Genomic DNA, 54,877 nt, shown 5'->3' on the forward strand with positions numbered 1-54,877 from the left:
AACGTGAACTTTCAGCTTAGGGTGCTGCACGGAATTCTATCTGACTCGTGGGTTGAGAGTCTTTTGTGAGCAAAAAGCAAAACGCCCTTCAGCAGTTCCAGAAGGACTGTAGGAAGCAGCAGAGCTGAGTGAGCACAGCAGCACTGTGAGCATGCACTGCTCTGCTGAGAGGCACAGCTGCCCTGGCTCACTTCTGATACTAAAGTCCATGGGTTCTGACATCCTTTCCCAACCTTCCATCGTGTGTGTGCTGCCTTCATGATTTTTCTACATTTGCATGTCATCCATACAGATTCTGCCATGTTTTTCTTTAAATATTCTCGGTGGACTTTACAATCTTTTGCTCATGATAATGTGTTAAAAAGTGTTCTCTAGGGGTGCCTGGGTGGCTTAGTAGGTTAAGCATCCGACTTTCGCTCAGGTCATGATCTCGCGGTTCGTGGGTTCGAGCCCCGCGTTGGGCTCTGTGCTGACTGCCAGCTCGGAGCCTGGAGCCTGTTTCAGAGTCTGTGTTTCCCTCTCTCTCTGACCGTCCCCTGCTCACGCTGTCTCTCTCTCTCTCCTAGAAATAAATAAAATTTAAAAAAATATATTTAAAAAAGTGTTCTCTATTTTTCTGAATTCAGATTAAAATACATACATACTTACTCAAATTAAAAAAAAATGCCTGTGAGCATGCTACCTAAAGAGGTTCACATGATGCCGGTGGAGCACAAGTTTAAGAAGCTGGTAAACATTGGAAAGGATGCACGTTACTCCACTCTTCAGGTTTCTATTCCAATCTCGATGACAAAGGTGGTATTGGAGGAATATTTTGGGCCCCTTTCTCTACTTTCTCTCTCACACCATCCTAAGCAACATAGAAAAGATCTAAGACTTATAGAAGCATAAGTAAAGTGTTTTCTCATTCTGTCCTTGGCATTCAGCACATGGGGCTTCTTACTACCATGTTGGAGTCGGCTGGAGTGAGGAAGACTGCAGCTGTCTGGCCATTCCAAGGCTCATTTATGGAGGTGTAGTAGCAAACCCTATTTCTACTCTCAGTCAGCCTCATTCTACTCACCTTTACTAGGGAGCCCCATAAATTGGATGACAACATACATCTCAACTGCATTTCCTCTTTCTATTTCTCAAATTGGCTATAACCCATAAAGTAGAAGCCCACATTCCAAAACAGCATTTAAAATTCCAAAGCAGCATTTAGTTACAAACACAAGTTGAAAGAGAGAAGAAAATGTTGATGGAAGAAAATGAATGCTGCTATCATACAGCAAACTTTGTGTTTATAAACAGAATGAGCTCTTATTATGAAAAAAGTGTTTTTTAAAAAGTTAATGCAACTTGATACTCAAATACCGTGACTGGAAGTTCCCCAATGTGGGAGTAGTGTCAGGTAGTATTCTAGTCTTTTCAGCTGAGTCTGTGCACACTGGAGCAGGGGCACTTCCCTTGTTCCCTAGTTTCTGAGAACCAATGAGATACAAGAAAGAATATTGGCTTTGGAGTTGGACCTGGGGATAGATTCTGGATATTTGTAGTTGGGCCAAGTTACCTAGCCTTCCTCAATCTCAGTTTTTACATGTGTAAAATGGGAACAATAACCCTCCTAGCGTTGTTGTGGGATTAAGATAATGCATGTAATGTACTAATTTGATGCTTTGCCCACATATTGAGCTAAAGAAACTCTATGAAGGATTCTTTCTCCCTGGGCAGTGTTTCCTCAGTGATTATCCTCTGAGACTCAGTGGGCATCAGCAGAGTTGTAAAACTTGCATTTTGAATCCAGTGCTTCTTCTCTCTCCACCCTGTCCCTTCATGGCCCTGAACTAAGGTATCGAGGACTGATCCTTATTCCCAGAGGTCTCCTCATTTGTGGACTCAGCCTTCATCATTTTCCTTGCCTTCTCACTCTCCCCATGCCCCATCACTAGTTTCTAAGATCATAGGCTGTGGCCTAAGTATCCCACATCTCCACCAACCCCCAACCTCCATTCACTTAGAAGGAACCAGGTTGAACAGGTAGAACTCACCTAATCGGTGCTTGGCACTCGGTAGATGATCGTTACCCACAAATTTCCTTTCCCAGGCCTGGAAGCTATGACCCCGTTTTTGCAGTTGTATTACTCATTACGATTAACTACACATGGGGCACCTGGGGGCTCAGTTGGTTAAGCATCTGACTCTTGATTTTGGCTTAGGTCATGATCTCATGGCTTCGTGGATTTGACCCCTACGTTGGGCTCTGTGCTGGCAGCATGGAGCCTGCTTGGGATTCTCTCTTTCTCCCTTTCTCTCTGTGCCTCCCTGACTCATGCTGTCTCTGTCTCTCTCAAAATAAATAAATAAGCTTAAAAATAAGAATTTATGATTAAGTACAGAGTGATCTAAGAACTGTATTTTTGACATTAAATATTTTGGACATCACAGACTCGATCTTTAAAACCACTAACTCCTAGACTTGGTCAGTGAGACAGCCATCCATAAAGAAATTCCTATCCATACCTAGGTATCCACTGGGTATGTCCATATCTAGATAGTTTTTAAAGGGTTTGAGATCTTTCCCTTGCATGGAAGTAGAGCACGAGTGGTCGTGCTTATATTCCGAGGCCTTTTTTACCACAGATAAAATGCCAAAACAATAAAGATTTTGATCTGATATAAGTTCCTTTGCGCAAACAAGCTTGCATAGCAAAGTGGTGTAGATAAACGCAGATGAAAATGGACTTTATACAAACAAATGAAATTATATTATGTTTCTCTAGTATAAAAATAGATCAAATGGTAAGAGCAAAAATAGGTGAAATGGTAACATAAACTGAGTTGTGTAATCAGAGGGTCAACTCCTGACATTTTCCTCTCTAGGCCTTTTCTAATAGTTTTGTTGCTAAGGCTACAATGTTTTTGCCAGATTGGAACAGGATTGTCAACTCTAATGAAGATTAAGTAGCTTTCGCAACTAGATTTTTTTTAATAAGCATCAGTTAATACTGCTAGCTTTAAAAGCCATATTCATGAAGAATGGAAAGATCTTTAAAGATCTGTTCTTAGAATGTATAATAAAGTTTGAACTTTAGTCGCTTTCTATTCCAGTTATGCCAACACAAATTTTTATCACAGTTACATTGGACAAAATAACTTACAATTTCATATATTTAACAAAAAATTAAGAAATTATTATTTACAACTTTAGCCAAATTAATTGCCTAAAAAGCAACTGAGGTCACCTAATAATTCTTTTGCTTGGTTGGAAAACTGTTTCACAACTGCTCGCAAATTCACACTTCATTTATTCTTTGGACAAGGTAGATAAGTTAGAGGACTAAGTACTCCATCTCTTGGTTCCTACCATTCATTGGTCAGTCTTCTGAGGAAAGCATAAATACAAACATACCCAATGAAACATGGAGTTTTGTAAATGAAAACCAATTTGTTCTGGACACTGAATGGCTAAAAGGATGTAAAAGGTTGAGAGCTGAGGCACCTCGGTGGCTCAGGTGTTTAAGCGTCATAGGGATCCTTGACTTCAGCTCAGGTCCATGACCTCAGTTCATAGGCTCAAGCCCCCTATCATTCTCTGCGCTGACAACATGGACCCTGCTTAGGATTCTGTCTCCTCTCTCTGTCTCCTTTCTCTCTGCCCCTCTGTCAGTCGTGCTCTCAAAAATAAACTTAAAAAATAAATAAATAAAAGGTAAGAGCCATTGGGAAAAGGGTGAAGGAACTCCTTTTTTTTTTTGTTTTTTTGTTTTTTTTTTTTGAAGTGCTCACATAGCTTTATTTAAAGAATGATTAACTTTTTTTTTTACTTTTTTTTTTAATAGTTTATTTTCAAATTAGTTTCCACATAACACTCAGTGCTCATCCCCACAAGTGTCCTCCTCCATGCCCATCCCCCCCTCCCCCCACATCCATCAGTCCTCAGTTTTTTTCAGCATTCAAGAGTCTCTCATGGTTTGCTTCTCTCCCTTTCCCCCACCATTTCCCCCCTTCTTCTCCCCCTTGTTCCTCCGTCAAGTTCCTCCTAATCCTCCTATACGTGCAAACATATGATATCCTTTTAATGTGCTTGCTGAGTCACCTGAGCCTCCTTGGTCATGGACACAAAAGACCATCTAAACTTTTAAAAATATAGTGGCAGTTTGCTTGCCTGTTGAACCCGCAATTCTACTTGTGCACTAAAGCATGAAAATGAAGAATTCATGTAAAGTGCCTAGCAAATAACAGATGCTGTGCTTTCTTCCTCTGATGTCTTTATATTTTTGTAGCCAGAAATCCCAATGTTAATTTCCTAAGAAAAGCTGAATATTCTAGTCAAAAGAAATTCACCTTAATTTGAATATTGCAGCATTAGTGACACCTGGTGGAAAATGGGAGTTGCAATGTAGGATTATTATATCTATTCTGATCTTTGCTGTATAATGATATCACTTTCATCAGGTTTTCACACACCCTTCTCAACTCCTTGGGAGTAGAGTTCCCTGCCCTATTGAAGTTGGGCTTAGCCAAAAGACTTGCCTGCATCATTGGAATGTGGGAAAAAATGTCAGTGTGAGAGTTCTGAAGCTAACCTTGAAGAATCCCTGCTAGCCACTGCTCCTTCACTAGTAGAATGAGACATGTGACCTGCCGATTTGCATGAGACTAAGACAAGCACCTCAGATGACCACAGTCACAGTGGAAAAAATGCTTATCATTATTCTATGGTTGTTTGCTAAGGAGCAAAAGTCAACTAATACCTGAGATTGTTATTCCTCTATTGTAAAAATCATGGAGGCTTGATTTCCCTGTCCGACGGGGGACACTGGAAGGAGGATCCTGAAGACCATGTGTGGTTCAGTCCCTTCTGGGGCTCTATTTTAGACCCTGATAGGCTCAGTGGAGCACGTTGTTTTTTTATTCCTCTGCTTATGGTAAGCAAAACTGAATCAGAGGCCACGCCAGGCCCATCAGGCTCACCCAGGCACCCCTCCTTCCTTTTTAAAGCTGAATTTTATTTCATTGTATATATAACATCACATTTGGTTTATCCATTCATCTGATGGACATTTGGGTTGCTTCTGCTTCTTGGTTAGTGTGAATAATGCTGTTAAGAACACGGGTGTCCAGGATTTTGTTTCATTCATCCTGGCTACCTGGCACATTAATAGGTCCTCACCATAATTTTTGAATGAATGGATACAGGCTATGTGTATTTACTTAATAGTGAAAGTTAATACGTATAGAGTTAGACTAAACACTTAATCAATTATTATAAAATGAGATAAGATGTAGAAGAGATTAGAAAAGACTTTTTAAAGTTTGCCTTAAACAGACCTTGGAAAAATGAGGAAAACAAGGCTGGCAATAATGCTAAGGGTATAGAAAAGTTCTCTAATCCAACATATGCTAAAATAAATTAATTCCAAATGAAATGTACTGTTTTACACAAAGAATGATGATTATTTTAAGTCTACTGTTATAAGATTAAAGGGGTATAATCAAAGCTTGTCCATTAAATTGAAAGTACCTCCAGGCTTAATCAATTTTGTATCCTTAGGCCTGACAACCTGGGAGACACAAGAAATAATTTGCTGTACTGAATCCATCCTATTATGTACCTATGTTAACATCACACCATCATAAAAATAAAAACATTTTAACACAGATTTAAAACATACACATTTAACTTTATTTCATCATCATTTAAAGCTTGATTTTATAAAACATAAAAAAAAATTTTAAGAGTTCTGTATCATAGGAATTTAAAGTAGAAATATTCATACATTTGTAGGCTCAGATTATATAAATTAAAATCAAATAATTGGAAATGTTTTCAATATGGATACTATACAAATGAAATAAATGGCAAAAGGATCTAATAGGAGTGATACTTCATTACTTATGGATTCTCACTAGATAATTTCAGGATCTAAACAAAGACTTAGAATATTCAGACTTCTTTTGCTGTATTTTATATTTAAACATCTTCCGACCTATATTCTGAGTCAAGGTACTTGACCAAAAAAGGTCTGATTTAAGAAGGCATTTAGCTGTATAACAAGTCTGCCATCTACGGTTACCACTGTCGAAGAAGGAACTGACATAACAATGCTGATGTATCTGCTAGTTCCCTTTTGAATAGTGTGCAATAATGCAAGTCAACCATGTATAAAGTCATACAGGCACCAAAAAATGGAACAATTATGCACAGTTCAATAGAAGTATGTTAAGTTTTCCCCATCTAAAAATTAACCAATGAAACAAAATGTATCAACTATAGTTCACTGGGTTCCAGGAAAACCACATCTGAGAATGACAAGTACATCACAGTCCTTATCTCATCCTCAGTCATTGACAGGAATTTTGTAGGCCACTGTGCTATTTACTTTGTGGATCGTAGTAGTAAATGAACGAAGACGGACTTCCTCAGAATTGGTAATGAACTGTGGTCCCGACTCTTCCCATTTTTCGGGTACGACCAAATCTTTGTCTGTGTAAATCAGTAGATCAAATGAACCTAAATTGGGGACAAGATCATTAAAGAATCATTATTCTTTCAAAAGTAAAACTACTCTCCCTGTCCCTCTCACAGTTGGACCACTTATAGTGTCCGAAAAGCTAGTTTAGCCGGATCTCTAATCAGTTAATGGTTAGCTAATTGCTTTTCCTTAATGGAAACTTTAGCACAGAAAATACTGTACTCCTTTTACTTTTCTTATGAAAAAAATTGAGTTTTTTTTTCTCTAAAGAGAACACCATTAAAAATATTTGCATAAAGAATTAATCACAAGGTAGTATGAAGGTACGCCATAGAAAACAGAACATCTTGGTTTTGTGACTGCTGTTTCCCAGAGCCCAGAACAGTGTCTGGCAGATAGCAGGATCTATCTGATGAACAAAGGAGTAACTAAGTAAGAAAAAAAAAAAAGACACCTTTATAGCTAAAAGTCTTAATTACATACATAGAAATGTGAATATAAAAATAATTAAATTACATCAAAATATTTTAGACTGAGTACTATAGACTACTTTCATTCCTTTCCTTTTCAGCACTTCTAAATAAAATGCATATAATACTGCTTTTGCTTTATAACATTTTTTTCATTTGTATTATGTGACACTGATAATTAAGAAAAAATTTAATAAAAGGATGTGAAGTTTGTATAAAACTTACAAGAAACTTCCAACAGTGGCAGAAATGTCACTGTAGCTGTGATCTGTCTGATCACTGAACGGATTTCATCTTGGATAGCTTTCTGAGACTTTTCTCTGGGTGCACTATCAAAGAAACCAAATCAATTAATTTAAGTTTTAACAAGTTATCTAAAACATTGGTAAGATTATTTACCTGATTAAACATTCCCAAGATCAAATAAGTAATGCATTTAAAAGGAGTTTTTGTTTTTAGTGTTTAAATATATGTACATAAAGACCTGTACTTAGAATCTCTAACCTAGTAGGCACAGTATTATCTCTATTTATCCTTCTAATCATACCTATGGCTGATCTTAGTATCCGGTCATTCAGTAACAGATAATTAGAAAACTTGTCAAGTGATTCGAGTTAGGAAAACTTCAGTACCTCCTAAAATAAAGATAACAAGTAGTACCTAAAATATTTAATCAGTATAATTATTTTGGTACTTTTAGTATTGCCTAAATGTCTAATACTCTATTGCTTAAAAAAGATGTTAAATTGTGTATCAAATTATTTGTATAAGTTAAAACTTTCCTAAAATAGACCAAAGTTTCAGAAGCGATCTATATTTCATTATGAAAAACAGTTCTCAGTTTATAGGTAAACATGATTAAGATAATGCTAGAAATTAGCATATAATGATGGGTATTTCCCATTCAGGGTATCTGGAAACTTCAGTTTATGAATTGTCATAAGAAGTTTGTGGCATTAAATGAAATATAGTAGAGCTGCATCTTTTATTTTTTTTACTGTTTATTTATTTATTTTGAGAGAGCACGTGAGCGGGGCAGGGGCAGAGAGAGTGGGAAAGAGAGAATTGCAAGCAGGCTCCACACGGTCACCAAAGAACCGGTTGTGGGACTCGATCTCACAACCCATGAGATAATGACCTGAGCTGAAGTCAAGAGTCAGACGCTTAACTGACTGAGTCACTCAGGCGCCCCAGTATAGCTGCATCTTAAGCTGGGAGAAAAGTCTAGGATAATACTTCCTGCTTTTAAAAGTACCTTTAAACAATTCATTAAATGGACTACCTGGTATATCAGATGTAGCTTCACATCCTGCACCATAAACACTAAAGTTTGGAATGCATGGATTTAGACTAAAGGCAATTATGTTAAAAGTACACTATCTGTTCAAGTCCATGATATGCACAATTTTTTTGTGAGCAGTTTATGAGCACTATTCTTTTCCACAAGGGATTAAAGATCAAATCAAGCATACTTAGAAACAAATTACCTTCTATGAAACTAGTTCAATATAATAAGAACTCCTTTAGAAAGGAAAACAAGTTTTGCAAAAAATATATAAAAGTGGAAGTAATTTAATTCACACTTACCTGTCATCTTTTGCAGTCTTGTCACACTCAATATCAAACTGCCACCTTTCAAGGACCTCGCCACTCTCAATATTTGAGATGACTACCACCAGTTTCTGAACCGAACACTTGTATAACCAATCTGGAATACATAACAAGGCATGTTTTTGGTCCACTGCATTACAAAGCAATTCTCTTCTCAGGTCTCACTTCCTATCATCTGCAAATTCCTACCACTGGTATTTTGGAATTCCTCCAACCTGTACAAGAAACTTGCCCCACAATATCCTAGCTCCTGTTTTTGAATTCTCCGTATTTGTACCAGATACAGTACTGAGTGCTGAGAACAGAGTAGTGAGTATGCAGTACTTCCATCTTAATACAAGGTAAAATGTAAGAGATGGGGATGAATCTAATCATTGCATCAATAAATGTAAGATTATAATTGTGATGAATGCTATGAAGGTGTGGTATTTGATGCAGTGAGCAGATGATACAGGAAATTTTGATTCATTCAGGGAGTTCTCACTTGAGTTTAGTTCTAAAATAAATACGATTAAATATGCAAAAGGATACAGAAAAGGGTATAGGTCTTAAATACTAAAAAGGGAAAAGCACCTGACTAGAGGACTGAAAAGAAGCCAATACAATTGCAGTTAAGAAAGGGAGAATGAAGGCAAGTCTGGCACAATACACATAGGGGTCAAACCACTCAAGGCCACGTGGGCCAAATTAAAGCAGCTATACCTCAAGAATGAGGGAAGTCATTACAGTGTTGGAAGCAAGGTGTGATGTAATTAAATTTGTATTTCAAAACTATCCTTCTGGCTATGAGGTGGAAAGTAGACTGGAGGTAAAAGGGGATCTAAGGACACTAATTAATGAGTAATTCAAGTAAGAAGTAATGAAGGCTTATAGAAGAATAAACTGGTAGAGATGGATTAGTAGATAGATTCAAGAGATTTCATCGTTAAAATTGTTAAGATTTACTGGAATACTTGAGAGTAAGGAATTAAAAGTGTTAAGATTTACTGGAATACTTGAGGAAAGACTCAGGGATAGCTCCTAAGTTTCTAGTTTATATCATTAGTTGGATTTTCGATCCATTCACTGAGATAACCCCAAGATCAAGTGTCCCATGCTCCACTGACTGAGCCAGCCAAGAGCCCCTTTAGTTTTTCATATGCTGAGTTTGAAATATCACTGGGATAGTCACATGAAGATATCAAGGGACCCATTTAATACGTGAGCACAGAGTTAGGAAAGTTGGGCTAGATGTACATTTGTGAGTCAACTACACAAAGATTAACTTAAGGATTTGGCGGCTGGAATTATTTTTTCTTTTAAAACTGAAGACTGACAAAACCAATGAAAATAAAAGAAAAGGGGCTCAAACTCACAAGCCACGAGATCATGACCTGAGCAGAAGTCAGACACTTAACCGACTGAGCCACCCAGGCTCCCCACAATTAATGCAATTTTAAAAAGAAAGCTAATTAAAAATATATATATGGCTCATGAATTAAAAAGAAAAAAATAGATGACTAGAGTTTTTTTGGAAGAGCAAAAGGATAGGGAGCTGTAGGGAGAAATATTTTACAGCGCAGAAAAATTAGAAATGAGAATCCTAAATGGAGAAAAACATAATTAAAAAAAAAAAAAAGGAACAGATGGAGAATAAATATTGTGATCCAATACAGGAACTTCTTGAGCTAAGGAAAAACAATGACTGTTCAGGTGTAAAAGGCTTACTGACTTACAGGCAGGATTTTTTTTTTTTTGTCTGTTTATTTATTTTTGAGAGAGAGAGACAAGAGTCAGAGGATCTGTGGTGGGTTCTGTGCTGACAGCAGAAAGCCTGATGCAGGGCTCAAACTCAGGAATCCTGAGATTATGAACTGAGCCCAAGGCAGATGCTCAACCAACTGAGACACCCAGGCCTCCCAGGATTAAAAAAAAAAAAGGAAACTTCTGGATGCTCTATTCTTTAGTAGTTGTACTTTTTAAAATTTAGTTCCCAAGTTGGATCCAATTTTACTTTAAAATAACAATGGCTTTAAACTCTAGGCAGCTACAGAAAACAGATCATGTTAAAAATATATAGTGAATTTTTCTCAGATAATGAACACCATCATAAGTACATAAAAATCTAATTTGTTCCATCTGGCCACATGAACTACAAAAATCATTTCTAAGGGAGTTGATGGAGATTGTTTTGTGAAGCTGTATCAGATTCCTAACATCAAAATATTCAACCCACTCAAAATGTTGTAGGGGAAAAGTGGAATTTCTTTCAATTTATATAATATTTGCTTTCTTCCAATTGAGAGTCACTATATTTGAGAAGTGTTTGACACTTCTATGTACACAGCTGAAAAACAACCAAAAAGATGCCTGGAAGGAAGGGTCCTAGAGGGCCTGCAAAACTCAAAATTTTGTTTCCAACAGTTAAATACCTTTTAGTTGTTCCACCACATTATTTAGGTATTTTATGAGCTCAGGATCAGTTGTTACAAGCAAGGTGAGTCCATATTTCTGCACTCTAGTAAAGGTTTCAGATGGATATATGCCGCGCTGATATAAAATGCTGTTGATACCAAATGCTGAAAACAGAAGGAATGTTAAAGAAAAGTTATTATCACTTTGTAACTCTGGAAAATAAAACATTTAGCTGTGGCTAGGGTTTCCTTAAGGGTATAAAACCGTAAATATCTAAACACATGTTTGTGGGTGTGTTGCTCAAAGGGTAGGTAAAAAGTGGCATTAAAAATCCTTAAAATCTTGCTTCTAAGTAAAAGAACGCGATACCTGCATTTATATGGCAATAAAAGAAAAACGCCAAACTGTATTCATCTACTACTGTCAAATTTCAGCTCACTCTAATACAAGTCCAAATTCGGGTTAGAGGATGTCAAGATGGGCTTTTGCCTCTGAGTTAGCAACTGATAACTGGTCCAATGCTCCAGGCAACCTTCACTTTTTCCTCCTTTTCTCCTCACAAATCCTGCCAGACTCTATTTGAAGGTACAAGTGGTCCAGAACAGCGAGCTTCCTAATGTCTAGTCCATCACCCAAACACCAGAGTCCCTCACCCAAACACCAGAATCAAACCCTGAAGGAGTTATTAAAAACATACATGGTCCCCACCCCGGTCATATTGTGTCTTAAGCCGCTGACGAATGGGTGGAGTGGAGGGGACAGGTGGGGAAGTGGGTATGATCTGCAGTTTAAAACGATTCGGCAGGTGATGGGGCTCCGACGCGAGACAGGCCTCAGCTCAACAGCACCTAGGCCTCCAGCTCCATTAGCAACGCGTCCGGAAGCGGCGCCTGCATCCGCCTCTTCCTAGATTCTCCAGCCGAGCAGGAGGCTGGGGCAGAAAGGGCTTGAATTCAGAGCCTCTCCGCACCCCAGGCCCCGCGCTTACTCCGCCTCCGCGGCCAAGCCACAGGCCTACCGGGCGGCCTGGCCTCAGCTCTCCCGCCCTCCGGCCTGCGCGAGGAAGACTTACAGAAGAACTCAGCCACGATTTCGGCGCTCCCGCGCAGGGTGATGCCTTGCTCCCGGGAGAGCTGCAGCGCCATTGCCAGGCCTACAGACGAAGGAGCGCGCTTCCACCAGCAGACAGCGACAGCAAAGGCGTGCAGGGCACTTCCCCGCCACTCGTTTCAAAAGTAACGACGCAGCATGCCGTCCGGCCCTTTGCGCACGCGCTATGAACCTCTAGGTCCCGCCCCACGGGGCGGGGTTTGGCCTGTCCTTTCGGCGCTCGCCTGAGCTGTTTCCTCGCGCAGGCGCAGTGGGTAGGCGTGGTCACGCATTTCCGGGTAGTTAAGCTCTGGAGCGTCCCGTTCTGCCTGCTCCAGTGATGGTAAACTGGACGGCACGGAGGGAAGAGGGGAAAACCTGCTTTTAGTTGCAGCTCCTTAGGCCTGCGGAGTGAGTGATCGAGGAACACAGTTTCTGAGTTTCTTAGATACTTTCAAAGCGATATGGACTGTTAGCCAGCTCCACTTTAAAGTGTCCCCAGTGATCCCTAGTGGGCGCTTGAAACTTTCTATACGCTTTGGGAGTCGGTAAAGAAAATGTGTGCGCGGTAGCCACGCCACAGCTTTGGAGGGCCCAATTACTGTATGAGAGCACAGTTTCTCCCGAGAAATTGGGTTAGGGTTAAAGGGATGAGCCGCAAGACTTTCTGTCCTGTGCCTGCGTCATTCCTGAGNAGCCGCTGGGAACCGCATCTGGCAGTCTAGCTCGTTCTCGATCCACCATGCGCACTTTGCACCAACAGGTGATGGTCAGGAGTAAGTTCATGTCACGAAAGAGGCCCATCTACGCCGAGGAAATTTCAGGGGAATTTTGACTCACAAATTCAATGACTTTACTTAGGATGAGAAGTATTTAAGAGCGTGCACAATTAATGTTCATATCAATTTTGCGAAAAAATTTTTGCAAAAATTTCACCTGCCTTGAAGCAGCCAGCAAAACTATTTGTAAAATGAAGTCTCAAGAGCTATGTACCAGACATACTTTGCTATTTAATTATATGAAAAGTGCCTCAGTGTGTTATTTTTCTATTGTTCTGTAACACATTATCACAAATTAATGGTTTAAACTCAGTCGTGTAGGTCAGGAGTTGGTATGGTACAGCTGAGGGCTTGGCTTAGGAGTCTCCCATTGCTGAAGTAAAGGCGTCTGCAAGTGGAATCTCATCGAAGATCTGGGTTTAACTTCCAAGCGCCTGGCTGTTAGCAGAATTAATGTCCTTGTATTTCTTAAACTGAGGTTCTCTTTGTTTCGCTAGTTGTTGGCCAGAGGCCAGTCTTGTGCCTTTGCCAAATTGCTCTTCCATAGGCTTTCTCAAACTTCCAGTCTCTCTGACCTCATGGAGTTCCCTTTTAAGGATTCATCCGATTAGGTTAGACCTATTCAGATAATTTCCCCTTTGATGTCGCTAATTCGGGAAGCCCTATCCTATTCTATTCACAGGTTCTGGCCACACTCGAGGAGAAGGGATTACATAGGATGTGCTCCTTAGAGGCTCTGGATTTTTCCGACCATCTTAGAATTCCACTTATAACTTAGATCAGATTTTGATCAGTTTGAAGAATAAAACATAGGTTATAGGGTGAGTTAATCCTAAAATATTTTCCTTACATCCTTTTTGTATCTGTGTGTACATGTGTTTAAAATCACCAACTTTTCACTCTTTTCCACCAGGATCTTAGAGTCAGAATTCTGGCATAAGACTGGTGGAGCCTGATGCCCACCTTACTACAAATAAAAATTGTCTTCTTTCTAAGGAGCTTTATATTAGTACTCACCACTGCAGGTAAGACTTCCTTCAGTTTCATAGTAATATAGTTTTCAAATTATCTGAAGATGGAAATAATTGTTGGCATACTTTTGGAGATTCCAGAATTTAAAAGGCTAGAAAAATATATGTTTTCCATGTATAGAAGAAATATTTATTAAATACGTTTTTTGTGCTCTATAAGGAGAGGTAAGACATAATTAACCTTTGAAGGCAAAGTCTGTGGGACACTAGTTGGCTTAGTTCGTTGAGCATTGTACTTTGGCTCAAGTCATGATCTCATGTCTCATGGGTTCAGGCCCCATGAAGGGCTCTGCGCTGACAATCTGGAACCTGTTTTGGATTCCCTGCCTCCAAACAGGAGACTGTTGCTCTTTCTCCCCTCCATGGCTCATGCACTCTCTCTCTCTCTCCAAAAAAAAAAAAAAAAAAAAAGCCCTGGGCTTGACTTNGTAATCTAATTTTGTTTAAATATGCATACTTGAAAAAATAAAGGGGGCTCCCCTGTGGCAATTGATCTGACTCTTGATTTTAGCTCAGGTCATGATCTCAGTCATCAGATTCTTGCCCTTAATTTCTATTTCTCCCCTCCACCTCTCTCTCCCCCGTCTAGGAAGGAAGGAAGGAAGGAAGGAAGGAAGGAAGGAAAAAGAAAAGAGATAAATAGAAGTCTCATAAATTTGGCTTTATCAGGCTTCTGCCTAACTTAGCAGCCCCCTTTCAGATTACTTTCCCAATATGCCTCTTCCTTTAGTCACTTTTCCACTTCAGGGCTTTTCATAATATGCTTTTCTCTGCCTAAAATTTCTATCTATTCAAATTTCTAATTATATTCTTTTTTTATTTAAATGTAACTGTATTCTAAAAATTTTCTTTGACCTCTCTGTCTATAAGGTCCTGCTCTTATGCATTTTCAGAGCATCTCATAGCACTATTTCAGAGCATTACTTTCAGAGTTACAATGAAAACAATGGAATTGTAATAATTATGTAATGATTTGTGTTATATCTTCCTTATTACCATGGAGGATCCATGATGACATTTTATCAATATTTGTTGAATGAATGATCATTTTAATATTTTCCTAGGAAGTTTCATGGAAGAACCCAAGACATTTTCAAATTGGAGAACTGATTGAATAGATGAGGTGAGGCCACATTTTGGGATCTTCGAATATCCACATGAGTTGATTAAATTGGACGTACCAGGGATTTCTAATTTCTTAGAATTGACATAATTAAAGGGGTATTTTCTCAAGTGTAAGTTCAGTAGTGGTTGTAGAATGGATTATGTACAGGACAGTCTGGAGTGGTGGCCCTCAAACTTGAGAGTGTGAAAGAATCACCTGGGTGTTTTGCTGTATGTACATCCCTGACTTTTACTCCCCCTTCTCCAAATCTAATGCAGCCCAGTATCATGGCTACTAGCCGCACCTGGCTCTTAGGCACTTGAAATGTGCTTGTCCAAATTGAGCTATGCTATAAGTATAAAAATACCTGATTTCAAAGACTTAGTATAAAAGAAAAAGAATATAAAGTATTATGTTTTTCATTTGATTACGTATTGAAATGATATTTTTACATGCATTGCATTAATTTCGCTTGTTTCATTTTAGCTTTTTAATCTGACTACAAGAACATTTAAAATTACATGTGTGATTCATTTTAGATTTCTGTTGGACAGTGCTAGTCTACTCGATGGGCTCTAGGAGATGACATGTTTTAACCAGCATCCCAAATGATCCTTATGTTTCTTTTTGAAAAACAGTAGACCACAATGGATATTTTAGTAATACAGGCCTAGGAGGTTGAGACCCTAGACTCGATGGATGCCTAAGAGTTTGAATAAGAAAGTATATATCAGAGCAAGGTAGTTTGAGTCAAGAATTGGGAATACAGATAAATCCAAGTGGGAAGATGCAATACAGTATAGTGTTGGTCAATCCATGGAGATATTAGGAAGAGCTGCCCAAACTCTGAGCCTATTCGTCTTCTTCTTTTTTTTTTTTAATGTTTTTTTTTTTTTTTTTTTTTTTTTTTNATAGAGAACTCAGAATTGGAGCCAGAAAAGTATGGCCAACTAATTTTTGACAAAGCAGGAAAGAGTATCCAATGGAAAAAAGGCAGCCTCTTTAACAGTTCGTGCTGGGAGAACTGGACAACAACATGCAGAAGAATGAATCTACTTCTTATTTATCAAAGTAACACTTAAGATTCTAGAAGCTTTGGAGAAATTTCTTTCCTATTACTTTTTTTTAACTTTTTAAAAAATTTATTTATTTTGTGGATGTGTGGGGTGGTTTAGTCAATTAGGCATCCAACTTTGGTTCAGGTCATGATCTCACGGCTTTGGATTCTCTGTCTCCCTCTCTCTCTGCCCCTTCCCTGCTTACATTCTGTCTCTCTCTGTCTCTGAAGAATGAATACATGGTAAAAGAATAATTTTGTAAAAAATGTATTTATTTTGAGAGAGACAGCACAAGTTGGGGAGGGGCAGAGAGAGAGGGAGACAGAATCCAAAGAAGGCTCTGCACTGTCAGTGTGAGACAGATATGGGGCTGGAACTCCAGAAACTGTGAGATAATGACCTGAGCAGAAACTTAGAGTCAGACACTTAATCCACTGAGCCACCCAAGAGTTCCCCTATTAATTTTTGAGTGTTGTGTATGATATTGACCTATCTTATCTAAACCATCTTATCTTTACAGAATGTTTTTTAAAAAAATGTGTTTTCAGGAGGCACCTGATTGGCTCAGTCGCTTAAGCATCTGACCCTTGATTTAAGCTCAGGTCATGATCTGACAGTTTGTGAGATCGAGCCCCATGTGGGGCTCAGGGTCTCTCCCCCCCATCACTCTGCCTCTTCCCCACTCTCTGTCTAGTGCCCCCACTCTCTCTCTAGCACGTGAATGCTCCCTCTTTCTCTCTCAAAATAAATAAATAAGCTTAAAAAAAACTTGTTTTCAGTTACTTGAGGTTAGTTTTATTTATAAGTCAATGAAGTCTTTCTGATGCTTAGAGGAAAGCTATTTGGACAGTGAGAGGTGTAAGTATAAATTAAAATTTACTTCTGAAGAAAATTCAAGCAGAGAGCATAACCAAACACATATTAATAAAAGAGATAACTATGAAAAAGTGTGCCATAAACAGGCCTATAGTCCACATTAGACTGCTAAAACCAGAAATAAATCTGTCTAAAGCTAGAATCAAACAGAACCTTAAAGTGAAAGTAATTTAATGATTTAAACAATCTAATAGTTTAGGAAACTGAGGTCCTGAGTGGCTACATGGTTAGTGTAAGATTGAATATCTAGTTAGAAGATTTAGTAATAGAATCTAGGGTTCTTGACTTGGTCTTTTTAAAAATTTTATCAGTTTTGGGGCGCCTGGGTGGCTTAGTCGGTTAAGCGTCCAACTTTCACTTAGGTCATGATCTCGTGGTTCGTGGGTTCGAGCCCCGCGTCGGGCTCTGTGCTGACTGCCAGCTCAGAGCCTGGAGCCTGTTTCAGAGTCTGTGACTCCCTCTCTCTCTGTCCCTCCCCTGCTCACGCTGTCTCTCTCTCTCTCTCCTAGAAATAAATAAAACATTTAAAAAAAAATTTTATCAGTTTGAAGACATGCTAATTAATACTCTTGTTTTTAAAGGTTATTTTTAAACAAATCAACTGATTTTAGATTAAGGGTTTTTATTCAGTAAGCTGTACACATAGCTTGTCAAGAAAACAGGTTACAATCCGTAATGAATTTTATGTTAATCCACAAATAGTTTCAGCTGCCAGAAGATGGCACTGTTTACATGTGAAATAATACCTTCTAAAAATTAGTGGAAATGTGCTTCCATTTGTGCTTCTGTTCAAAAGAAAAATGTATTTAGTGGTGTCTAACGTATTTGTATATGTGAAATATATCAGAATGAATTGTTGAATCATAGTATATTACAGAATTCCTATCTTTCTTTTAAACATTTAATATATCAGTAATAGTAATAAATCACTATTCAAATTTACATTTGATTTGTGTATTCAGTTTTTTTTACATGGAAAAGGAAAACGCTTTAGACCGTTGAATCATTATTCTTATAGACTTAGGAGCATTTTCCTTCAAATTCTTAGATGTTATTTTATTCTCAAGGCCAATGTCTTAACATTGAGCAGTTTATTATAAATCTGATAAATCAGTGAGGGATACTTATCTTTATGATAATTTTAATAAGAAATTCATTTGCTAAATTTGGAAAAAATTGGGGCACCTGGATGACTCAGTCTGTTAAGCATAGGACTTTGGCTTAGGTCCATGAGTTTGAACTCTGCATGGGCTTCTCTCTCTCTCTCTCTCTCTCTCTCTCTCTCTGCCCTTCTATTTGTGCTCTATCTGTCTCTCTCTCTCTCTCAAAAATAAATACACATTAAGAAAATCTTTAAATTTTGGAAAAAATTATTGTGCACTTAGGTAATAATTATTAATTATGTCAGCTTGGAGAATTTGTTTTTTTTCAAAAAAAGGATGTTGTAATAAAAACCCATTTTCCCCACATACTTTCTTCCTAAGGACTTTCTTTGATTATTGTCTCATATGTTCAAAAAGATAGAACAACAAATTGAATTATGATATTTTATTAATAAGCAATGGCTCGATAAAGTGAACAAATATATATCTATACTGGTATAATTTATAATTTTTAGTGATCCAGTTGTACATATAGAATATTATAATCTTATCTTTAATAAAAGTTAAGAACCAAGTATTACTGAAACATACTAATAATTCCATAATTTCTTATAATGAAAATTATGAGTGATTTTTTAATGGAAAGTATGACCATGTTTTGTTATGATTTTGTTTTGGTATTTTATTATAATTCTCTAATGATAATGGCATATAGTCACTTGGAAGTCTTTTTATGGCTCAGTCATGATTAGGTACCAAAAGGTGTGATTTGAAGAGTGGGTTCTGCAATCAGTTGGATTTGATAGCACAGTGTATTTTAAAATATAATTGAAATTCAAAACAATTTAGAACAGTTTCAGATATAGAAACTACCAACACAAAGCCTGTATGAAGAATTAAGAGCTATGGTTGCTATTAAATTAAATAAAAATAGATTTAATTTCTTAAATGATTTTATAATTATATATTAAATTTGTTTAAACATTTTATGCCTATTGTACATTTTTAGCTTGTTTCTGAATATTCTGTATATAGGGCTATTTGTATTGTCTAATATGTAAATAAAGGTGAATTAGTTGTGCTAAATCTATCAACTAATAATTAGGCCAAGATGTTATTTAAGCAAATGTAAAGATATTTTTTGAAGGGTCCTGTCGACAAAATAAGTAAACCATAAGTTTGGATCTTTCTCAGATATTTATGACTATCAATTTATAAAGTATTTATAGGAAGAAAATGCTTTGTGAAAACATGAAAAATCACCTTACTTTAAATATGGTTATATTTTTCTATTTAGATAAAGTTGGCTTTTTAAATTGGAACAGTTCTCTTATAACCTGCCTTGTATCTTGTGTTTATAGCTCATTCAAACAATATAGTAGTCAAGCCATATTTATCAGGTTACAGATCAGTCATGCACATTAATTCTATTATTCCTGCTGAGATTTCCCACTTATAAATTGAATATGACACAGTTTTTTATTCTTGAGGAATGTACATAATCTATTTAACATCAAGTGACAACAGAAGAGCTTTCTGAACTCTAGAGTTGTAGGTTAGTGTTGGAGATCAAGTGGATTAAAAATCAAATGGTGCCTTTTTATTGCTTAGTCTCAGTATAGTTGTAAATAAAGGTGCTAACTTTTTACCCTGAAATAAATGGCAATTATCTGTTTTAATGTAGTCTTTTGGATGATCCAGAATGCACCTTTCTAAGCTGTGTTACATGGATATCAAAATAAAAAGAAACTTGAACTTTTATTTAATTTGTGTATCTCCAAGATTATTCTTGCAGTCCTAGTATGAGAAACAACAGACTAGCATTTAGATATTTTTAAATGTTTTCACAGAATTTTGTTACTCTTAGAAGTGAGGTGTGGTTATGTGTTATTAATAATTAAAGAATTATTAATAAGATATGTTCCTTTTTATTTCTGGAGTTTTACATTAAGATTTTTATTAAATTTGAGTTATCTTTAGTTTCCTTGAATTAATAAGAAATTATAATATTTAACCCCTAAAAGTAGCTAAATATACTGCTGTGATGTGGTTGAACATCTTAGGGACTTTTGAAGTTATATGTTGCTGTCCCTAGGATGGCTGATGCTTTCAGAAAAAGATCGGGAGTATGAGAAGGGCAGGCTATTACCTAACGACTCAAGTATACCTGGGACTTGAAGGAAGGTTATTTGAAGGAATCTGGAAATGTGCACGTACCCTCCTCTTTCTCAAAGATCTTGTTCTTTAAAATGGTATATCCCATCAATAACTGAAAAAGAGATGAATATACATCAATATAGGTTTATTTATCTCTAAATTATAAACATTTTCCAAACTTCAGGTATATGTACTATAAACTATACTTTATATATACTTAAAATATATCACATATTTATATATATTTCCAATGTTATATTTTATATATTTAAGAATAATAAATATATATATTTAAAACATACAGATGTTAGAAATTAAGAAAGATGAGATAAAGAAATGTTTCTTTTAAAAATGATTCTTGTAGGGTTTCTGGGTGACTGAGTCAGTTAAGTGTCTGAATTTTGATTTTGGCTCAGGTCATGATCTCAGTTGTGAGACTGAGCCCCATGTCAGGCTCTTTGCTGAGCATGGATCCTGCTTAAGATTCTCTCTCTCCCCCACTCNCCTGATACTTAGTGGTACCTGGTGGCTCAGTCAGTTGAGCGTCTGACTTCAGCTCAGGTCATGATCTCACAGTTCCTGAGTTTGAGCCCTGCATTCTGTGCTGACAGCTCAGAGCCTGGAGCCTGCTTCACATTCTGTATCTTCCTCTCTCTCTGCCCTTCCCTTCCTTGCTCACTGTCTCTCTCTCAAAAATAAACAAACATTAAAAACAATTAAAAAATAAATAAAAGTCTGATATTTAGTTCAACTTATTTTTAATACTTGAGTATTTGTTTTAGAGCTTGTTTTTGTTTTTTCCAACCATCAGAGCTAAAAGAATACATTACAAAAACATGAAGACACAAATGGAAAAAGTTCATTGTTGACTTATTATTTATCTTAATTTTTCTGTACCTTTATAATTTTAACAAATGGGTCTAAACAAAGATTTAAAGCAGTTTTAACCCATTTCTTAAAAATATGAAAACACATTTTTGTATTAGTTTGGAACTAATTGAACTAATTGTTTCCATCTTTTAATTGCCTTTGGAACTAATTTGTAATTTGGAAAAACTATAAATAGATCAGAGAAATTGGTTTCCAAGTTTTTCAATTGTATAGATGAAGTTTTTAAAAAAATAATTGATACAAACATGCTCTCTCCGCAGCGTGGCTGTCTTTTGAAAAACATTTGCTTACTCATTTAAAAAAGTCACTTTGTCCTCAAAAGAACATACTGAATGTTAATTTTCCTGAAATTGTTGTTAGCACAATACTGAGTGTTACCAGCATAAGGTAAACAAATTTGTAATGATTGGCCTTCATTTCCTCAAGATACCAGTAGTGAGTGAGTGGCCTGTGCTTTCTGATATGTACACTGTGTGAAGGTGGTGGTTGCCATCCATTTGTTACATTTTACTACAGCCTAGTTTATTTTCTTAGATTAAAAAATCAGTGTAGGGGCGCCTGGGTGGCTTAGTCGGTTAAGCGTCCGACTTTCGCTTAGGTCACGATCTCGCGGTTCGTGGGTTCGGGCCCCGCGTCGGGCTCTGTGCTGACTGCCAGCTCGGAGCCTGGAGCCTATTTCAAAGTCTGTATCTCCCTCTCTCTCTGACCCTCCCCTGCTCACTCTCTCTCTCTCCTAGAAATAAATTAAAAAAAAATATTTAAAAAAAAATCAGTGTAAATAGAAGTTCTAACAGTTCTTCCTGTACCCCAACGGATTGTTTACTACACATTTTCCATTGGACATCACCAGTTAAAAGTATGTATGCAGAGGGATGCCTGGGTGGCTCCATCAGTTAGGCTTCCAGCTCTTAGTTTTGGCTCAGGTCATGATCTCATGGTTCATGAGTTTGAGCTGGCGTGCAGAGACTGCGTGGGATTCTCTGTCTCCCTCTTTCCCTCCCCCTCCTGTGCTCATGCTCCTCTCTCTCTCTCTTTCAAAATAAATAAGCATTAAGAAAAACAAAGTTTATGTGCATAAACCCTATTTGTTGAAGGTTAAGGCACCCTGAGTTGGTGATGATGGTGTTCCTTGCTTGCCCTCTGTCCCAGGTAGATAAGGAATAAATGTAGCTTGGATGGCTGACTTGCTCATGTGGAAATTTGAACTGTCATTTTCCATGCCTGCTTCTGCCTCACCAATCCTTTGAGGAAATACATTATTTTTATTGGGAAGGAGGCACCCCGAACTTTTGAACACCATTCATTTTCCACTTAAACTTGCTAAAGGCACAGAATATAAACCTTCTCAGGAGTTTCAACAAAGTCTTATACGGTAAAAGTCCCCTTTGATCACATGAAAAAACCTTATTACTGTTAGCATAGAGTGGAGTGTCATGGAATTGTCTGAGGAAGCAACAATCTCCAACCAATCTACCAGAAGCAGAGTTCACTTACAGTTGTGCGGGAAAGGATGTCATCCTCTCATGTTAAAGAGAAACATTTTAGAGGCAGAATATCTGGACAATTTAAGAAGAATTATATAAGGCCTTTTTTCCTCATCTGTAAAATGGAAGTAGCAATAGTACTTGTCCCATAAAATTATATATTACATGAGATAATATAACTGAAGTTTTGGTTTACATTAATATATTGTTACTGTTACATTATTGTTTTTAATTATTATTATTGTTATTTAGATAGCTTTTCCCCCACCTTCCCAAGCATCTTTTCTGAGTCTGGTACATGTTTAGTCTAGGATAACTAAAGGAGTCATTAGGTAATACAACTTAAGGAAAAGGTGAGGACAGACGCTCTGTTGCTATTATGGCAAGCAAGATATAATAGCTAACATTCATTAAGCATTTATTTTCTGCCAGGCACTGCAGCAGGATGTGAGTTCTGAAAGTATAAAAGATCAGGCTATATTTTAGATAGTCTACCTTGATATAATCCATAGTGAATCCTTATGTCCTGACCCTCCCTCTATTCTTGATGTGAAACTCCTAGGGCTCATCTAACAGTGGGATACAATGTAGCTGAATGGCTGGAAACCTAATGGACACTCAGTGTAAGAGAGAGGACCGACAGCTTAATATAAAAGTTGAAGCAAGGAGAAGAGGCCAAAAATGGTGGAAGAGAGACAAGGATTAGGGCCTGCAGTAGAGTACTGGCTCTTCTGGTTAAGAGTAGTTGGCCAAAATGAGTACCTTGAGTAGGGTTACAACAATCGAAGTAGTTTCATATTTTGTGCACTTTACAAATGCTCTGGCCAAGGGACAGAAAGGTCATTGAAATCCAGCCCACTGCTCAACTTGCCAACTCTGAATAGTTCTGACAAAAGGAAGTGAGAAAGAATATCCAGTACTGTTAGAATTCAAAGAGATGACGAATCTGAGAGGCATTTTGAAAATGTGTTCAGGTACATTTGGTTAATCTCTGAAGAATAAAGTCTGGAATCTTACAGGTCATAGAGGAAGTGTATACATGGAGATGATAACTAAGTTTGTGGGATTTTATTAGTTTTCCTTCAAGTGAGTTTAGGTCAGGAAGAGAAAAGACTCCAGGAAGGATCTGGGAGTAATAACTAATAAAATAACACATGGAGAAAGAAGACGCAATGAAAGAAACTCAGAAGTGGAGAAGCAGGAGGGAAATCATGAGAGAAATGAATGCTATAAAAACCTATTTTTATAGGAATACTATAAAATACCTATTTGAGTAAGGTGGAAAAAAATACTATTTTAGTAGTTTAGTACACAAACCACAAATAAGAATGACTGGAAAAACATCAGATTTTGTACTTAGATCTTTGATGAACTAAGAGGAAGCAATTTAGGTCACATGGTAGGGGATAGAAGACTTTCAGCAGGAGTTTGGAAGTGAGGGATTAGGAGACAGAAGCAAAAGATCTGTGATCAAGAAAATTGGAGAGTGGGGAGATAACATGAGTGATTGCTGGGTGTAAGGAATTTAATTTTAGGAATAAGATAAAGAAGAAGGAAGCCAGAGAAATATAAGGAAGAACCAGAGAAATATACTGAAATTGAAAGTTGGAAAGATGTAACTAATAGAGCCAGACCCTGGAGACCACAGAAAGCAGTAGCATCAAGGGCCCAAATATAGAATAAGCCTTAAAAGAGACATTTCCTTCTTGGAAAATCAAAATATGCAAGAAAGGAGAGGCGAAGAGTATAGATGAATTCTTATTTTTCGTGAAACATTAAGTGAAGTGAGGAATAACCAGTTTCTCAGTGGAGGAGGAGGCAAGGGCAAAGATAAGCAGACAAGAAAGAAGGGTTGGAAAGATTTTTGGAGCAGCCATTATGGGGAATCGGAAGAGAAATCAACCAAGGAGAAATAACAGTACAGAGCCTTGTTCCTTGATGGATGTTTTACCAAGTACTATTTATCTCATGATGTGGAGCTATATGGATACAAGAAGGGGGAAAACCCAGTCTTTTCCAGGCAAATCTAGTTGGGGAGCCAATACACAAAAATAGCTGCAAATAAGGGAGGTATAAGATAAACCAAATGAATGTATGCAGATTTCAAAGATAATTATGGAAATGTTTCTTGAAGGACCTAGAACTTGAAGAGTACTTAGAACTTCAACAGGCAAAGATGGGTGACTATAAGGGAAGGTTAAATGGAAAATATAAAGTCTGACGTGGACCATAAACAAAAGGTAGGACAATAACATTTTTGGATATAGACATATAGGTAGACATTGGCTGTAGACATTACAGACACAGAACTTAAAAATAATAGACCAAAAGTGTGTAAGCACCGAACTAGCTCACTTTGCCCACGATGCAGCCTTCATGTACTTAAATCACATCTGGGTTCTAGAGAGTCTGGTGTGGCAGGCTAAGTTTAGGCTTTTTCCAGGAGACATGAGAAAGCCCCTGGAAGTTTTTGAAGTTGGGAAGAATATAATTAAAGTGATGTTTTAGTAACATTATGGTAGCTGACATGAAATACACATTGGAAAACTGTAGTAACAGTCTATGCAAGAAGCACCCAAGGCTGTTTTCTTCACTGTTTAAATTGCAGTGAGTGCTATAATTATTAGGAGAATCCCTGGTTTTGCCTCATTATCACAGATTTATCGGTTCCCCCCCCTTTCCCCCTATTTTTGGTGAGTTTGATTTCTGGTTCTTTAATTCCTCCAGACTTTCAGTCTTCTTAGTTCCTACTCTTTTCTTTTGGCCTTGTTTTAGTTTGTCTCCCACTGCTCTTTTTGTATGCGCTGTTCTGCTCAGTTCTGACTTGATTCAGAGAGTAGGCCTGCACATTTTAGCATCACCATGAAAGATTCCAATAAACTGATGGCCTGACTCATTCAGTTCCTAATAGTGCTGGTATATTCCATAGTTTTTGCTAAGCTTTAATGGTTACTAATGTTTGATGTCATTTTATCATATAAATTCTATAAAGTATTTCTGCCCTTTTTTCCCCTTGGTATAATAACTGACAGATGAGGATGTTAAGTTTAATGTGGTTGTATTTGTGAGTAGAAGATAAGGATAGTAGTATATCTCGTAACCCTGCAGGTTTCTTATCATTTTAGTGAGTTTTCACTCAATTGTATTCAAATTGAAAGTCTTTAAAATTAAAGTCCGAGTATCATATATATTAACTTGATCTTGATGCTCTTCTTAAAATACTAAATATTGCTGTTGGTTTCTATCTGGATACATTGTTTTCCACTTAATAAATGATCAGTTTCTGCCTTCTGTTCCAGTGACTTAGTATCCAAAACATGGTGAACATTTAAGTATATGAGGTGAAAGTATATAAAGGTGGAAAATGAATAGAAAGAAGCCTTGATTCTGAAATATAGATATCTACACACATACAGTATGTTGCCTATGCTGTTTGAATCCATAATAATTTTCCTTTAAAAGCATCATTATAGTAATTTTTAAGTATCTCAAAACGATTTTTAAGTTACTTAAAGCTTTAGGAAAGTAGAAATTTTGAGTGATCAATGCTTGATCCAATTTATGCTGAAGGCAATAATAAAGCATCATAAGATTTACTTTTTAATTATGGGATATTTTGTAAATGATTCAGTCCTACACTTCTGCTTGGACACTTCTATGTGAAATCTTTTTTATTCAGTGAAAGAGGACAATCAAACTTAGCTTTATCATGAGAGCTCAAGAAAGGTCAAAAAGTGGATAGAAGAAAGTCTTTATTGTGGAAAATGAATCCCCGTTTTGAAATTCAACTGGAATAAGTGATTTTTAAGTATTGTATAGAAAATTTATCTAGCTTCATGATTAACTTGATTATTTGATTTATTATGTAAACAAAGTATACTGTTTCTTAAAGCCTATAAATAACCACTTTTTCCAACCATGAAAGATTAAGTGAAAACAAAGGGAGTGAACAGAAATGGGAGGGGGTCACAGATCTGTATCTGCATGGAGGAAGAGGGCAGTACTTTTGGGGAGTGCAATTTACATGAGCATCTGGGTCTTTTGTCATGTTTTGGATGGATGACCTGAGTCTGATATATTGGTGAATAGCATTAACAAAGGTCTGGTTGTCAAAGACTAGAAAGAAAAATGCAATTAGCCACAGCAATGAGGTGATGTCTGTGTTTGAGGGGAAAAACCGACACCTAACTGGCCATAGAAAAGAAATGATAACATCAGTAAAAGGCCAGATTTTGTGTGTGTGTGTGTGTGTGTGTGTGTGTGTCTATTGTATAATGTTCTTAACTCAGTAGGATATGACGAAAATGTAATTTTTTGATAATGTTTGGTTTATGTGAGGAAAGTGAATGTGTACCTGTTACTAAAGAAATGACATGGTAGAATCAATGAATTTTTAACTCATAACACACTAATTTCATCAACCTGATACAATAATGTTTGTTTCTATTTAAAGAAAATTAGAAATAAATAAAAGTGCACTGGAGTCCAAAAGAAGTTTGCTCTTTTTGGGGTCTAATTTTTTTTTTCTTTATAAACCATGCCATCCATAGTAGAGAAGCATATCTAATCTCCCAATTAGGTCAGGCCCCAGGATAATCAATCTCTTTAACAGCAGATGCCTTGTTTTAGCAAATGAATGCTTGGTTTCAAAAGCAGTTTTGTGTTGAGAGGGGAGTGCAGTTGGCATGGGTGATTAGAACTCTTTTAAACCCTATAAAAAGCTTCTGTAGATTGTTTTATGCCCACACTTTGTGAACTGAAGTAAATGCTGTATATATCCATCTTAAAATGAACATGGTGGAGACTTTATACAGCCTGTGAGAACATCTACATGCATATAAATGACATTATTTGAAGTCCCACATTTTTATGTCCATTTGGATTAAACTGTGATTTTGATAACATCTAAAACAGTGAATGTTTTTAGTAAGTGCTTTTCATATTAATGAAATGCTCCTTAATGACAATAATTTCGTTATTAGGTTAGCATTTTTTAAGCTGAAAATACAATGGCAGATTAACATGATTCTTATTTTATTGTTTGAACTACATTTACATTAGCCTGTAAATGCCTGTCTTTATGTCTGATGCCTTTTCAGTTCATATTCATATCATGTGTAAATGAGCAGGGGTGCAAGACAACTTTGAAATCAAGAAGAAATCATTTACAATTAAAGTTTATAGGCTGGCTTCGGCAGCACATAAACTAAAATTAAAGTTTATAAACTGTGTATTCAGTCAAAACTATACATTGAATTTATTTTGCTCAAAACAACTCATTTAATCTAAGATTTATTGAAATACAGTGATACCTTTTACTATGGTATAACCAAAAAATTTCTTCAGTAAATTATTTCAGATAATTGTTGTTCAAAATCTCATTGCTGGAACTCATCAGTAATGCCTGAACGTGATACATAAAATAATTCAGAAGGCCACATGAGTGTTTATTTCCTTTGTTAGGAGCACAGTCACATAATTAAAAGCCTTGAGTTAAAACATTTGCCAGGTAGTTAAGAAAAAAAGCATTCACCTGCACATTTTTGGATGTTATCATTTCAACTTTATTGTATAATGGTTAGGTCTCCCAGTTTTTCTCCTTAGAAATTGTTTCCATCATGCCTAATCTGTGGAAAGAATATTTTCCATAGTGAAGGTGGATAAGACATCTGAGGAAAAATTAAAAGCAGATGGTCTTTAATTTAAGAAACATTTGATACTAATTACTTCCTACCTTTCACATGACTTAAATGTCGGTGAATGTATAGGGCTATATTACTTTTTTAAGTAAGATTTTAAGGCTAAATTTGGTAGATAAGGTAGAGATCCAGTGAGACAAGATTTTTAAAATACAGACATTCTTTTTTTTTTTTTAAATACAGGCATTCTTAATAATACCAAATACCACAATAGTATTATGACAATTCACTTGTGCTTATTCTAACTCGTAATAGCACTTAAATATGATTAGTAGAATGGCTTCTGTATATTAAGATCCCTAAAGTTTTTAACTGGAAAATAGTTTAATGTCCAGATCTGTTACTCAGCTACATTTTAGATTTAAAACTTAATTTTATTGGGGCGCCTGGGTGGCTTAGTCGGTTAAGCGTCCGACTTTCGCTTGGGTCAGGATCTCGCGGTTCGTGGGTTCGAGCCCCGCGTCGGGCTCTGTGCTGACTGCCAGCTCAGAGCCTGGAGCCTGTTTCAGAGTCTGTGTCTCCCTCTCTCTCTGACCCTCCCCTGCTCACGCTGTCTCTCTCTCCTAGAAATAAAAAAATATATATATATTTAAAACTTAATTTTATTGTAGCATATAAGGCAGTTTACATTTGATTTAGTGGAATTAACACTTAGCTTTATATGATAGCTTTCTTACTGAGACCCCAGTGATTTTCAGAATCCAGAGATTTCCAAGCTGAAATTTTTTTATCATAGAACTCTTGTAGCTAAGTTTTCACATGGATTATTTCTTCCTTAGACATGCACACACATTCACGTGCACACACAAACGCTATAATATGAAAACATATCTGAAAGAAAATATATTAAAATGTTAACACTGTCTTTGGGTGATGGATAAATTTGTGGTTTTTTTTATAGAATTGGCTCACATTTTTAATGATTTTTTTTTATAAATAGGAAGAAATATAGCTATTTTCAGTTCAAACAACATATACTTTACAATCCCAGCATAGGTAATGTGTAGTTTGGCAATGCTTTTTCCCTGTCCTTGGAAACCTGTTAGGGCAAAACCTGCAAAGCCAAATCCTCTGCCCTTCCCTTGGCACTACTAATTTGGCCATGCTGTTGAAGTAAACCACTCACTGAAAGTACAGTTTAATCCTAAACTGTAAGAAGTATGTTGTATTTAAAGCATCCCCAAAATGATGCCAAATAATAAATAGTAACCATGTATCTATCCAGGATCTCAGGAGCACTTTGTAGTCTTAAAAATTATTGAAGACCTTCAAAAGCCTTTTCTTTATAGTACATCTATGGTTATTTAGCGCATTAGATATTAAATCTGAGAAATTAATTTATTTAAAAATAATGATGAATAACCATTACATATTAACATATGTAATATAGTTTTTATAGTACAAAAAAAAATCTGTTGAGAAGGCCAGCATAATTTTCCACTAAAAAATTTTTTTTAATGTTTACTTATTTTTGAAAGAGAGAGAGAGAGAAAACATGCTGAGTCTAGGAGAGGGCCAGAGAGCTGAAGACACAGAATCAGAAGCAGGCTCCAGGCTCTGAGATGGCAGCACAAAGCGCGATGCAGGGCTTGAACCCACAAACCCTGAGATCATGACCTGAGCCAAAGTGGGACGCTTAACTGACTCAACCACCCAGGCGCCCCACAGTTTTCCATTTTTGTAAACGTCTTTCATGTATGGCATAGCAGAAGACTGCTGGATTCTTTATTTACTTCTGGATTCAGTTTGTTACAATGTGCTATTCTGGTTGAAGTATATGAAGAAAACTCGGCTTCCTACAAATATGTAGTTAGGAAAGGGAGGAACATTTTAATAACTTTTTCAGATAATTGTGGATATTCTTCTTTAATATTACACCAAATCTCAACTAGTTGTTTGTTGAAGATCACATGGAATGTAAAATCTGAAACTACATTAACAGACTTCTAATGTTTCTCAAATACTAATAACAATATCCAGCACATTCTGAGGGTAACGGTATAATTTCCATCAAAGTTGTTTTCTAACAAGTACTGCTCAAATTTCTGAGCCTAATTTCTTAATTTTTAGGTGAATCAACTTTCAATACTGCATGAATGAGATCTTACAGCCTTTGTTTTTCATCTTTATGATGATGATTACTTTATGAATTAAACAGATAGGAAATGCATGGGGATATCAATTTTTGATCAATGGTTCTTGGCATTGGCATTCTATGTTCCTAGATTTCTGTCCTCACAGTAAGTATTAAGAAAGTAATTCCCAGAGCACCTAGATGGCTCATTTGGGTAAGCATCTGACTTCGGCTCAGGTCATGATCTCATGGCTAATGGATTCGAGCCCTGTGTTGGGCTCTGTGCTGATGACTCAGAGCCCAGAGCCTGCTTCAGATTCTGTCTCCCTCTCTGTCTGCTTCTCCCCTACTCTTTCTCTCTCTCAAAAATAAACAAACATTTAAAAAAAAAGTAATTTCAAGCAAAGCCTTTGCTTTAGCCCTAAGAACCAAAATATTGATTCCCATTTTCAATCTGTTTCAGTGGTAAATTTTTATATAGGAATCAAAGCCCAAATACACATTTCCTTTAATGGCACTCATACAATATGTCACATGTTATTAAAAATAATTTAGAATGTTCCCACACACTGCTTTTCATGATGTATCTTTTCCTTGTAAACATTGGTGCAAGGCATCTTCACAATGAATAAATTATAAAAATTATTTAATATCACTTTCCTTTCAAAATGGAGGTCTAGTTGTTTCCACTAGGAAAAGTATATGATATGTTTTCCTGTTTTTTTTTGTTTTGATGAAAAAAATGATGTCACTCTTTGCTTGCAAGCCCAATAACAGTGCCAGAGGATTCCTGCAGAACCATCCTTTAATATCTTAATCTCCCAAAGAGATAAAGTTTCCCTATTGTGCACACTCATTTCTACAGCCTTGGATTTCCACGCATTGCACTCACTGCAGTTGGTAATGATTTATTCACACAATCAATTGATTAATAGCCATTCCTCTCACTGTATTGTAAGCTCCAAAAAAGAAGAGTCTGAGGTGGCTTTTCTATTTTATGCCCAGAACCTTGGACAGTGTTGGGCACTTGTTAAGAACTCTGCAAGAGTTGCTGACTACATGACTAAATGAATGCCGTTGAGCATTTGATGCACTTTAGATTCTCCAGAATATTTTCCTGCACCTTTTATATTTTGAGATTCTCCATCCCTCTTATTGGATTTTGTGGTAAATCTTAGTTGTTTCTTTCTCACCTCGACTCTTCCTTTCTTGTCTTATTTCATGGCTTTTTCCCCCTTATGCATATATTTTGTTATTTTTTTAATTTTTAAGATTTTTATTTAAATTCCAGTTAGTTAACATACAGTGGATTGTTAGTTTCAGGTGTACAATATAGTGATTTAATACTTCCATACATCACTTAGTGTTCCTCACAGCAAGTGCATTCCTTAATGCCCTTCACCTATTTCACCCATCCCCCTACCCCTCTCTGGTAACCATCAGATTGTTCTCTAGAGTTAAGAGTCTGGTTCTTGGTTTGCATGACTTTTTGTTTTAATTTTTAGTTCCTTAAGGCAAGCAGAAATTCTGTCTTGTTCTTTACTATTTTTCTCTTTTTACATACTTTCTCTCAATTAGCCATAATCTCTGTGAGTTCCATAGCTACATTTCCAATCAGTCTCTCCCTTAGACTATGGTTCTGCATTTTCCAAGTATTCTTGGTGTATTTCCAACCAGATGGCTATCTTTATGAGGCCCATAAGTCTATGACATCTTTCAAACTGTATCAGTGATCCCTTGTGCTTGCTCTTTATATCATGCAAGCACTGCTCTTCCAACTTTCATGCTGCCTCTATCCTTGCTGTCACTGAGTCCTATCAGGTCTCTCCCTCAGGGTCCAAGTTTTCATCCTAGTTACCATCACAGTAGCCCAAACCTTGGCTATCTTGTGTCTGCTCTGTTGCGATGGCCTTTCCACTCCTTCTACATGATGGTTTTCTTTTTTTTTTTCCATGCACACTAATATAGGAGTAGTCTTTTTAAATCACATAATTCTTAAAAATTTTCAGTGTAATGGGGCACCTGGGTGGCTCAGTCGGTTAAGCGTCTGAATTTGACTCAGGTCATGATCTCACAGTTGTGAGTTCAAGCCCCACATCGGGCTCCCTGCTGTCAGTGTAGAGCCCACTTCATATATTCTGTCCCTTTCTCTTTGCCATTCCTCATTCTCTCTCTCCCAAAATAAATAAGTAAACTTAAAACACACACACACACAAAACCTTTCAGTCTGACACTGTAGGTAGTCATAATTATCATCAAAGAACTCTCCATAATTTCTTCTGTCTTGTTCACCTTCATCATTTGCTTGCTGTGTAGGCAACAGAACCCTCTGGGATGCATTTGCATCTGCTGCTAAAGACTCTGACTGGAGTGGACCATTTGAAAAGATGCAGTTTTCCTCTCTAGAAAGGGCTTCCTCCACTCCCCACATTCTACAACCATATGGCGCTCATCCTATGTATTTGAAGGTTCCATAGCTGGTGACACATATCTCAGAAGCAGGCAAGGGCCAGTGAGCAGCCACATGTTAAGGCCATGCCACACAGGTACCTTTGGTAAAATGCAAGCCTGAAGACTTGACTGAAAGACACAATAAGGGGTGCCCGGGTGGCTCAGTAGGTTAAGCATCCAACTTCGGCTCAGGTCATGATCTCACGGTTCGTGGGTTCGAGCCCCACATCGGGCATTGTGCTGACAGCTAGCTCAGAGCCTGGAGCCTGCTTCAGATTCTGTATCTCCCTCTCTCTCTGACCCTTCCCTGCTCACGCTGTCTCTCTCTTTCAGAAATAAATAAAACATAAAAAAATTAAAAAAAAACAAAGACATAATAAAAGCTACAAATATTATTACACCCAACAATGCCTAAAAACACCTAATTCCTGCCTCAGCCATACCTGCAAGTTCAGCCAGCACTGTCAAAAGAGTCTCAAGTTACCTGCTTGACTGCATGCCCCACCCAGGATCCACAGCTCACTTTGCTCAGTACACTAAATCCCCAGTGATCAAAACACTGATTTCCAGTGTAATTTTGTACCCTCCCTCATCCATTTCGTACTTAATTCTCAAGGTTTCCTGCCAATTTACCAAGGTGTTGGGGTTTACTGGATCAATAAGTACTACTCCTTTGTCCTCACCCAAAGTCTGGAACCAATCCAGAGACAGATGCAGGATTTTGAGAGAAGAAAATAATCACTTAATATGTCACTTTTATTAAAGAGAAAACTGAATTTTAGAATCAGTGTTCCAGCGTAGGCATTTTAAATTGAACTCTTGGGCGCTGGATTCCATATGTTCATTAGAAGTATTTCTACCTTTCTTAACCCCAAGATTTAATTTATTCTTCTCATAATATCAGCCTTCCCCAATTGTTATATATTCATTAATAAATTGTTATTTATTCATTCATCTACTACTTCTATCTGGGTAAAATAACAATTTAGATTACTTACAGTCTATGGCCAGATAAGTATGTGCACCTCTAATTTAGATACACACAAGCCTCCTTCTTATGGTAGAAAACTTTCTCTTATCACAGAAAGTTAACCCCAATGTACACTTTCCAAAGTCAGGTTGCCACTGAGAGAGGAATAGTATATATTGAACCACCCAGTTCATTCTCCTAAAATTTTCAATCAGGTAAGTCACTCCTCATCTGGTTGGAACAAAAGTCAGAAAGGTTACTGCAATGGATAAACTTCCACATGCAACCTGAAGCCAGGTGGCTCCCCTCCTATAGATATATTCTCTATCAGTATGTGAGATGTAATTTCAGTACCCTTCCCCCAATCTTAACTCTGGGATAGTCAGCATAAAAGTAGCTAATTCATTAGATTGAGCAGACCTCAGAGGAACGTGTCAGGAATACATCTAGTCTCATCCCTAAACATAATTGACAATTGATGATGATGTATGTATACATATAATCTGCCAGTCAGTGGAAAAGTTCAAATTTATATAACAGAAGGTTTAGTTAGAAAGGTCAAATCAAATTTCCTGCCATTTGATTTCTCCAGGTTGAATTCCAAAAAAAGAAATGGGAATGACCAGTTGGCATTCTTCATGCCACTAGGAATCTTCCTGCCAAATTATGTGGAAGTTAGATATAACTTGGAGAAAATATTCTCATTTTATGAGGCATTGACATATTTGTCTTATATTTTTTATTTAGAGATAATTTAAGAATTGTTTAAGAATGTTTGAGACTCGTGACAAAAAGAAGAGCCATTGGTTATATTTGGAAAGAAATATTACAGTTTAAAATATAATGTGGTCCATAATAAGATGTATTGATTTACATTTTTAAAAAGCTGATAGTGGCATTTGAACAGATTATAACAGGTAGAGAGAAAGTTATATTATTGTAAATATAATTCAGTCCATTAAGACCAATAAATTAATATAATAAAATTCTAAAATTAATTGTTTTTATCAGATATATACCAATTCCTTCCCCCCCATTTTTAAAATCTAATAGATTGTTAATCTAATAGTTTAATTTGTTGGAATTCCATTTTACTTTTTTTTGTCACTTTATTATAACTCTGCTATTTATTTTTGGGGTTATTTCAGAGTATATATTATATCTGTAACCTCTCGCAGTCTGCCTCTAAGTGATATTCTAATACCTCACATATAAAATAAGAACTTTAAATATCATGTACTTCCATTACTTCCCTGTCTGTCTTTGTGCTATAGCTGGTATACATTTTACTTATACATGTGTTATTAAGCCTGTAATAAATTATCATTTTTTACTTTGAATAGTTGATTATATTTTTAAAATATTAAGTAATAATTTTAAAAACTTGAAAGGAGAGTGATCTAGGCAAAATCCTGAAAGAAGAATAAAGCTTGATAGTATTCAACGTACAGTGTAATACATTGATGGGGGAGTGTGTCACAAAATGAGATCTGAGATATAGGCAGGGGCCAAATTATTATGGACCTGTGGGGTTTGGTTAAAAAATTTACCTTTTATTCTTGTTTTGATGCTAAATAAAGGATCATTTAGGGGCGACTGGGTGACCAGTCGGTTAAGGGTCTGACTCTTGATTTCGGCTCAGGTCATGATCCCAGGGTTGTGGGATCGAGCATCAACCCTGCTTGCACATGCATGCACTCTCTAAAAAAATAAAAAGTAGGGGAAAAAAATCAATAGAAGATCATTTAGGCTACTGTATAAAAACAGATTACAGAAAGCCAGACTGAAAGCTCATAGACTATCAAGGCAATTCATAAGATGGTATTATTATACTATGGTGGAGATGAAGTGAAGTAGATGAATTGGGTATATTTTGGAGATAGAACTCAAATTTTGATATTAAACTGAAGTTAGAATTCTTCTGCAACTTGTCACATGACTTTGGAAATTTTTAAAAAACTTTCCTTATATTTATTCTCACCTGCAGAATCACGACTATAGGAAGATTAAAACAACACATAAAATATAAGGTTTATACCACAATGTCTGGTGTGTATTGGGCACTCAGTATATAGTAGCTGTCATTCTTATCATGTTATTATAGTCCATAACTGATCTTCATGTGTCCCATCCTCTCTTCACACAAACATCTCCACATGGCCTCTTGGACTATATTTTTATAAGTCACAGATCATAGCAATCCTTTGCAAAAGACCCCCCTGCAGTCCTTCTGATCAATATAAACTTCATGGCACATACCAACAGCATTATTTGTCTTCCATCCTAATTTCTCACATCATTCTTCCCCTTGTTACTCTTGGCTCCAGAGAAGTGCTTCTCAAATTTTCATGTGCCTACAGCTTTCCGGCGCATCTTGTTAAAATGCAGACCCTGATTCTGGAGATCTAGGCGAGGCTTGAGGTTCAGCATTTCTAATAAGCTCCCAGGGATGCTTTTCTGCTGGTCTTTGGACCACACTTTGAGAATCATAGCACTAGAGTGTATAAAATTCCTGCAAGCTTATTTGGGGTTTCTGTACTTTTGGCTTTTCTCATCAGTCTGATCTCACTGTCTCCAGAGTGACCTTTCCTTATTTCTCAGCTTCATGAAACCATTTTAATCTTTCAAGGACTATGTAGCTCAAAGGTCACTTCCTCTATGAAATTTCCTTCCAACACCCACTACATTCACCACTACAGCTTCCCAACTGTTTGCTTTCTCCCTTCTCTATAGTATTTTGTAAATAGCTTTTATCGCAGTAGGTATTATTTTGCACTGCAGCTGATATTAGATTGTTGTCTTCGTTCTTGGACAGGGCTCCTTGAGGTCAAGCGCTGTGCCTCTGTTTCTCCAATAAGTTGCACAGCTCCTTGAACAAAGGGCACCTGGCAGGTGCTCACTAGCTATTTCTGGAATAAATTAAACTGTGATTATGCTGTGAATGCTATTCAATTTATTTTTTAATAATCATAACCAAATCCCTCTAAAAAGTCCATTTCGATCTTTAACAAAAATCCCATTTACCTAATGGAAAAATTTAGAACTCATACTGGATGAAAAGTGGTGAATCACTCTGTATAACAATTCTTATTCCAAGTAAATAAAAACAGTGTTCTTGTTTTAGCTCAAACTACTGATCTTGCCTTTGTTTATGTAAAATAATCCTGCCCTTCTTTTTTTTTTTAATTTTTTAAATGTTTTATTTATTTCTAGGAGAGAGAGAGAGCGCGACAGCGTGAGCAGGGGAGGGTCAGAGAGAGAGGGAGACACAGACTCTGAAACAGGCTCCAGGCTCTGAGCTGGCAGTCAGCACAGAGCCCGACGCGGGGCTCGAACCCACGAACCGCGAGATCATGACCTAAGCGAAAGTCGGGCGCTCAACCGACTAAGCCACCCATGTGCCCCTAATCCTGCCCTTCTTAACTTTTATTCACTGTTGTAGCTGATCCTCCAAAGCAATTATATATCCATAATCTATATCTATTAATTCTTAACAGAGCAATATATCTTTTCCATGTGGGAAAACCTCAGACATTTTTGCAGCTAATGCCAAACTAAAATTTTACAAATATTATACACACTGTGACTAATAATTTCATGATTTCTTTTAACTGTGCTACCAAAGGGTAACAGTTTAAAAATTTTTGCCTGAAGGCTGGTAAGGAATGAGGAAAAGAATGGGAATATAACTGCCTTTTTATCATTTAAATAAAGTAACAAATAGGAATGCTGTTCAATTTATCTTTTAATGTTGATAACCAAATTCCTCTAAAAAGTTCATTTCAAACTTCAACAAAAATTTTATTTACCTAATGGAAAAATTTAGAAATCATATTGGTTGAAAAGTGTCTTCCCCACATGCAGAGCAGTGTAATTACTTCCACCTCTTAAGAATTCTTTAGCCTTTATGAAATTTTCTCAGAGAGAAATCAGGTTTGTCTTCTGCTCTCCGGACACACCCTCACCCTCACCAGTTCCCACTCAGGGAAAATCTCTTTGAAGTCAATTAGAACTCTTTGCTTACATTGTAACATAAAATGAGAGCAATTCCTAAAATTGCTAAGCTACAGATACTGTAGAGCTCTCAGCAGATTGGACAGAGGAGTTGTGTTTTCCATATGCACAACACTTAGTGTTGCTGACTTCAACTGAGTAGACTTTCAAATTTTAATTTACATAACATTAACACTTTTCCCTGAGAATCGACAGTTTTATGGAGACATTTCCTTGTCTGTTCTCATGAAATTAAAAAAAAATCCACAGGGCATTCATTAACACTTCGAAAAGTGACAGGCTGTGTCTTTATGCCATTTTCATTTGCGCTGCTTCTGGTCTTGCCATCACTAATTAAAAAAGGGAATTTAGGGTAATATAAACAATGCTCTTTGGCCATACTAGAAACTATTTCTTGTCTGATAAAGGAGAAAAGTCTGTAAGGACTCTTGGACAAAGGATAAGGATATGTTCTTTATGGCTTGACTATCAAGAGGCCTTATAGTCTATGTTTGAGATGTTTCACACCCTTGGAAAACTTTTTTTTGTGTGTAGCCTCTATTACCTGTCATTCTGTTGTTGCCTCAGACCAGGATACCCTTAAGTCAGTCACTTGGGAGGAAAGGTAGGATTTACATTGATTTATTTATTTATTTATTTATTTATTTATTTATTTATTTATTTATGAGAGAGTACAAGTTGAGTGAGTGAGGGAGAGAGAGAAACAGTGCTCACCCGAAGTGGGGCTTGAGCTCACTCCATGTGGGACTCAAGCTCAGGAACCATGAGACCATGAACTGAGCTGGTCAGATGCTTAACCAACTGAACCCCCCGGTGCACTGGAATATAATTTTAATATAAGGACAGTAGGTGGTTGGTTATGCTTGCTTAAGAAAGAGTTGTCAGCTGAAACCTCAAAGGTATGAGAAGTCAGTAATATTTCAGGAGCAGCTCAATGATCAGCTTTATTGGATAGTGATAGATAATTGAAAAAAGAAGCTTGAGACCAGATTGTTGAGAAACTTCAACTTGGAGCAAGTTGTTTGGACTTTATTCAGTATGTATTGATGCTAATAAAGAGGTCTTCTAAATGGCAGGATAATAGCCGTACTAAGTTTGGATGGGCATAGGTACGATTTCCTGGGACAGCAGTGAGGAAAGGAGGAAAATGCAGTAGATGAAACAGCCTTGGCGAGTGACCCCCATGTATTGTTTGGTCCATGGAAATATACAAGTTCCAGCAGTAGGTGGACAATTTTATGGATTTTGTGTATCATATATGGAGAATGGGTGCATTTGGAGTGGTGGGGTTCGAGGTCCATGGCCAAGAAAGAATTCTTGAGATGTTTTCAGTGCAAAAAGGTGGTTTTATTAGAGCATGGGGGATATGACCTGTGGAAAGAGTGAGCTGCACCAGAGTTGTGACCGGTGACTGATTATGTACTTTTAGGTTGGGAGTGGGTTAGAGATAGTATAAGTCTTTAAGGAATTTGGAAACAAAGAGAAACTTGATGGTCTAGCTGTTATCAGGATAAGATCATTCATTACTATGGGGTAAAACCTTAGTCATGAGACCCTTCAGATGTTTCTCAGTGGGCAATATGTTTGGAGGATGATTACTATCATATATCTTGAGGAGGTAGAGATAAAGGAAATTTCCAAATGGATTTTCATATGCTAAAGAAGACTCACAGGATCCTGGGTAGGGGGTCTAGTTAAGTTTGCCTTTTGGGGTGCCTGGGTGCCTCAGTGGGCTGAGCATCTGACTTCAGCTCAAGCTCAAGTCATGGTCTCACAGTCTGTGAGTTCAAGCCCGGCATTAGGCTTGCTGCTCTCAGCACATAAGCTGCTTGGGATCTTCTGTCCACCCCTTCTCCCCCCATCCTCTGTCCCTCCCTCACTCATGATCTCTTTCTCAAAAATAAATAAAACATTTAAAAAATTGCCTTTTGCCCTTAGCTAAGTGTCAGCATGGAGGCAGCTGAGCTCCCAGAGGAAGGTCACTCTGTCTGCCTCAAGGACTTGTCAAGGGGCTGTCAGTTGTAAGGAAATTTTTTTCTTCTGCCTTTGTTTCCTACATCAGAGTAGCATTAAAGAATATCAAATAGCAATTTTTGAAGTCAGGAAAATCAGAGTGCATGTCTTCAAATCTACCCATTTGGTAGATCCTCTGCCAGAGGCAGAAAAGTTCAGAGTGTAGTAATCAAGTAAATTGCTTATCATAATTGAGGCAAAGGACTAAGGAATCCTTGTGACTTGCTGAAGTTCAAAACAGGATCCTAATTCTACAGGTTGTGTGTGGGATAGTATGAAATAGGGTAAATATGGGGGCTGGAATTCTAGGCCAGTTAATCTGACAGAAAGTAGAAAGGGATATAGAGCCAGATACTCAGTCTAATGGATTAGGCCAACAGGATCTGGCTACTTGATCACCCCAGGCTTATTCCTCATTTGTTCATTGGACCCTAGGTTCGGTTGATGATGAAGGAGGTTATAGGTCAAGGAAATCCAGCTGTCAGTGCTATAGCATTAAATCTGAAGAAGCCAATCTAATAGTGTTATTGAGGTTTCAAACTGCTATGGGACAGTCTAGTCAGACTGGTTAGAAAAAACAAAAAGAGAGAGAGAGAGAGAGAGAGGAGACACATATTGTAAATATCAGGAATAAGGGAAGTGACATCACCACATATTATATAGATATTTAAAAAGATAATAGAGAAAAAGACATATAAATGGCCAACAGGTAATGAAAAGGTTCTTAACATCATTGATAATGAGGGAAATGTGAACCAAAACCATAGTGACCTCACACTTGTTAGAATGATTGTTATCAAAAAGACAGGAAATAACAAATGCTAGCAAGGATGTGGAAAAAAGGGAACCCTCATGCACTGTTGGTGGGAATGTAAATTGGTGAAACCATTTTGGAGAACAGTGTGGAAGTTCCTCAAAATATTGAAAATAGAACTACCATATGATCCAGCAAATCTACTTCTCGGTATATATCCAAAAGAGATGAAAACACCAACTTGAAAAGAAATATGTACCCCCTTGTTCATCGCTCTATTATGGAACATATGAAAACTTACTAAGTGTCCAAGGATGGATGAATAAAAAAAGATGTATATATGTATCTATAGTATATATATATGTGTGTGTGTGTATATATATATATGTATATATATACATATATATTACATTATGTAGTACTATACATTATGTAGTAATGGAATATTACTCAACCATAAAAAAGAATGAAATTTATTATTTGCAACAACATAGATGGACTGTGAAGGCATTATGCTAAGTGAAATAAGTCAGGAAGAGAAAGACATACACTGTATGATTTCATTTATGTGGGGAATCTAAAAAGCAAAGCAAACAAACAAAAATCTCTAAACTAAATCCATAAATACAGAGAAGAGATTGGTGGTTGCCAGATGTTCAGGGTGGGGGCGGGGGAGGAAAAATGGTTGAAAGTAGACAAAAGGTATTAACTAGTTATAAGATAAATAAGCCCTGGAGGTGTAGTATACAACATGGTCACTATAGTTAACAATACTGTACCGTTTATTTGAAAGTTGATGAGAGTAAATCTTAAAAGTTCTGACCACAAGAAAAAAATTGTACCTAGGTATGATGATAAATGTTAATCAAACTTATTGTGGTGGTGATTTCACAATATATGCATATATCAAATCATTTCATTATGTTGTATACCTAAAACTAATACAGTGTTATACATCATTTTTATCTCAATAAAGAAAGATAATAGAGAAATATTATGTATAATTTCATGTTAATAATTAAGATAACTTAATTGATGTAGACAAATTTCTTGAAAGACATAAACTGTCAAAGAAAATTCTAAAAAATCAATTATAGGAGTATAAGAAGTGATAATATGTCATAACCAAGATAAACCCAGGAATACAAGGTTAGTTTAACATTTGAAAATCTCTCAATTTAGTACCCAATGAAAAGCTCCATATGTGCAGAACATTCGACAAAATCCAATGTCCAGTCCTTCAGAAAGCTAGGAATAAAGGATAACTTTCTTAACCTGCTAAAGAATTATAAAAACCCTATAATTAAAATTATACTCTATGAAGAAAGACTATTTTCTTCTCTAAGGTCAGGAATAAGTGAAGGTTGTCTGCTTTTGCCACTTATATTCAGTATTGTAGGATCTAGACAGTACAATAAAGAGAGGAAAAAAAAACCCTCAAATCCAAAGGCCTACAGATTGGAAAGGAAGAGGTAAAACTGTCTTTATTGACAGATGGCAACATTGTCTCTATAGAAAATCCAATTGAATCTACAAAAGCTTATTTAAACTAATAAGTGAATTTTGCAGGCTTGTAAGACAAAATCAATACACAAAAAAATCAATTGTAAAATGGCCTCTACCAGTAGAGTTTTGCTAAATTGAATTGTTTTAGGATTAGTTGGAAGTCAAGTACCTCCCTATTTGTATATATCACTTTTTCATGGATACCAAGTTGTTAACATCAACATAGAGACCAAAATCTACTTTGTTTTCTGTCTTGAGAAGTTTATTGCTTGGCCTCTGAAACAGCAGTTATTGGAGTTATACTTAGGAAGGACTTTTCAATTCTTCAACTTTGTTCTATTTCTTCTATTCTTTATTTGTTCTACTTAATTCTTACATCTCAGGCTACTTAATTGGCAAATATAGTACCCCACAAAAATCAAAGATCTCATCTGATGTGAAGATTCATGATGTCCTTCAACCTTTTGTTTTGTCTTATTTGCTTACTTCACTCAAATATTCTAACTAGCAATATTCCAGGATTTTTTATGTCAGATATTTAGATGTAGAATAGAATTCTAAGAAGTAAATAAAAATTTTATCTGCATTGCATGATTGTTACCTCCAGACCAATTTTCAGGGTCTGATTTGACACAGGTGGGCCTTAAAAAATTGGCCCTTTTCCAAGCCATCTCCTACACAAACATTGATGAAGAAACTGGTTTCAGTGTCAGTTATGGTTCATACGAGTGATTATGCTTGCCTGACGTTAAGAATGTTCTTTTTCTGTATTTCCATCCAAATGGCCCATAAATATGTGATACCCTATCCATGCATTTGAGTGAGAATAGCATTGATATATTTGTCTGTGTTTTTTAGGATGAGAGAGGAAGGGTTTTTTTGAGGTTTTTTGATGGAAACATTTCATATTGTAAAATAATAAAACATGGTATAAAACACTGAGTCAAAGATATGAGTAATTTAGAAGTGTATGTTTCTAAAAGAATAGAAATAAGAAAAGCAACATACATACCAAATAATTCATAAATAGACCTATTCTAAACTTTTTAATTAATTAATTTGTTTTATTTCAGAGAAAGAGAGAGAGAATGTGAGCAGAGGAGAGGAGCAGGGGGAGAGAGGGAGATAGTCTCAAGCAGGCTCCACAGAGTCAGCATGGAGCCCAATGTGGGGCTTGACCCTGAGATCATGAACTGAGCCGAAATTGAGTCAGAGGCTCAACTGACTGAGCCACCCAGGAGCCCCAGTCTACCTATTTTAAAATAGCTTTTCATGTTCTTTGACACTGAGAAGTAAGAAACTAATGACAACCATTATTATATAGTAAAATGTTATATAATGAAGCAAGGGTGTCCCAAGTACTCCAGCTTTCTGATATCACCTACGTTTATTTTTTTCTATATCCAAATGTAATAGATGAATTCCCATTTTAAGTATTATGAGAGGCATACTGCCTTGCTCAGTATTTCTACTGATTCTTGGTTTGGGTGGAATAATTTCTAGTCTGTTCTAAGTTACTGCTCTTGTATATGTCTCAATTCCTATCATCTTTTTAGGTTCTGTCCTTTTTCTATTCTGCTTCTTTCTTAAGTATAGGACTCAGCTTGGGTTTTTAGTTTCCTCAGGCTACATTACCACAAGAGTATCTATGTAAGTGGCTTAGGTTTTAATGGTTCATATAGGAGAATTAAAGACGAAAGAGTAAAAAAGGCAAATTAAATCAGGACAGTAGTTCTTTTTTTTAAGTTTATTTATTTTAAGAGAGAGAGAGCAAATGTGCACACACAAAGAGGGGGGACAGAGAGATTGGGGGAAAGAGAGAGAGAGAGAGAGAGAGAGAGAGAGAGAGAGACAGCATGAGTAGGGGGAAGGGGCAGAAAGGGAGAGAGAAACCCAAGCAGACTCTGCAGTGTCAGTGGAAAGCTCTACATAGGGCTCGAACTCACAAACCAGGAGACCATGACCTGAGCTGAAACCAAGAGTCAGAAGCCCAAACAACTGAGCCACCCAGGCACCCCCAGGACAGTAGTTCTTAAAAGTCCTCTGGCCATGTTGACTACTAGAAACTTCTCATTGGTCATCTTCTTTGTTGTCAGTTTTCTGAATTCCTTTTTTTTTTTCTCCCTGTCATATCCTTCTGTCATCTCTAATAATTCAAGTAAGTGGCCCCCATGTTTCTGTCATCTCTTGCCTATCAATGGAAAAAGTGTACAACTGTTTTCTAAATCAACAAAATCAAGATATCCCCCCTCCACATTAACTGTGTAGTACAAGCAAATATAAAACTCTTCTAGTAAGCAAAGCAAGTAATAGAAATGTTTCATTGTTTTTCTCATACACTGAGATGTTGAACAATTTGTGGAGCACACCACATGCTGACTTGCTGGCTTGATATCCAGTTGATCACACATATGGTTGTCCAGGTTGTGGACAGCAGTGCCGTTCTCACTGATTGGGGTCTGTGAGTTATTATATACTTTGAATATCAACTCAAGCTAAATTATTTTCTTATTTGAAATAAACACATTAATGTAATTTTATTGTTAGTGTTTTGTAGTTATTATATGTGTTTTTCAGTTGACCCATTTTAGATTGCTTTTCTTTCATGCTTTTAACTAAAGATTGATAGGACTTATGTTTCATAAAAAAATAATAAACTTATGCATGAAGAAAAACATCTAGTAAAATGTATCATTTGCTCTTTTCTTTTTTCCTTATCTTCCTTATTCAAAATCTAGTTGCAAATGGTGTGATTTTTTCCCAGTGGTAAATGGATCAGAATTTAGCATTTAAGAACATTTTACACTGAAATTCCCAAAAACTTTTTGCCATTTCTGTGTTTTCTACTTTATGAAATACTTGGTAAGTTAAAAAAAATCTCAAAGCTGATCTGAATCATTTTGAAAGCTGAAAAACTAAAATTTCAGTGTACATAATATATTCAGGCATACTATTTGTTTAGATTTGTAGCTGATTTTCTCTGGTTTAGGTATAAACTTGCAAAAGTGAGCACCACAACGCCTTAATCATATGTATTATACTAGTCTGACTGCTAGGATGTTTACTTCAAGATTATTGCTTAACTCAGTGTTTATAACCTCAAAAAAATTGAATCTAATTTCAGAAATCAGTCTATAGTTTGAAATAAGAAGAGAATATTTTCTCAAAAAAAAAAAAAACCAAACAACCCCAACAAAAACACCATCTTTCTTAGATTTATTTATAACCTCTGAGAAGCAAGGACTTTTTTTTTTTTTTTTAATCTTGGGAATATAGGAATTGGATGAATTCAGTCCTATGTAAATTTGATAGCTCCTAAGATGTCAGTACACATAGATGGTTTTGCTGTAGCTGGTAAAGATGCCAGTGCTGGTTCCTTTATGGGTGCTGACATCACTACTACAATAAAAGAAGTAGTAGAAAGGCCACTGTTTTCTTTTTTAAAGTTCTAAATGAACCCTTTAAAGTGGAGTTAACATTTTTCAAATGTCAGCTTTATCATTAAGATGAACAGTGTGGAAATTCCAAGAGCCTACAAGAAATTAGAGCTGAATGGTAAGCACAGTAAAACTTATAGAGTTGTCCAATCAGTATATTGTACACCTGAAACGAATGTAACAATGTGTCAACTCTACTTCCATGGCCTGGGGGTGGGGAGAAGAATTAGAGCTGGAAACCAAATTTCTTTAGTATATCTTAGTTCTTAAGATACATCATATTTCAAAGATTCTACCGTTTTCATTTCATTTTACATTTTAACATTTCTGGAAACAGGTTGTGTCTTTTGGTTCTGATATGGGGGGGAGGGTTGGGCACCTGGCTGATTCAGTCAGTTGAGCATCCAACTCTTGATTTTGGCTTGGGTCATGATCTCACGATTTGTGGGATCAAGTCCTGCATGGGGTTCTGCGCTGGCAGTGTGGAGCCTGCTTGGGATTCTCTTTCGCTCTCTCTCAATCTGCCCCTCCCCTGCTCACATGTTCTCCCTCTCATTCAGAATAATAAACATTAAAAAAAAAAAACCCTACAGAATGAAAGTCAGCAACTTGGAATAAAATTGCAGAGACGGTACTGTACCGTCAATACTTTGGATGGCATAGATGATAATACTATGTGGGAAAACATGGTCACTCATGACTCTGAGTTGAAAATATTTGGAAATGTTGGACTTGGGATGTGAGTACGCTTTAGGAATACCCTAACCAATGAGTTTTGTTTACATTTTATGTTTATATAGACTCAAGAATGACATAAGATAAAAACCCATCTAAGAAAAAAGTAAGTATTGAAAAGCCCTTTAAAGGGGTGCCTGAGTGGCTTAGCTGGTTGAGCGTCCAGCTTTGGCCTGGTTCATGATCTCGAGGTTCATGGGTTTGAGCCCAGCACAGAGCCTGGAACCTGCTTTGGATTCTGTGTTTCCCTCTCTTCTGCCCCTCCACCCCTCACTCTCTCTCTCTCTCTCTCTCTCTCTCTCAAAAGTAAATAAACATTAAAAATTTTTTTTAAATTAAAAAAAGGCCTTTCAATAAGTTCAATTTCTGAGTCACAGAAAACATTGTGTTATAACTTGTATAGCAGTATTTTTTCCCTTTCTTTATGGTACATCCTTACAATGATGGTATTATGATTCTGAAGTGAACATAGATTTTGAGATGTTAAAATTTTTGAGCTGCTAATTTTAAAGAAGTTTTTATTGCTGCTGTGTCTTTTAAAGGGGCGATTGAATCATATCATATCAAAGGAGGCATTGACGCATTTCTCCGAGAGATTGAAAAATAAAATTTTAAAGGATTTAATATTTCCTTTCATTCTCATAATTAACATTCTTTTGAAGAACTACTTCCAAATACATTCTTTAAAAGTGAACTTCAAAGTCTAACTTTGGGCCATAAGTAAACTACTCTGTCTTGTTTATTATAGACAATCATCTTTGAGGGTTTTGAAGTTTAGTTTGGAAGAGGATTTAGCACTCTGCGAGTTTATATTTAAGATTGCAGTATTGACTGATTATCTTTTAAAAAATGTCATGGACATAATAAATTGCTTACAACACTCAATATTTTTCAGAGTGTTTGCCATTAATGTACTCGATGATTATTATAAAAAAAAATCTGTCTGATCCCCCTTTCTGAAGAGGAAACCAAAACTATTTCTCAATCACTTCACTTTCTACATATAATCTATGATTTAATATTGCTAAACCAATACAGCAACACCTCATTTTCCCAGCACTGCCCAAACAAGATTTGTTCCACATGTCAGTAAATTTCCAATAACTGAAGCATATACATTTAAACAACAAACCTATTCTTTTTTTTTTTTTTTTTTTTACTATTTCTGAGGGAAATATTTCTACAACACATCTTTCTGTTTTTCTTATATAGAATCTCTAGAGAGAAACTGCTTTAGTTGTTGATAGGTCTTTTAGCATAAGTAAAGAATAGAAAAAGAGGAAACAGTTGGGGGAGGTGGACTACACTCAAAACTAAATGAACTTTCGCCTTTTGTAGAACACATGGACCCATTATTGCGACCAGCAGACCATCAGTTACAGCAGATGGCCTGCTCCTCCTGGACCCGCGGGCTCGCCTCCTGGGCTCTGCCATCCGCGCAGGCGCAGAACCCTCTCAGATGTCACTATTTTTCTCTAGAGGGGCGGGTGCATGAGCTCACCGAGCTATTTGATTGATAATTCCAACGTATTCTGATCAATAACTGAAGTAAGCATATCCTCACTCTACGTTAGTAAACCCTACTTTTCTAGTCCTGGCGCAACTGTTCACTGAGCCATCCAATTTTGAGAACTTGGCATAGTCTGTGATTTTCTCCATTTCCCATCTTCCAGCTAGGTCGGTTGTTCCTCTGCTTTTTCCCTTTACATCCCGACTCTTAACCCCCTCTTTTTAACTTTAATTTGAATTTCTTGTTCTTTTACCTAGAGTATTCCAGTTTGTCATATGCTTGATCTTTTGGCCTCTAGTCTCTTCAATTTCTAATGTATTAGGTACAGAACTCACTAATCTTCTCAAAGTGAAATCCCTGTTCAAAAATCTCCAGTAGTTCCCTATTTTTGTTTTTTTTGTTTTAAATTTTTTTCTTTTCTTTTTGTTTTTTTTTTTTAACTAAATGAAGATAATTACCAGTGGAAACTGTATTCTCTTCACTCACATAAAGATAAAAGGATATATAATTATTTTGACATTAAACACCTAAATCCTTTCTGACCAATCATCTATACGGCAATCTGCTCTAAAATCTCCTTAGGCTTTAGGATTGAATGTATCAAATACATCAATTTCCATTTCCAGGATAATTACTGGAAATTTTTCGGTACACTCTCTTCTGAAACCACTCAAGAGATTCATTGACCTTTTGAAACTTTTCTATGAATACTGAGGACATACCTGTACATTTCTTGAGCAACTTGAGATATCACTGAAACTGTTTTAAAGTCCTTAATACATTTTTTTAATTATTTAAAACATTTTTCTCAGCTTTATTGAGATACAGTTCGCTTATAACATTGTGTAAGCTTAAGGTATATAGGGTGTTAATTTAATACACTTAGATATTGTAAAATGATTATCACCATAGTATTGGCCAACACTTCTGTCCCGTGACATAATTACTATTTCTTTTTTGTAGTGAGAGCACTTAAGATTTACTCTTTTACCAACTTAAAGTATATAATTAACTATAATAATATAAATATATATATAAATAGTACAAAATATTATTAGTTATAATCATCCTGCTCTACATTAGATCTCCAAAACTTGTTAATCTTATAAGTAAAGTTTGTAGCCATTAACCAACACCTTTGCCTTATACTCCCACACCCTACCTACTGATAACCACCATTTTGTATATTTCTTAGTGTGTATTCATTTCTATATTTGTCACAATTTTAACTGAGATGCTACTATGTGCCAGTGTGTCAAGTGTTATAGATGTGATGGTACACAAAAACGGATATTATTTTTACCTTTATCTAGCCTATGGGCTAGCCTTTCTTACCACTTTGGGTTAAAAATGTATGTTTTCATTGTATATTCTACTTTTAGAACTTGTAGATCATTTTCTTTCCTGGGGAAAAAGAAATTCTATTGTCTGTTAACAAATTGCTCTCTTCCGCAAGCAGTAGGGTTTTTCTTTTCCTGCCTTTTCTTTTCTCATTCCCTAAAATATGATGGAAGGGTACTTTGTACTGTCCTAAGTATTTTTCACAAGTCTCAGCTTTTTTGGAATGTAGCACTTTTGACACTGATTTAAAATATACTCTATGTATAGCTGTGCATACTTTCTAACTTTATGGTATATCATATGTATTTTTCCATTTAATTGAATATATTTTGAAAACATAATATTTAATATCTGTTTAATAGTCCATCTTATTTAACCATTCCCTATTTGGGGCTATTTGGTTTGAGTCCAATTTTTTTTTTCTTGTTCTGCAATTTTAAATAATACTTTTATGAACATCCTGGTACATAATTCTTTGCCTGTGTTTCTGATTATTTCCTTATGTTGTACTCTTGCCTCCAAATACTGTCCATTTCTTGTGCCCAGGGACTAAGTAGACTGGCTGTTTTTCCAATCTATGTCCAGTGAATATATTTTTCACTCAGTGGATCTTTAGAACTTCTTTGATGACTGACCAGATGGAGTGTTGCCCACCTGTACCTAAAGATCTTCCACAAACGCCCTTAACTTATACTGTTGCAGCAGCCTAAGATCCCTATAAAGACAGGAGAAGGATGACAAGGGCCTACACACCTTGTAGGGTGATGATGATGGTAGGACAGATAAACTCTAGTCATCTTTCCTGGAGCTGTGCCTGTTGCGTGAATGTGTGTGTGTGTGCATGTGTTTGTGTTATGTGTGTGTGGTGGTGAGAGAACAAGTGTTGCTGTTTGATATAGACTGAATTGTGTCCCCCCCTCACCAATTCATATGTTGAAGTCATAACCCCTGATGTGATGGTATTTGAAGATAGGGCATTTGGGAAATAATTAGGTTTATATGAGTTCATGAGGGTGAAGCCTTCATGATGGGATTGGTACCCATATAAGAAGAGATACCTGAGAGCTTGCTTCCCTTCTCTCTATGGTGCAAGGACAGCGAGAAGTCAGCATCTGCAAGCCAGGAAGAGATCTCACACCAGGAACTCTATCGGCCCACATCTTGATTTTGGACTTCAGAGCCTTCAAAACCATTAGAAAATAAATTTCTGTTGTTTAAGTCACTCAGTCTATGGTATTTTGTTACAGTAGTCCAACCCAATATACTGTTGCAGTAAACTTGTTTATGATTCCCTGTGAGTTCGGAAAATGATGATACACAGACATTTTAGACTGCTACCAAAGATTAGCTTTAAAAAGCCTGAAACCTTTAAAAAGCCTGAAACCCCAAACCCAAATGCTTAGCCAACTACAGTGACATATTTGGACTCATTTCTATTAGTATTTCTTTAGTCTTGCTATTTTTTTCTTATTCTCCTTCTCCTTTATGTAATATTACAGATGTTTAAGCTCTATGAGCTGTATACACTATTTCATCTTCAATCTTTTCTGTATGGATTTAACCTATAGTTCAAATCAAGAAAGAATTGACTGATACTCATTTCAAAGAGTCTTTTAAAAAAATTTTTTTAATGTTTTATTTATTTCTGAGAGAGAGAGAGAGAGAGAGACAGTGTGAGCAGGGGGAGCAGGGGAGGGTCAGAGAAAGAGGGAGACACAGAATCTGAAGCAGGCTCCAGGCTCTGAGCTAGCTGTCAGCACAGAGCCCGATACGGGGCTCGAACCCATGAACTGTGAGATCATGACCTGAGCTGAAGTCGGACGCTTAACAAACTCAGCCACCTAGGCGCCCCTCAAAGAGTCTTTTTAAATATCCAGCCATTGTATAGGCTATTTTCAATTCTTGCTAACTGAAAAAAAATTGAATATGGAATATTCTTTTTAGCTCCTCCTTTTGGTTATCACTTCCTGTTAAATTATAGTATTATAATTTTTCATTTTAATGCAATTTCTAGAATTTAGTGTTTCAGATTTGTTTGTGTGGTGATTGAGGAGAGAGAAGTTACTTATAAATTCTCAGTGGATTATAAAGATGAATTACTTACATAGAACCATATTTCTGGCACCTTGTGGCATGGGGTTTTCTTTGTCCGTATTGACTGTTTTGCCTCATTAGGCATGCTGTTGTAAATGAATTGTTGGATGTAATTCATACCAAGAAATATTTGTCTTCTGTGGCCACTGTGTGTTGCGGGGATGTGTGAGCTGAGAGATCTGTCGGACTGTAAGTTTTCTTTTAGAATGTTTGAAGAGCCCTCAGGTGCTGTTGAAAGTGAAGGATAGGACTATTCTCAGGAAAACAAAGGTTTTATTACATTTTCTCATGTAATGAGGATATCTAGAGGAAAAAAAAAAAAACCAAAGCAGTAAAAGTCATACATGTAGTGCCATATGCCAACAAGAGAAATGACTGACCAAACAGTCCCCAATGGGTCTCTGCAAGCCTGCGTTTATTTCCTTATGCTGCTTGTAGATCTTTCAGAGGAGAAATCAAACATGCCAACTCACACTAAACAAATACATGTTCCTGGGGTTTATGTGTGTTCCCCTTTGAATCCAGACTATTTTCAAATAAGCAGAGTAGACTGTGAAGGTAGGAAATTAAATCTTGACTGGCCAAATATCACTGGAGATTATGGTAGTTTTTTGTGTTAGATATTTATATTTATATTTATATATTTGGTGTGATTCAATAAAGACCTAAGAGTTGATACCGAAGTTGATACTGAATGCTCCTAAATTCTTAGGCATTTTTATTACATGAAAAAGTCTGGTAGACTTAAGGTCTGTCATGCTACTAGGACAGTCAGCTGTACCTTTCTTCCCTCCTCTGGCATGGCAGGATGATGGAATTGCCAGGGACAGAGGTGAAGAAGAGTCTTGGCTCTTATATTTTCCAGAATGTGGAAGCAGCAGGATTTCTTAAGAGTAAACATTTTGGATACACCTTAAATGCCTGAGAAAATAAGGAGCATATTCAGGATTTTACCAGATAGGTTCTATTAACTCAGTTCCATAAAGATCTTTAGTTTTATTTATCTCCCCTCACTCCTACACTGGGATAACGATGAGTTTTTTAAATTTTTCAGTTCTATTAGAGAAATAAAGTAGCTTGGACACTCAAGGAGAAGTCTTATGGGTGACATGCATACTTGTATTTGTACTAACTGCCTTAGGTAGCAATTATGTTGAAATAAGTGCAGATAATATAGACATTCCAATCTAACTGGAGACTAACAAAATCCATCTTTTCAGATCACAGTGTGAAAAAACAACTTGTGACTGCCATGCCAAATGAAACTTGTTCCCCTGACCACTTGATTGTTTTTTCTAAAAGAATCTTAATATTTTTTTAATGTTTTATTTTTTTTTTTTTTGAGAGAGAGAGAGAGCATGCACATGCATGTTCTCACCTGCCCAAAAGCAGGGTGGGGCCGAGGGGGATGGAGGCAGAAGATCCTAAGCGGGGCTCTGCACTGATAGGCTGACATCGGCAGCAAGCAGATGTGGGGCTGGAATTCAGAACCATGAGATCATGACCTGAGCCAAAGTCTGATATTCAAGCAACTGAGCCACTCAGGCACCCCTAAAAGAATCTTAATTCTTAATGAGATGTAATAGAAGGTGGATTCTTTCTAGTTCCCTGCACCCTGGCTGAAAGAGCAGAGTTGGTATATACATTTATGTAGTTAACTAAGGGGTGTTTTCAGATTAGAACACGGGTTCAGACATTCTCAATAAAATCTCAAGCTATGGAGCACCACCAGTTATTTTTTTGTATACATTTGACCTGCTTTGCTTAAGAAAGCATCAACTGTATCAAGAAAGGTGCTGGTTTTTTCCTAATATCCTTTGTAAATCTGGTAGTTATTTTTATGTGTAATTCTGGAATAGTTTAGGTAGGAGAGGTTTTGGTCTTTCACTTGAGCACTGTGGCTTAGTATCTCTGAAGGTTGTGGGTCTCTATCAGGCTAAATATGCATCTGAGTCATGGTGGTGGGAGGGATATTTTAAAGTTCCTTTCAGTGGGGCTCATTTTATATTTGAAGTCTAACCTGAAATGTCTTCACTGGTGGCCAGTGTCATGACAGTTTCTGTGGAACAGCAGTAAATCTGCAGGAGACAGCAATGATGGGCAATATCATTTCAATGCCCGGTGACTACATCATACAATGTCCCTGTTAACATTATGAAGAAGATGCTGGGATATGCATAGCTTCTAGGTGCCTTTGCTTCGGTAGAAAAAAACTGGGAAAAAAGACTGATATAACAGTTTTAGAAATAGAGTCTGGGGCCAAGTATGGACAGTAAAAGGAGAAGGTAGGGAGGCTTACATTTCAAGTTTCAAGAGACAGTTTGGAATGATCAGTAAGAGCAACAAGAAGCACTTACATATAGAAGCAACATTCTAGATTTTTTGTTCTAAGGTCAAGCAAAATTTGTTACCAGATAGAGTCGCTAGGTTCCAGACAAGAACAAATCCCAGGGCGATAAGTGAAATCTGCATCAGGAAACTGAGTGGGTGTCCACCTGTACTAAGAGAAGCAGGCTAAAAGTAGTCAAGGACGGCTCTGAGAAACTTGTCCGAGGGTGTGCTGCTCTACCAATGACTTTTGTTGTTGGGAGATGCTTCCACAGTGAGGGAAGGAGACCTCTCTGATGTTACCACTTTTAAAATTCATTTTGATACAGTTATTTTGACTGAGAAACATTTCATAATGTAGTTTTGGTGAAGCCATGTCAAAATGACTCTCAAAATATGAAAATTCCATCTTTTTGTTAAAAAACAGTTATCCCTTCTATTTCTTCTATCCCTAGTCTATGCTTTACTTGCAAGAAAAAAAATTTACTTTCTCCTTTATTAATTGTTTTATTTTCAAACTTTTTTTTTAACATTTATTTATTTATTTTAAGGGAGAGAGAGAGCATGAGCGGGGTAGGGAGAGAGAAAGAATCCCAACTAGGCTCCCAAAGAGGCTGATGTGGGGCTGGAACACACAAACCATGAGATCATGACCTGAGCTGAAATCAAGAGTCAGATGCTTAACTGACTGAACCACCCAGGTGCCCCTTATTTTTAAGCATTTGATAGCCATGTTTTACTTTTCTTTCCAACTCCAACATGTTTTATATTACAGAAGTAAGATACACTTCTGGAGGCAAATTTAAAAAATACAAAAATATGTTTATTACTTTATAGTAAAGAAGTGAAAATTCTCTGGTCCTCTCCATACCCACCTCCTAGAGTTAGCCACCATTAATAATTTACCCCAAACATCCCAAGAATAGTCAGGTGACATTTCTTGTACAGCAGTGGAAAACAAAGGTTTAGTTGAGTCCTCAGGAGGTCACCTACTAGTCAAGTCTTCATTAAGATGCTTGGCTGTGCCAGTATCTAAAAACAATTAAAATTCAATTGAAATTTTGGCTGAGGCACTGAGAGGAAAGGTTTATGAGAATTAAAGATTAAGAAGAAGATTTTGAGAGGGGATTATTTGGGCGCTATAACTCTCCTAATCCACAGTGTGCAGGATGGATGTGTTTGCCCCTTCATAGTCAGTAGAGAAAGAAGGGCTTTGGAAAGACCATTTTGAGTGTTGGCTGTCTGCTGGGCATGGGGGGCTAGGTCGGGTCTGACCCGTGCCTGCGCAAGCTTGTGGGTGAGGGGTCAAGTCTGATAAATTGGGTGAGGATGTCCTAGATGACTTGGAGTTAATATATACAATTGGTTTTCAAGATGATTTGAAAACTAATGATTTCATGATGAATAATAAATAATATCACATTCAGTATTTGGAAATTAAATGC

At 36.7% G+C, this 54,877-nt stretch overlaps 1 protein-coding gene and 1 long non-coding RNA gene across 2 annotated transcripts; one reads left to right on the forward strand and one right to left on the reverse strand.

Annotated features, from left to right (window-relative positions):
- Positions 1-5,687: 5,687 nt before the first annotated feature.
- On the reverse strand, positions 5,688-12,188 carry MAD2L1 (mitotic arrest deficient 2 like 1). The gene is made up of 5 exons (XM_077752784.1): positions 12,006-12,188; positions 10,951-11,097; positions 8,516-8,636; positions 7,154-7,257; positions 5,688-6,496 (listed from the first exon to the last, which is right to left on the reverse strand). Exons 1-5 carry the CDS (start codon positions 12,076-12,078, stop codon positions 6,324-6,326), a joined length of 618 nt encoding a protein of 205 aa, XP_077608910.1. The 5' UTR covers positions 12,079-12,188; the 3' UTR covers positions 5,688-6,323.
- Positions 12,189-12,378: 190 nt separating this feature from the next.
- On the forward strand, positions 12,379-14,955 carry LOC144222293 (uncharacterized). Its single transcript, XR_013332367.1, has 4 exons — positions 12,379-12,433; positions 13,484-13,622; positions 13,715-13,826; positions 14,897-14,955. It is a non-coding gene; the product is annotated as an uncharacterized LOC144222293 (long non-coding RNA).
- Positions 14,956-54,877: the final 39,922 nt, after the last annotated feature.

The sequence above is a fragment of the Crocuta crocuta genome, unplaced genomic scaffold (genome assembly GCF_008692635.1).
Source record: "Crocuta crocuta isolate KB4526 unplaced genomic scaffold, BGI_CrCroc_1.0 scaffold451, whole genome shotgun sequence".
NCBI classification, from domain to species: domain Eukaryota; kingdom Metazoa; phylum Chordata; class Mammalia; order Carnivora; family Hyaenidae; genus Crocuta; species Crocuta crocuta.

What these genes read in the sequence shown, in the direction of transcription:
- MAD2L1 (XM_077752784.1), bottom strand. Translation starts at nt 12,078, where the DNA reads ATGGCGCTGCAGCTCTCCCGGGAGCAAGGCATCACCCTGCGCGGGAGC. An exon ending in AATCGTGGCTGAGTTCTTCT is followed by an intron (nt 11,098 to 12,005) that starts GTAAGTCTTCCT and finishes TTCTGTTTTCAG; the next exon opens with CATTTGGTATCAACAGCATT. An exon ending in AAGACTGCAAAAGATGACAG is followed by an intron (nt 7,258 to 8,515) that starts GTAAGTGTGAAT and finishes TTTCTTTGATAG; the next exon opens with TGCACCCAGAGAAAAGTCTC.